The 61,073-nt window shown below is 40.3% G+C and overlaps 1 protein-coding gene and 1 pseudogene across 1 annotated transcript; both read left to right on the top strand.

Annotated features, from left to right (window-relative positions):
- Positions 1–20,293: 20,293 nt before the first annotated feature.
- On the top strand, positions 20,294–22,489 carry LOC114181760 (annotated as a pseudogene).
- Positions 22,490–35,173: 12,684 nt separating this feature from the next.
- Positions 35,174–38,097, top strand: LOC114180470. Its single transcript, XM_028066784.1, has 6 exons — positions 35,174–35,328; positions 35,445–35,636; positions 35,752–35,995; positions 36,071–36,327; positions 36,798–36,850; positions 37,994–38,097. The coding sequence occupies exons 1-6, from the start codon at positions 35,174–35,176 to the stop codon at positions 38,095–38,097; spliced, it is 1,005 nt and encodes a 334-aa protein (XP_027922585.1).
- The last annotated feature ends 22,976 nt before the right edge of the window (positions 38,098–61,073 follow it).

The following is a 61,073-nucleotide window of genomic DNA, read 5'->3' as shown; positions in this document are numbered from 1 at the left end:
CCAATGGCCAGAAGAATTAATTGAAGTGCTATGGGCCTACAGATGCACCCCTCAATCGTCAACAAATGAATCCCCTTTCAGCCTAGTCTACGGCGCAGACGCCATGATACCAGTAGAAATTGGCGAACCATCCCTGCGCCGAGAACTGTACGACCCAACTCACAACCACCAAAACATGGCCTTACATCTCAACCTCCTTCCCGAACTCAGAGAAAAAGCCCAAATACGCAATCTCGCCGCCAAACAACGAGCTGCCAGGAAATATAACGCAAACCTGCACCCACGATCCTTTGTCATACCAGACCTAGTATAGAGAATGGCCAGCAGTGCTAGAAAGAAGGATGGCAAGTTCTCTGCCAATTGGGATGGCCCATACCGAATACGAGAAGACGCAGGAGGTGGGGCTTATCGCCTAGAACAACTATCTAGGGAAGAAATTCCCAACACATGGAATGTATCCCACCTCAAGTTCTATTTCAGTTGAACATGCACCATAAGCGGATCCATACTTGTAACCACGGGTGTACTCTTTTCCTCACTTGGTCTTTTTTCCCTAAGGAGGGTTTTGGCCAAGGAGGTTTTAACGGGCACCCCTATTTGAATAAATAAAATGAGTGGTTCCCTACTTTATGACTCTATACTACTTTAATTCGTTTAAGTTCCCCACCCTTACCACAAGTAAGCGGCCTGGGTCGAACACCCTTTACTCGTGGTTAATTCGTTTAAGTTCCCCACCCTTACCACAAGTAAGCGGCCTGGGTCGAACACCCTTTACTCGTGGTTAATTCGTTTAAGTTCCCCACCCTTACCACAAGTAAGCGGCCTGGGTCGAACACCCTTTACTCGTGCTTAATTTGTTTAAGTTCCCCACCCTTACCACAAGTAAGCGGCCTGGGTCGAACACCCTTTACTCGTGGTTAATTCGTTTAAGTTCCCCACCCTTACCACAAGTAAGCGGCCTGGGTCGAACACCCTTTACTCGTGCTTAATTCGTTTAAGTTCCCCACCCTTACCACAAGTAAGCGGCCTGGGTCGAACACCCTCAATAAAAATCGAACTTACAAAACATCACATACATCAAAACACTCGCTCATAATTACACCATACCAATAACACACCGCTATCACACAAGTTATCGGCATCCAATAAAACACAGCATACACAAAACATTCATCATGTTAAAAACAAACAATGTACAGGGTATTACAGACATAGTGTACGAATTATTACAGACATAATTCCAGTTTTCAAATTATAAAAATTAAAGGTCCTATGCTGCTTTGTTGTCATCTCCCTCCACGGTCGCGTCCGCATCCTTCTCTTCCTCGGCCGCCTCGTTCCCAACCTCTTCCCCACCCTCTTCATCCTCCCTTACCAACTTTCCGCCAACCACATCTTTATCCACATCGAATCTTGAATCCTGGGCATCCACATCCTTATAGAAGAAGGCCGCCTGCCGCAACCCCTTCTCGAAACCATTTATATGCTCTTGTATAACGCTGTTCTTCAAATCATCCAACTCCCCAACAGCCCCGTCATACTTGTCCTTCAAATCCTCATAATCTTCTTCCAGCTCCCCTATACGCTTGTTCAGTTTCTCCTCAGAATCTAAACAACGCACTCTCCATGACGCCAGCCTCTTCCTCTCAGCTTCCCACCCTTCCTTCTCCTTCTCTAGCGCCGCCTTCTCCTCCGCAAGCTTGTCTACCTTACCCTGCAACTCCCCTACCTCCTTCACTTCCCTTCTGTAAAGGGACCCTACACGCCGACCCAAGACTAAAGCCTTACTTCCAAACTCCACCATTGTCCTCACGATATGATCAACCTCCATGTTATCAATAGAGTTCACAATAGTGTTTGGAAGGTTGATTGAGATGTCCTTCCTCACGGAAATCTCCGGCAACTCAATCAGCCCGGCCTTCGGCAACTTCTCCCCGCTAGCCGATCCCGCCCCACTCGCCGACCTAAGGATAACCGCCCTTATCTTCTTCACATCCTTACCCTTCCCAGGTCGAGGCGGAAGTTCAGCTCTCCTCTTCGTGCCACCGTGCACATGTACTTCCACAACCGATTCCTGCAAATTTGGAACATCAGCTTTCCCAGCCTCCTTGGCCTTGGCGGCCATCTCCTTCCTCAGCGATTGAAAGAGCGCCAGATTCTTCTTACCAGATTGCGCCATATGACCTGCAATAACATATCACAACTCGGATCAAAACAACTTAGCATCATTAACACAGCTTAAGTAATAAACAAATACCTTCAATATCTATTATCAGATGCACCGAATTATAAACCCTAACTAGGCCCTTAGTGGGCAACTTATCCACAAATCTCAACAATATCCCCACCACCTCCTTGTCTCCAGCCGACAACTCCTCCACTCCCATGTCTTTGTAACGAGAAGGATTGTTGGTCCAACTAAAAGGAAACTTGGTACTCCCATCCGCATTCAGAAAATGCGGCTCACCTCCCTCCTTCACTACGACCTTGAAGTACCCGTCTTTGAAGTGCTTGAAAGATTGGGAGAATGCATCCAACCTGCTGATGCTGGAACGGCTGATTAAAGAAAGCCAAGTAGTCGGCCTTCGGGGTCTGGTATCATAAAACTACAAGAATGCATGGGGGGAAGGCTCCAAGTACAAAGACTCGCACAGAATGCGGAAGGCCTGTAGGTAAGCCCAACTATTAAGGTGTAGCTGAGTAGGCGCCACATTCAACGCCCGCAACACGCCCATAGTGAAGTCGTCAAAAGGTAGTCGCACGTGAAGCTGAGAAAAATGGCACATATACATATAAAAGAACTTCTCAGTAGCCCCTTCCTGCCCGTGGCATACCCGGTCGATGGCGCTTACCCTCTCCAGCGAAACAATATCTCTGCTGGCCCCCCTAGACATGACGGGTGTACAGTTTAACCAAGAGTTTAACAGGCGAGACCACCTAAACAATGATGACTGGTCACGAACATCAGCAGCGACCCATCCATAGCCGCCCTTGGCCGGCCAGTTACTCTCATCCAGCTCCTCGGGAGGATCCTCTCGAACTTCCCTCACCACTTCCATTGGCATCCCGCTTGTACCCACTCCAGAACTCATACCCTCTCTGCCAAGCCGGTCATCCCTACTCCTATCCGACTCAGTACTTTCACTACTACTAGACGCAGATAACGATGTGCTATCGCTACTAGACATACCTGTTTTCATTTTTACGGGAAGATGTCGGCTGAATTCGGGAACTAGTCGGACAGTATGACGCGCACAAGATCTCTGAATTCGAATCTCTCGCAAATGAACCAAGTAAACCCTCATTTGCTTTCAAACCCATATTTATAGCCCTCGATCCCAAACGACTAAAACTCTTCCCGCCAAAATAAAACCCCAGACCAATCGACACCATCATTATGAAGGATATGACACCTAAAAGAAAAAAGAACGACGGCGCCAAAACTTTAACGATGTGACCACCTGACGCCCTTTCACCTACCTTCTGACACTTGCAAATTCCAAGCCTTAACACTGTTCACCACACTTAAAGGCGGGGGGACTGGTGTATCACACCTAGCCGGTTCCGCTAGCTCACCAAACCACATATCATCCTTGATCGACAACCCATATCAAACTCAACCAAGTAAACAGTATACACATCGAAACCACCTAGTATTTGGTACCCGGACACCACCAGCACAAGCCATCTAGACAAGTAGCCGGTCGAGACCGACTACTTGCCTAGAACGTTAGCTAACATCGATGTCTCGCCTTCAATAGGTTTCAAGGGCCTGATTTGGGGCCCAGGCCCATTCATGGCCCAAACTAGAGCCCAAGTCAAAACCCAGCCCATGAAATGGTCAAACGTCATTTAATGCTCTATAAATACGCGTGGACCCCAGTAATTAAAGGTACGCATTCATTAATCGCTGATTTGACTCTCTGAGAGCTTTGACTAACTTGAGCTTCGGAGACCCTTCTGCAGGTAACCCCTCCTGGGTCCAAGCCGACACGTATTGACCGGGAAGAGGCCAACTGAAGAGATGGCGGACTACATGGTAAGGTGACGCTTGTGTCTAATCTCTTGTTTGTTCTCTACAGGAACAAGAAGTAATAATAATAATAATAGATTAGGTAATTAATATTTAAATATTATATTAATACAATTCATTTCTCTTGCATAATATATTTTTTATGATATTTTTTTGTTAGTTATTTTTTATATTTAAATTAAAAGCTAAATTCAATTGTAAAGTCCCATTTAAATAATAACATAATTAAATGAAACGTCACACACACTAATAAAAGGGCATTGTCATGGAGTGAAAATGTCACTCCTTACAGTTGTCCAAAATACTTGGAACAGAAAACTAAGGCACACCATGATGCTATTAACAAAATAGAGTAAGGGTTTGATAGTATTCAAATAAAAGCTTAAAGGACAAGGCAATACATGGCCCACAACTCTAAAAGAGAACTCGGAAATAAGAGGAATCCACCCAAGACAAGCGACGCAGCAGAATCTCCATTAACCTCATGACCACAAGGTGTTCTCCCATCTGCTCACATCAATAAATTGATGATCATCGCAAAAGAAGAAAATCACACACAAACACGCAAGAAACAAGAAGGGTAAGCTAAAGTAAAAAGGTTTTTATCATGCAATCGAACATACTATTTAATAGTCATGAGTACATAAATCAACCAAGCATATACGGACCGAAAAGCAAGACACTAAGACTCGATTATCCGGATACATATAATCAGCCAGATTCACTGGATGCTTGCACTTGTGGTGGCCTCTACTACTCTGCAGAGCCATTGCCAATGGGTTTCACCCTACCATGCACAAGGTTAGCCTTCAAACATCTAAGGCCATTATCCTACCAAAGACTAGGGCCTCCTGCTACTCTCACCACTTGAGTCAGTACGCTCTACGAGAGAAGCATCACAATAAACCTCTAAGGGTTTACCAACATCAAGGATCACAAGTATTGGAGCACTCGTCAACCTTCGCTTAAGCTCTTGCAAGCTTTCCTCACACTTATCCGTCTAAGTAAAAGGTTGGTCCTTCCGGGTAAGCTATGTTTGAAGCGCTACTATCTTGGAAAATCCTTCTATGGATATTCTATATTAGCCAGCTAAACCCAGGAAGCTCTTGATCTCCGTTGCTGACTTGGGACTTTCCCATTTTACCACTGCTTCTACCTTTGTTGGATCCACGACAATGCCCTGTGCAGATATCATATGGCCCAAGAATTGTACTTCATCCATCCAGAATTCACACTTGGACAACTTAGCATAAAATTGCTTCTCCCTCAGAATACCAAGCACTATCCTCAAGTGCTCTGCATGCTCCTTCTGAGTCCTGGAGTAGATGAGTATATCGTCTATGAAGACTACGATAAACTTATCCGATAATGACTTGAAGATCCAGTTCATGTAGTGCATAAATATCGTTGGAGCATTGATCACACCAAAAGGCATAACCACGTACTCGTAGTGCCCATATCGGGATCTAAAGGATGTCTTCTGTACGTCATCTACCTTCACTAAGATCTAGTGATATCCCGACCGTAAATCAATCTTTGAGAATACTGACGCCCCATGCAACTGATCCATCAAATCATCTATCCTCCGGAGGGGGTACTTATTCTTGATCGTCATCTTGTTCAACTGCCTGTAGTCCACACATAGGCTTGAACTCCCATCCTTTTTCCTCACCAATAACACTAGCGCTCCCAAAGGCGAAGTATTTGGCCATATAAATTGTTTCCCCAATAGCTCTTCTATCTGACTTTTGAGCTCTACTAGTTCTGCCAGAGCCATACGGTATGGAGCCATCGACACAGGATCGATTCCTGGTACTAGGTCAATAGAGAAATCCACTTCTCTACTTGGAGGCAACCTTGGCACTTCCTCTGGGAACACATCCTCAAACTTGTGCACTATTGATATAATAGATGTCCCTTCCTCTTTCTCCACTCTAGATGCGTAAAGATTAGGAAGCATTGCACGATGTCTTGTATATCCTTCATGAATCCTTGAGAAGATAACAACTCAGGCTCCTTTGAGTTAGGAAACAACTTTTTCTCTGGGCAATCCACAAGAATGCGATTGGCAGAAAGATAATCCATCCCCAAGATCACTTACAACTCTTGTAGAGGTAGGCATATCAGGTTCACTTTGTATATGTGCCCCTCTACCTCCACGGACACCTAGCACACAAGGACGATGTCCTGACGACATCTGACACAGGAGTAGATACCACAAGATCACATTGCAGCTCACACACCGACAGGCCAAACTTTTTCACACAATTTTTTGACACAAATGATTGTGTCACTCCAGAGTCTTACAACACACAACAATCTTTTCCAACTATCACACAACTACCCATAACAAGGTTACTTGAGTCTGCTACCGCTGCCCTAATCATGGCGTACACTCTGCCTACTGCTTAAGGCTTGTTGCCTCTGTTCCTCTACTGGTTCTAAGCTTGAGTTTAAACTAGAGCCCGTGCCACTGCCCTCGCAAGGGTGGGACAATCCTTGCCAAAGTGGCCTTCCTTGCCACAGTTGTTGCACCTTCTAATTAAGGGCAAACACTCCTCAAGTGTGATCCCCCACATCAGAAGCACTATACCTTGTTCTGTTGGGAAGGTAAACCCCTAGACCCTTGAGACTGGGGGTGGGGCCTATCATACGGTTTCCTTCTCTCTTCATGCCTTGGTTTGGACCTAGACGGTCCACCAACCCTCTGTTGCTGCAGGCGTTGAGCTTCCACCTCAACCTTCATCTTTTCCATAACCCTAGCCTTTTCCACTAAGGCTGCAAAGTCTTTGATGCATAGTGGGGCAACCATCAGACGAATGTCTACCTTGAGACCATTCTCAAACTTTTTGCATCGCCACTCCTTGTCAAGTGGCATGTGTAGAAACGGCTAAGGTCCTTGAATCTCTCAGCATATTCAGCTACTAATTTGCTCCCCTACGTCAACTGAAGGAATTCCATCTCCTTGGTGTATCTGACGCTGTCTAGAAAATACTCTGAGAAGAATTTCCCCCTAAAGGCTTCCCACGTGACTGAATTCTCCCTTTTTACATGATGGATTTCATGCTCATCCACCAATGCTCTGCCTCATCGGTGAGCATGTACACTGAAAGGCCAGTCTGTTCTCTATAAGACACATCTTTGCATTGAAGATTCTCTCCATATCCTTCAGTCATTGGTCTGCGACATCAAGACTGGTCTTGCCGTTGAATTTCATCAGGTGATGCTTCAAAAAGTCCTCCAAACTTCATTCCCTGGGTGGAGGTCGTGGCTCAGGACCATAGACAGGGGCATCGGTCCTATTCTCCTCCAATTTTCGGAGGGCCTCCAAGTGCTGTCTGTGAGCATCCTCAGCAGCCACTCTTGCAGCATCTATTAGCTGCATCACAATTTGGTGTTGCTCCAATGATGTTGCCTGGCGCTGCATCGACGCCTCATGTTGTTGCATCATATTGTTGCTTTGTTGAGTCAAGGTCGCCACCATAGCCTCTATCGCCCTTGAAATATCTGGTGCATCGCCTTGAGAAGATGGAGGATTTCTACGACGAGGTGCCATATCATTGGGCACACAGGGAAACCATTAGTCAGACTTAATCAAACAGAAAAGCTCAGCTAATGACACTAGGAAGACACAACGAAAGCTACGCAGACACACAAGTCCACAGACTCTAAGGAACGACCGCTCTGATACCATAAATGTAATGTCCCGTTTAAATATTAACATAATTAAATGAAACGTCACACACAATAATAAAATGGCATTGTCATGGAGTGAAAATGCCACTCCTTACAGTTGTCCAAAATACTTGGAATAGAAAATTGAGGCACACCACGATGCCATTAACAAAATAGAGTAAGGGTTCGACATTATTCAAAAAAAACTTAAAGAACAAGGCAATACATGGGCCACAACCTTACAAGAGAACTTGGAAATAAGAGGAATCAACCCAAGACAAGCTACGCAGTGGAATCTCCATTAACCTGATGACCACGAAGAGTCCATCTACTCACATCAATAAATTGATGATCATCGCAAAAGAAGAAACCACACACAAACACACAAGCAACAAGAAGGGCAAGCTAAAGTAAAAAGGATTTTATCATGTAATCGAACATAACATTTAAGAGTCCTAAGTACATAAATCAACCAAGTATGTAAGGATCGAAGAGCAAGACACTAAGACTCGATTATCCGGATACATATAATCAGTTGAATTCACTGGATGCTTGCACTTGTGGTGGCCTTTACTACTCTGCAGAGCCATTGCCAATGAGTTTCACCCTACCATGCACAAGGTTAGCCTTCAAACATCTAAGGCCATTATCCTGCCAATGGGTTTCACCCTACTACTCTCACCACTTGAGTCAGTACGCTCTACGTGAGACTAACTATAACATCCCATCGAATATTACTAATTTAAGTAATAAAATTAAGAAATATGATGAAAACCTCATTTATTATACTTCGCTTGCCAAACGTACGAGAAATTTTAAAACAATTATTACATCAGAAGTTATCCAATACAATATCCAAATTCATAAAAACACTATTTACAAATTTCATAAAAACAATAATGATAAAACTCTAGTAAAAGGTTTTCCCAGCTAACCCTCTCTCTGATGCTATGCCTGTAACACCCCTGGCGCACCAATCCCTGGTCCCAGAGCATGTCAGGTTACTATAGCCCGATGCACCCCAACCCATCACCCTTCTCCGTCCATTCATACTGGGTGGGTTGTTGCCAGTGGGGATCGAACCCCCAACCTGACCTTTAACACCTCTGGCACACCAGCAGATGCTACCAGTTGCGCTGCAGCACAACTGGTAGCATCTGTTGGTGAGCCAGAGGTGTTAAAGGTCAGGTTGGGGGTTCGATTCCCACTAGCAACAACCCACCCAGTATGAATGGACGGAGAAGGGTGATGGGTTGGGGTGTATTGGGCTGCAGACCTAACACAACCGGTTTGAGGGTGGCAGGTGGGATGCCTGGTAAGCCCAAGAGGATCCGAGGGTGTTACAAAAAAGTGCACTTTTTTGTAACATCCCTGGCTACCCCTCCTCGGGCTCTAGAGGCTGTCAGGTTACTACAGCCCAATGCACCCCAACCCCTCACAATATCAAGCATATCCCAAAATCAAGACTAACACAACAAGCCATGAAAACATATCACAAACGCACCATGCCACTGCACCATCACCTAGCGCAGCCTAAGCACCACTAGGCAAAATGGCAATGGAGACTGCCTGGCGGTTCCACATCATCATCGGACGCCATAACTCACAAGACTTCCCTGTTTCCTACTATCGTCTGGCGGTCCACTCTACAAACATCTAGAAATCAACATGTAATGTGACACTACTGGTTTTAGGTACTCTAATTTATTTCCTAGCATTCAACCATTCAATTCTCAAACATCCAGAAATCAACATACACATTCATATATTCCAAATTACAACATCACAACACATATGCATCTTTCAAGTATAAGCACGCATTCCTCTCTTTTATAATTCATATATACTCACATCTTAAATCAATGCCAACATTCAATTTGAACCCAAAAGTAAACCATGCTCATATGAAATTATAAAATAATAAGACAGTAGGCACATAACTCATTTATTCATATATATACTCCACCATTTAAATCCATGTTAGCATTCAATTTCAACTTATGAATATGCATGCTCAAATCAAATATAAAGGAGCAACCCTCTAGAAACTTAAGCACATATTTCTATGCACCAATGCAAATAAATATAGCATTTCATACCTCTTATGCAACAATTTAATTTATATTGATACACATGCATTAACTAATAAAAAAGTTCTCAACATGTGACTAACCTAAAGAAACATTCAAATTCATAGAAACTTACGACATAACTGACTCATGCTTCCAATTCATGCCACATTAGTAGTTACTTAAAATTATCAAGAGTTTATTCATGCATTTTAAAGACTTCCCAACCAGCAATCATGAGTAACATATATCTCTAGCTACAACCTCCAAATTGAATCTCCACCGTTCAAAGTGAAGAGCAACATGTTATGGACCAACTACCAAAATTTCACTTAAATCAGATGATTAACGAATCGGGAAATGCAATTTTATAAAAATTGCACAAACTAGAAAAACTTGTGGCGCCTAACGCCCATAAATCAAAAGCCCATACAATATTCGTGGCACCATAATTCATACATTACATGAATATTCACATACTTCATGCATTTTCAAGGTAAATAACCAGCCACAACTAAATTGAGAAATAAAATACAAAACCTGCATTGTCCTCGCTTAGGCTAGAAGCCTTCGCCATTATAACAAGGACTATCTCGCTTAATCTAGGCTCCCTCGCCTGGGCAAGCGCGTTACAGTAGCACTTTGCGAGCTCTCGCTTGGGCGAGACCCTCTCGCTTGAGCGAGATCACTCTTCGCTCAAAACAAAAGTCCATTGCCTGGGCTACATTTCAAGTAGAAAGCATAAGGTTCCTCACAAGTTCTCACTGAGGCGAGGCACTCTCGCCTGAGCGAGATGGTTTATTGCTCAAAACAAGGACTTTCCGCATGAGCGAGATGCTCGAGCAGAACCAGGGTGAGTTCCTGCTATTCTCGCCTAGGCAAGACGCGCTCGTTTGGGCGAGAATATCAGTTCTTGCCATTGGTAACACATACAAGGCAGAAACACAACACCAAGCACATTCCAAAAACACAAGTAAGCCATTTTTACCCGATCAATAATATCATTCAAGCACCAAGAACATAAAACAGACCAAGAATAGGCAGAATTACATAAAAATACGAAACCCTAGCTTCCCTTACCTTATCAAGAGATATTGTGAGGGGGTTTAAGCTAGCAGAATGGTACCACAACTCTAGGAACAACTTCGTAAGTTGGAAGCACTAACATCCGAACAAGGACGGGTTACTACGATGAACCCTAAATGGAACCACAAGAAAAATCCAATTGGGAAGAAAGAGTAAGAGCTGAAAAATAACATACGTGAGTGGAAAACTGAGTTTGAGCTAACTTGAAGACAAATGGGATTCAAAATCCTAGTAGAGCATCCTAGTAGAGCTTCTGTTGAGGGAAAGGAAGGAGTGAGCAAGGTGTTATTTTTGCAAAGTGGCAGAAATAAGGGGGTTAGGCTGCTTTAGGGGCTTTGGGCACCCTATGGACTATCCTTAGGCCCAACTGATTAAGGTAGGCTCTTAAAATTAGGGCAGAAAAATAAAGTGGGTCTTAACATCAATTATTGTTATTTTTGGTTTAGCTATGTGGAATTATAAATGTATTATTTAGATATAGATTTAAGTTAATTAACAATAATAAATATATATTAGCAAAGATATATTTTGTATAATTAACAAAAAATGATATATTTTGGTTAGTTGTTTTGTATTGTATAGTTTGATTATTAACTTTTAATTTTGACAAAGGATACCCTCTTGTGTGTTCAAATTTCGTTATTTCAATTTTACCCTTAATTATTATTTTAAAACTTAATTATTTTGTAAATAAATCATCTTTAAGTGTTCTTCTAAATACCTCTTTTGTTTTTAACTATTATTTTAAAAACTTCTTGGGTGTACATATTTTATTTTTCTATAACATTTTACAAGTATTTTAAAAATTAATTATATATTTCTTATTAATCTTAACTCAAATTTCTATGAAAATTAAAAAAATGTGAACATACAAATGCGATAACGCTTGTGTTTTCGCTAGTCATTGTTAAAGTAAAATGTAGGTATATTGTGTAATATGGTCTTGTACAAAATAAATACAACATGAGATTGATGTTAACATTTTTAAATAGAAACACATAATTTATATGCAAGTCGTTGTTAAAGTGAGATGTAGACATATTTTGTAATATGGTCCCATATAACATAAATACAACATGAAATTGATGTTAAATTTTTTGAATAGAAACGCATGTATGTTATATTAAAATGAAATGTGTATGTATGGGTCATTGTAAATAAATAATGATGCAAGTTAAACATCTAATACGTTATCCTGAAGATTCAAATTCTAAAAGAATGGTGTTATAAATCAAATAATACATTGATAAATTTATTGCTGATATTTTATTAAGAATGAAAAGGCCCAAAATAATTCCAATTTTATAACAATAGTTCTGTAAAACAATCAAGCTCTGACATTTAATTCCATTCCACAAATGAGAATTTGGTTTCTTTGTTTTTGGCCATTGTATTAAGAAAATTAAAAATATAATAATAATAGTATAAATAGTTAATAATTATAATAATAATAATATAAATAATAATAATAATAATAATAATAATAATAATAATAATAATATAAATAATACTAATAGTTGCAAGGCCCACTTTGTTTCTTTATTTTTCTACCCTAATTTTAAGGCTCATCCTAAGTAGATGGGCCTAAAGGTTGGCCCATAGGGTGTTAAGGCCCCTAAAGTAGGCCAACCCCTCCACTCTGCTCTCATTTGCCAAAAATAGTACCTTACTCCTCTCCTTGTTCCCCACAGAAGCTCTATTAAGGTTTGGACCTCCTCCCTCTATTATTTTCTGCTCACGTAAGTTGATTCTCCTCCGTACCTTCTTTCTTTCCAGCTTTGTGGTCGTGAGTCTAACTAGGATTCACCTTGGTAACCCATTTTGAATCTATTCTACTATTTTCCAGCTCTCGAAGCTATTCCTTGAGCTATTGTGCTCCACGGTTTGGGTGTCGAAGTTCTTGGCTAACATTTTCCAGGTAAGGGAAGCTAGGGTTTTCGTACCTTTGTAGTATGCTTGTAGTTTTACTTTTGTTTTGTGATTTATATGCTTGAATGAAGCTTGGGTTCTGATAAGAATAAACTGAATACTGTTTTGGTTTGGTGTGCCGCCATATGTGCGTGAAACAGGGAGAATGTAAGACCCGAGAAAAATTAGACTAAAGGGAAACACATGGGAAAAATTAATGGCTTGATTAATACTGTTGATTTATTTAATTTAATTAGGTTATTAAATTATGAAATATGAAATAATTATCATTTGAGTTATTTAAGTTATTGTGGTATTTACTATAATTATTTATGTGATGTAAGTTATTGTTTTATTTATTTTAAAGTTTAATATCATATATAAGGTTGCGAATATGTGTATATAATTAAGTGGTGCGTATTGTAAAATGAGAAAGTAAATGGCCTGGTGGTTGGAGAGTGAATTTGTGTGTGCAGATACATGGGTTTGAATCTTGTCCCCTTCATGTATTGGTTTTAATTATTTTATTATTCAATTAAAGCATGTGGACCTTATACGTTTATAATTTATTGGTGCATCATACATACCAAGAAAGCTCGTATTTTGGTGGTTGTTATGGCTGGTGCTAGTGTGAAAGCACATGTGTTCGAACCCCAGCGACATGCGTCACATGCGTCAGTTAATATTGTTTTGTTTCTTTTCCTTCTTTAATTGTGGGACCCACAAAAAATGGCTTAAGTTCTTTTCTCTCTCCATTTAGATTAAGTGGTCACGTGGCGCATTTTTTTTTTCCTTGCCACTATAACATTGTTGAGATGCTGCATTAGATTATTATTCAACCTTCACGCAGCATCATATTCTATCTTTTGAATTGTGATTTAAATAATATAATGGTTTTTTTAATCTTAACTGAAAGATTTAATATAGGGTTAGATAAGGTCAAACCCTAGAAAGTTTTAAGGGGTATATAGGTTGAAAGTTAGGGTTTTAAAAAGGAAGAAGAATAGAGAAATTGAGAGTTGAAGGTTGTGGGAGCAGAGTGAAAGAAGCAATTCAGGTATGGGAAGCCAACCTTGTTTTCTTCTCTTCTTGTTGCTTGATGAATGAAGTTGATCCTGAATTCTGTCTTGGTTCTTTATACTTATTTTCATTCATAAAATCCTGTTGCACGCATTCTATTATGAAACCCATGGTCTGCAATTAGATTTCTGGATTTGACCTTGTTTTATTCTCGTTTGTTTTTGATAGACCTGTGTTTGTGTTTCTACTGATTTGAACCACGTACAAGCATAGCTATTGTTTTGTTCTTTTTCGCATGAAACTTAAAGGGGTTGTAGTCTTGTAATAGGTGATAGAGTGATGGTTCTAGGGATTCTATGGTGTGCGTTTTGATTGGATTGGTTTATTTCCTTTTTATTCATGGTGCAGTCTTCCATTGGTTGCTCTCGTCGTAGACACGTTAAAATATAAGAAAAGAGTTTCGGTTCAATATTTGGTTTTAAAAGTTAGTATCATGCATCATGAGATTTTTGATTACTATAAGGCCCAATTTTTCTGCCCTAATGTTTTAAGGGCTGGCCTTAATCTGTTGGGCCTAAGGGTTGGCCTATACTATGCTAAGGCCCTTAAAGCTGCCAGGGTCTCCCATTCAGCCCTCACTCTTACAAACAGTTCCTCAAACACTGTCTTTCTTCCTTTCAGAGCTCTACTAGGGTTTAGCCGTCCACTCTCTCTCTAAGCGTCAAGCTCTTCCACTCCATGTAAGTTGCTTCTGAGGTCACAGTAATCCTCCTCTAGTTTTATTTTATCATTTCCTTGAGGTTCATCCCAATGACCACGTTCTGTTTTGTCCCTCTTATTTTCCAGCTCCTAAAGTTGTTCCTGAGCGAACCTCGGAGCTGCTGTGCTCGCCAGTGTTGGTTTAGGAGCCCTATGTTAACCTTTTTCCAAGTACGGGGAAGTTAGGGTTTACTGTTATTTTTGTGTTCTCACATGCTTTGATCTTGTTTCATGAGTTGATGTTTGGTTGCTATTAAAAATGGTTTGGGAGCTGTTAAAAGCATGTTTTGGCCCGATTAAATGTATGTGCCTGCATGAACAGTGACGAGTTCTAGTTTTCTCACCCAAGCGAGTGTGTCTCGCCTAGGCGAGAATAACAACAACTCGCCCAGGCTGCTTGCGCGAGCTGTCGCTCAGCGACGAGCTCTTGTTTTGAGCGAGAGCCCATCTCGCGCAAGGGAGGAAGTCTCGCCTAAGCGAGAGGGCGCGACAGTGCCACTGTTCCTGATTCGAAACTTCGCCTAGGCGAAGGGAGCTCGCCTGAGCGACATGAACCTTTCGCCTGAGTGAGGCCCTTCTGCCTGACCGAGGGGTTGAGCGAGGGGTATGTTTGCTTTTTGGTTTCTTTGTTTTTGGATATTGGGTACATGCTTGGATTGATTATGCCCTTTTAAAGTATGAACTGAGTGACTTAATGTGAATATGATGAATTATGGTTTGGGACTTATGAGCTTAACATGAGTTGTGAATGATGAACTTGGATAATTCTTGGCATGTAATGAACATGAAATGGTTGGTTATGAAAGTGGCATGGTATTGATATGAGAGATAATTCTATATTCATGGTTTGGGAATGATGCGTTGGTATGGATTTCACATGCGATACGAATGAGGATGGATTGAAAAGGTTGACATGAGGTTTATACATGCATGATAAAAATTACTTGTTTGATTATGATTGGTCTATGGTCAGTGCGTAATTCCTTGAAATCTCTAGGTGAGATTCCATGGTCGTGCTTCAGTGGTCAGGACGTAATTCCATGACCCTTGTTAGTGGGAATTCATGGTGGTGTCCCATCTATATAATTTGGTAAGGATTCAAGGAAAGGTTGCATCGTGATACTCTAAGAAGCCAGTTAGTCTCACTTAGAGCAGACTGACTCTTGTGGTGAGAGTAGTAGGAGGCCTGAAACTCATTAAGGGCTAACCTTGTGTATGGGGGATTGAAACATTGTAACACTTGTAACACTTAGCTCGGGGGTGAGCAACTCAGGGGTGAGCAAGGTAATCCACCACAAGTGCAAGCATCCACTGAATTCGACTAGATTATATGTATCCGGATGAGTCGAGTCAGAGTCTAGTGTATTGTTTGAGAAGTCATAACATGTTTGGATGATATATATTTACTATTTGGATTGTGTAATGGCATGTGACTGCTTCATGAACTATTTCTACTCTAGCTTACTTTGTTTGCTTGTTTGGTTGTCTTGTATGTGGTTCTTCTCCTTTTGCGATGATCATCAATTTATTGATGTGAGCAGATGCGAGAGGCACTCAAGGTCAATAGGGAAGGGATGATTTTGCTACATAGTCTGCCTGGGTTGGACATCATGTTTCTTTTGGGCTTTTTCGTTAGGGCTACGACCCATGTATTGCTTTACTCTTTACTACTCTATCATCTACTGTTAATTCTTTGGTTCTCGTTTGTAACTAGCATCGTGGTGTTCCTTGGCATCTCCTAGTATTTTCCAGTTATTATAAGGAGTTATGTTTAAACTTCAAGACTACGCTACTATATTATTTTGATGTGACACTTCCTTTAATTACATTTATTAATTAAATGGGGTGTTACATTCTAGGGGTTCTATGGTGTGCATTTTGATTGGATTGGTTTATTTCCTTTTTATTCATGGTGCAGTCTTCCATTGGTTTCTTTCGTTGCAAACACGTTAAAATAAAAGAAAAGAGTTTCGGTTCAATATTTGGTTTTAAAAGTTAGTATCATGCATCATGAGGTTTTTGATTATTGTAGGAAGCCTTGGGGTTCATGGTGTTTGGTCTAGGTTTTCTTTGGTTAGAATGCGTAATGCAACGCTTGGTTTAAATGAGGAACCATGATTTATATAAGTTGATGGGGAGCTTTCTTATTTAATATGCTATAGTTTTGTGCAGGGATAAGTTGTGTTTGTTTTTCTTGCTTGTTTTTCTTTATCACATATTTATTTCTCTTTCATCACATGTAGCATGGGTTTTCCTTTGGTTTTGCTATATCTTTTCTTTGCAGCATTTGTTTTGCATGAAATTAAATGTTCGCTCTCTTCTTTGTATTTATTTTTTTTACGTGAATATGGGTGCAGAGGCATTAGCTTTTCTTTTTCTTCATTTGCACACAACAATGCCCTTCTCCTTCTTCCTTTTCTATTTCTCTTTCATGTGAAGGCTTAGATGAAAAGGATTAATGTTTATAATATTTTTCTTGGTGGGCACACTCTTATGTTGAGTATGAAGAGGTGTGGTGTTCTCTTAACCATTGGTCCATTTATTCTTGTATTTGTAAGTGCAACTTTAACTATGTCATTAATTCTCTCTCATCACATGTTTATTTTGTTTGACTGGTGGAGGGCCCACATGTATTTTCTCTCACCTTGTATGCTTGAATGAAGACCACATACATTAATTTTCTCTCACCTTGGTTTCTTTCTTTTCATTTTGACGTTGCAACACTTCTTTCTACCACTTTTAGATTAAAAGTTTGATGAGTTCAAATTTTTGCCCTCATTTAATATTTAAATTTGGGGATTTAATTGAATTTTCTGTGCTTAAAGATTGATTTAATTAGGATTTGTGATTATTGGATTTATTGAGTAAGTTTGGTAAAAGTGGCGTAAAAATTGATTTTAGTTGCATAAAATATTATTGGATATTCTAACGTTTGTTAATGCAGTTGGAATTTATTTTTGGTCAATTAATAGTGTGATTTTGAAGTATTCAAAGTTACAAAATAAGTCCAAAATCAAGAAATTCTGGAAAAGAATAAATCAGGAGCTAAATGCACCCGCAGATTTTATTTGCACACTCCTCCCTCAAGTGGACCACAAAAACCTGTTCTGCACCCCCAGTTTTCACTAAGTTGCACCCCTCCTACAACTTAAACTCCACTCAACCAGATCATGCCATGTGGCAATCCCCACCTTTTAAAATTAGCCAACCATAAGCTGCCACGTGTCATAATCCTCCACTCACCAAATTGACCACTCAGATCTTGCCACGTCATCATCTCCTCCATCTCACACATGAAACCCTAACCCTAATTTCCCTTTCACCCACCATCTCCTCGCCGGCCACCACTGCAACTCGCCGGAAATTTCAACCTCCATCTCCACCGCACCTTCACGTCTTCCGGCCACCACGAACAGCAACGCCACCTTCACCTGCGACACACATCTAGCGGCGCCATCTCCGTCAACCACCATGAGCATCGCGCCTCCGTCTTCTCCGCATCTTCACGCACCATCGCAACACCTCTTCTAGCCACCATTGACGTTCCAGCACCTCCATTGCAGATCTGCGAACAGCAACAACAACCGCAGTTTCGTCACGCCACGAACCATGGAAACCTGCATCAGTTCACTCATGAATCTTCACCGCTGCAGCAGCGAACACCAGTAGCGAACACCACCACCGCGAGCCACCCTCATTCTCGTCCATTCTTCCGCACCACCGTGAGTTCATCTCCAGCCATTGCATCACCATCGCACCAGAGATAGCACCTGCAGGAAACGCGAAGCAACCACGCACCACCATCTTGCATGCCATCACCACCGCAAAAACACCATTGCTGGAGACGCACAAGTCACGTCCGACCACCTCGCCGGAAAGCGGCAGCAGCCGCGCTGTCAGCTGTCATTGCCATCTCCATCTCCATTGCATCTGCAGAAACCCTAATTCTGGAGAGAGAATCTGCACTGCCACGTGTCAGCATCTGATAGGACAATCAAACTGGTCAACTGGTCAACTGGTCAACTGGTCAAAGTCAGTAGTCAACTCTGGTCAAAACTGCAAATATGGTTAAATGAGAGGGGCAGAATTGAAAATTGGACATCAATTAAGTTGCTAATTAATTATAAAAATGAAAGATTTTAGCAACTGACAGATAAAGCCCAAAGTCCAGTTGAAGCCTATATAAAGAGACTTCACGGAGCAGAAGCGGGAACTTACAATTTACAACTGACAGCTTAGACACTTAGAACTCTCTGGTTTTGGCAGATACCATCTCCACCACATCTCTCATTCTTTCTTTTATTTTGTTTCCTTCATATCATCATGTATTCCATCAAAGCCATGGAGGGCTAAGCTTTTAGGGTTGATTCCACTGTAATTTCTTAAATGGATTCTGAGGTTAGATGAATTTATGTGTTTGTTATTTTGATTATTGTTGTGGTTTTTGTTTATCTATGTCCTTTGCTTCTTAATCGAATAGAAAATAATGATTTTAAATCTACATGCATGCTAATCATATGAGTTAAAAGGTTTTTAAATAAAATTGAGACTTTACTTTGATTTTGTTTAGAAACTTTCATTTGATTAAATAAGTTTTTGCCAATAATTGAGACTTTAATTTGATTAGAGGTAATTAATTTAACTAAAATTAGTCAAGACTTTACTTTGATTAATTAAGTTTTCTATTTGGTAAAGAAACAAAGGAATAGACATGATTAGACATAGTAAAATTAATTGAGACTGTACTTTGATTGAATTTACTATGGACAATCTAACAATTCTCACTTTTAATTGAGACTGTACTTTGATTAAAAGTGAGGATGCCAACAAATGAATTGAGTCTTTACATTGATTGATTTGTAAAACAACAACAATAATTAATTTAACAATAATCTCTAGATAACCAATGAAGAATCTTATTTAGAAAAAGCAGTGGAATTGACCTATTTACTATTATTGTGTTTACAATCTTCCGTGTCATTTTCTTTGGACACCAAAATCCCCCTATTTTTATAGTTGCTAGATTTAATTGCATTTTTAAGAATCAAATACAGCGCCGCTGCCGGGGAATACGGTTAGTATTTCTTTTATTTTGATTCTGTTTTTATTTATTTTTTTATTTATTTTATTTTTTATTTTATTTTATTTATTTTTATTTTTTATTTATTTTACGCATATACGTTTGATATAGTTTGTTATTTTGTAGTATCTAGTTTTCTGTTAATATATTCCAAGCAAAGTTCTATTTTTGTTTTGATTAAGAATTTCTTTTAAGAAATTTTTGAGACTAGTTTGGAAAACTCTGTCTAGGAAAGACTTGGTATTTAAGTTGTCCACTGTGACGCACCTCTCTTTCCTGGGAGTAGACCCAACGACATCTTAACTCATTTCTTTCTTGAAATCTTTCTCCAAAACAAGAATAGGAAGAAAAAAAAACACACAGGGAAACACTTTCAGGTGGACTGCATAGTGCATGACTCGGGCCAATCCGGGTCAATTTTATCAACTTGATTCAGAACTTGAAAGGAACTTGCGTAAATCACGTAGGAGACTTGAACTCAGGTGTTCTACTGAAGGAGCACCATCATCATCTGAACCTACCACTGAAAGTGTACCACTAGAATCACCTCCGGTGATTAACATATCTTCTGATCCATCACCTGAACCAGAAATTCAAGAAGATAGAATGGAAGAAAGAACAATAAGAGAGTTGGCTTCACCGGATGCAGCAATTACACAAAACATGTGCATCCAATATCCAGATGGAGAATGTGAGCTTAAGTCTGGGTTAATCCATCTTTTACCCAAATTCCATGGATTAGCAGGAGAAGACCCGTACCATCATTTGAAGGAATTTCATGTTGTTTGTTCATCCATGAGACCTACAACAGTGACAGAGGAACATATCAAGCTTAAGGCTTTTCCATTCTCATTGCAAGATGCCGCTAAGAATTGGTTATACTGCCTTCCGCCAGGATCCATCAATACTTGGGAGACTCTGAAAAGATTATTTCTGGAAAAGTTTTTTCCAGCATCTAGAGTTGCTGCTATTCGCAAAGATATTTATGGGATAAGGCAACAAGAAAGAGAAAGTCTTCACGAGTATTGGGAAAGATTCAAAAAGTTATGTGCTTCCTGTCCTCATCACCAAATAAACGAGCATCTCCTCATTCAATACTTTTATGAGGGATTGAGTATCATGGATAGACAAATGATAGATGCTGCAAGTGGAGGGTCATTGGTGGACAAAACGCCAACAAATGCAAGACAATTGATTGAAACTATGGCGTCGAACCATCAACAATTTTCCACAAGGAGTAATTCTATAACTCTATTGAAGGGAACCCATGGAGTAGAAGCTTCATATGTTGCAGATCACAAGAAATTAGAAGGGAAGTTGGATGACTTAGCAGCCATGGTAAGGACCTTGACAGACTTACAGAAAAAGCCTATCCCTTCTACTTTATGTGGAATTTGTGCTTCTACTAATCATCCTACAGAGGCTTGTTCTATGTTAAAAGAGACAGGGACGTTAGACAATGAACAACCTCAGGCATATGCTGCAAACATCTATGGCAATAATAGACCACCTCGGCAGCAATACAACCATGATTTGTCCTCCAACAAGTACAACCCAGATTGGAAGGAATATCCCAGCCAGAAATGGGGAAATCAACAGCCTCAACACCAACAAGTCTATGTTCCACCTCAACAGAGGCAACAACCACAACCAGCTGCAACCTCTGGTGATTCAAACATGGAGCAATGATGAAAATGATGGCTGACATGATGAAGGGACAAATCAATGAGTTGAAACAGACGATGGAAGCAACCAATCAAAATTTGCAGAACCAGATTGGACAAATGGCAAATGAGTTAAATCAGATGAAGTCTCAACAAGGCTCAAGCAATTTGCCTGCACAAACTGTAATCAACCCGAGAAATGTAAGTGCTATTACTTTAAGATCGGGTAAGCAAATACAAGGTCTTGGGGATGCCCAAGAAGATGAAGATAAGGACAATGAAGTTGTACCTAATGATGAAAGAGGAAGATCAGATGAAGCAACACAAGCAACATCTGAATGCCTGCACCCAGTGATAACTCCAGGTTGGTATCCCCTAATACTTCCTCTGAAAATCCTTCTCCTTATTCTCCTCCTCCTCCCTATCCAAACCGTTTGAAACCAAAAACTAAAAAGATGGAGGAGTTAGACAAAGAAATCCTGAATACTTTCAAGAAAGTGGAGATAAACATCCTTTGTTGGATGCTGTGAGACAAATTCCTAAATACGCCAAGTTTCTCAAAGAATTATGTACACATAAAAGGCGTATTATGGACAAAGAGGTAGTGAACATGGGAAGAAACGTCTCTAGCTTAATTAAGAAGCCTGCAGTCAGAATGCCGCAAAAGTGTAAGGATCCAGGTATGTTTTCTGTTCCCTGCATTATAGGAAGTACTAAGTTTGACAATGCTATGTTAGATTTAGGAGCTTCCATTAATGTAATGCCTTTATCTGTTTTTACTTCACTTCATCTTGGACCTCTTAAGTCTACTGGTGTGGTCATTCAATTGGCCAACCGTAGCACAGTTAACCCTGCAGGTGTGCTAGAAGATGTGCTTGTCCGTGTGGACAAGTTAATTTTTCCTGCAGATTTCTACATCTTGGACATGAAGGATGATGAAGGAATGAGTTCAACCACAATTATCTTGGGAAGACCATTCATGATGACAGCACGTACCAAGATAGACGTGCATGCAGGATCCTTGACTATGGAGATAGGAGATGAGAAGGTGCAGTTCAACGTGCTAGAAGCCATGAAGCACCCAATTGAAGACCATTCTTTGTTTTGTATTGATTTATTGAGTAATGTAGTGAACAATTATGCTTTTGGACTTTTGGACGTTTTATCTGGTTTTTCTTCTTCTTTGGATTTTTCTTTTTCGAATATTTCGGGCTCAATTTTAGACGAAAGAGAAAATTGTAAAACAGGTGATGTTGAGGACGCGGTGTCACTATTTGATACCTCTGTGGCGTCCAAGTGTGATGCTGAGGTGGCTGAAATTACCTTAGGCAGTAAAATGTTGCCATCTGTGGAACAGCCACCCACTTTGGAGTTGAAACCTTTACCATCTCATTTGAAATATGTTTATCTTGAGAGGGATGGGAAACTCCCTGTTATTATATCTGCCTTGCTTACTGACGAGCAGGAACAAAAGCTATTGCAGGTTATCAAAGATCACAAGCGAGCAATAGGCTGGACTTTGGCAGATATTCCTGGTATTAGTCCTTCTTTCTGCATGCACAGAATACTCTTGGAGGAGGATGCTAAGCCAGTGAGGCAACCTCAGAGGAGACTGAATCCTCAGCTGATGGAGGTTGTGAAGAAAGAAGTCACCAAGTTGCTACAAGCAGGTATTATATATCCCATTTCTGACAGCACTTGGGTGAGTCCTGTACATGTGGTCCCCAAGAAATCTGGGATCACCGTGGTCAAGAATGAGAAGAACGAGTTGATTCCTACTCGTATTCAGAATAGCTGGAGGGTCTGTATTGATTATAGAAGACTAAACCAGGCCACCAGGAAGGACCACTTTCCTTTACCATTCATGGACCAGATGTTAGATCGATTGGCAGGTAAGTCTCATTACTGTTTTCTTGATGGATTCTCTGGGTATTTTCAGATTTGTATTGCCCCAGAGGATCAACATAAGACTACTTTACTTGTCCATTCGGTACATATGCTTATAGGAAAATGCCATTTGGCCTTTGCAATGCTCCTGGAACATTTCAGCGATGTATGATGAGTATTTTTACAGATTTGTTGGAGCATTGTATTGAGGTTTTTATGGATGATTTTAGTGTATATGGTTCATCTTTTGATCACTGCTTGTCTAATCTTGCTAGAGTCTTGGAGAGATGTGAAGAAACTAACCTTGTTCTAAATTTTGAAAAATGTCATTTTATGGTGGAACAAGGTATAGTTTTAGGTCACGTTGTTTCCAAGAATGGTATATCTGTAGATCCTGCTAAAATTGATATTATTTCACAATTGCCTTACCCCTCTTCTGTGAAAGAGGTTCGATCTTTTCTTGGACATGCAGGATTTTACAGGAGGTTTATCAAGGACTTCAGCAAGATAGCCAACCCTCTCTCCAACTTGTTGCAAAAGGATGTAGTATTTGACTTTGGAGAGAGGTGCAAAGATGCGTTTGATACATTGAAAAAGGCGCTTACCACCACTCCTATCATCCAGCCACCTGACTGGACATTACCATTCGAGTTGATGTGTGATGCATCAAACTTTGCAGTAGGAGCGGTGCTTGCACAAAAAGATGGGAAGCTATCACATGTGATATATTATGCTTCCAGAACATTGGACACAGCGCAGGCTAACTACACCACGACTGAGAAGGAATTATTGGCTGTTGTGTTTGCCTTGGACAAATTCAGACCGTATATACTTGGTTCCAAGGTAATTGTTTATACTGATCATGCAGCATTAAAATTCCTTCTGAAGAAAGCAGATTCGAAACCAAGGTTGATCAGATGGATGCTACTGCTCCAAGAGTTTGACATTGAGATTCTAGACAGAAGTGGAGCACATAACTTAGTAGCCGATCATCTTAGCAGGATTGAAAATGGAGAAGATAACATTCCTATTAAGGATGACTTTCCTGATGAAGTCCTCCTAGCATTGACTGCTGTGAAAGGTATGTTTCCTGAACCTTGGTTTGCTGACATTGTTAATTATTTGGTTGTTTCTGCTATTCCTCCTTCCTTCTCCAAATATGAAAGAATCAAGCTAAAAAGTGAGGCAAAGTACTATATCTGGGAAGACCCAATCTTATGGCGCATTGGTAGTGACCAAGTCATAAGGAGGTGTGTTCCAGATATCGAGATACCTCATGTGCTTGAGTTCTGTCATTCGTCTCCTTTTGGTGGACATTATGGCACACAAAGAACAGGTAGGAAGGTGTTGGATTGTGGATTATATTGGCCTACTATTTTTAAAGATGCACAGAGGGTATATGAAAATTGTGAGCAGTGCCAAAGGGCAGCCAGATCCATTACAAGAAGGGATGAAATGCCTCAACAACCCATGCTATATTGTGAGGTATTTGATATTTGGGGTATTGATTTTATGGGTCCTTTTCCTCCTTCTTTTGGGTTTTCTTATATTTTGCTTGCTGTAGACTATGTCTCCAAATGGGTGGAAGCCATAGCTACAAGGACTAATGATTCTCGAGTTGTTATGAGTTTTGTCAGGTCTAACATTTTCTGCAGATTTGGGATACCACGAGCCATCATCAGTGACCAGGGGACTCATTTCTGTAATAGGCTACTTGAGAACATGTTGAAGAAGTATGGGGTGACACATCGCATTGCTACACCATATCACCCCCAAACCAATGGACAAGCAGAGATCTCTAACAGAGAGATTAAAAAGATACTAGAGAAAGTAGTGAAGCCTAGTCGAAAGGATTGGGCCACAAGATTGGATGATGCACTTTGGGCACACAGGACAGCCTACAAAACACCTATAGGTATGTCCCCCTTTTCTGTTTTTGTTTTCTATTTGTTAAAGAAACAAAGGAATAGACATGATTAGACATAGTAAAATTAATTGAGACTGTACTTTGATTGAATTTACTATGGACAATCTAACAATTCTCACTTTTAATTGAGACTGTACTTTGATTAAAAGTGAGGATGCCAACAAATGAATTGAGTCTTTACATTGATTGATTTGTAAAACAACAACAATAATTAATTTAACAATAATCTCTAGATAACCAATGAAGAATCTTATTTAGAAAAAGCAGTGGAATTGACCTATTTACTATTATTGTGTTTACAATCTTCCGTGTCATTTTCTTTGCACACCAAAATCCCCCTATTTTTATAGTTGCTAGATTTAATTGCATTTTTAAGAATCAAATATTTGAGATCAATTCCGTATTCGTTGTGAGACGACTCAGGGTTATCTTAACCCTAACTATTTTGTTCACTACTAACTGGCAATACAGAAGTTGCTATAGTTTAGTAGTATTAATTTGATCGCGTCAACGACAGCGATATCAAAGTTACACCTTTTGTTCTTTATTGTACCATGGACCCACACACCCAAATACAAATTCATGGTGCTATTTTAGATGGTCACAACTTTTAGTTTCATTCACACTTCATACCACACATCTATTTCTCTCATCACATGTGCTTGTAATAAAATGAGGGGCCCACATATGCATGCCTTTTGTTTCCATTCTTGATGTTTGTAGACTTTACTAAAAGCTAAGATATTAGTGTTCTAATTGTTGCAACTTTGATCTTTCAACCATGACTCACATTCACTTAATAATTTTCTTTACTTTCTTGGATTAGTGGGACCCACCTAAGGCTTTTATGGATTCATATTGCATGTTCAAAATCATGTATGACAATTTTTGGTTCTCTTTAAATTCTCATACTTTTGGTTTGGTGCTTTTTATTTTGGTTTTAATAATTGTGTTATATTTCAATGTGTTGGTGACCATTGATGAGATGAGTGTGTGATTTGAGTTTACTTTTGGACTTATATAGTATGATAGTTATTTTATTGAACATGAGTTATATAGCCATAATTGCAATGTCAATGCTATGTCTTTTGCTTGGTTATATTTTAGTTGCATGGTTATGGAATTAAAATGGTGGCTTGGTGCTATAGCTGTTGTTGTTTATATTGGTTTGGAAATTATTAATAGAGTTCATGGTATGAATGTATTAGTTGATAAAGTCGATGAGGTTTTCCATACCTAGGAACCCAGTAGTGACTCTTTCGCTAGTGTGAAGCAGTGGAAAGGGTCCTCTTGGCCTGTGTGAAGCAGTGGCAGAGGATTGATTCGAGTGTTGTACCTTCTCGCTTATGTGAAGCAGTGGAGAGGGGAAAGATGTTTCACCTTATTTCAGCTCGTTGCGAGTATAGTGCCCGATGTGCGATGCATAGACGTTTTTACTCATAATTCCTTGAGGAATAAGGGAGACAGTCTAGCTGCGATAGTGGGACACATCGAGCCATCTATTCTAGGAAACTAGATGTTGTTATGGGGTGAGAGGCCGCGGAAAACCAAAGTTTGATTATGATCACTATGATTGAATATTTTAGATGAAAGTGATGCTATGTTTGGTTTGGTATGATGGTTTGGATTTTGGGGTTTGTGTGTTCAAACCAAGTATTAATTGTGATCATAATGCTTAAGTGTTACTTGAATGCAACGTTGATTATTATTAGACATGTTTTATTTACGAATTTCTTTTATATATATATATATATATATATATATCATGGTTAGTTTACCCCTATTTGTTTGTGTGTATGTTTGTTGTATGTGCGATGATCGTACAACGTGTGTGTTATATAGGAGCAGATGATAATGCAGATGTTTTTGGCATGGAGTAGATCGACGAGAGGCTGGATGAACTCAGGCATTATTATAATTATTTAGTTGTTTTAAATCAGATACTAAAGTATATGTAATTTTCTTTTGGTCGCAATTGTTATTAGAATTTATTTGATAACTTGGGTTTTTGGAACACGCAATTTAAATTAAAATATAAGTTTTTTATTAGTACATTTTCAATGATAATCATTTTCCACTAAACGCAAAAGTTTTCTAACATTCTATGACATCCCAAAATCTAGGGTGTTACACTTACACTCTAATGAGTCAGTTAGTTTCACATAGACTGTACTGACTTGAGTTGGGAGAGTAGCAGGAGGCCGAAGACACTTTAAAGGCTAACCTTGTGTGTGGGGGATGAAACACTGTAACAAATGCCTCGGTAGAGCAGCTCGATAGAGCAGTAAAGGCCACCACAAGTGCAAGCATCCATTGAATCCGACTAATTATATGTATCCGGATGAGTTGTGTCTTGAGTCTTAGTGTATCGTTTGCAAGTCAGAACATGATTGGTTGGCATATGCATCTTGGATCACGATATTGTAAGTAATTGTATGAATAATCATTTTCTACTCTAGCTTACCCTTTTGCTTGTTTGATTGTTATGTGTGTGGTTTTATCTTTTTGTGATGATAATCAATTTATTGGTGTGAGCAGATGCGAGAACTCCTCGTGGCCAACAGGGAAATGGTAACTCCGCTGCGTAGCCTATCTGGGCTGGATTTCGTTTAATTGGGCTTTCTCTTAGAGTTATGACCCATGTATTGACTTTTCTTTTGGTATTAATTTGATTACTGTTGAACTTTGTACTCTATCTTGTATTGGCATCGTGGTATGCCTCAGGATTCTATTTTAAGTACCTTGGATATCTTTATGGAGTGATTTTATACTCCGCATCTTGGCTCTTTATATTATTCTGTGTAATATTCCATTGGCTATATTAGTATTTAAATGGGGTGTTACATTTATGGTATCAGAGCGGTCATTCCTTAGAGTATATGGACTTGGGGATCCACTTAGCTTTCGTTGTGTCTTTCTAAGTGTCTTTAGTTAAGTTCTTGTCTCATCAAGTCTGACTAATGGTTTTCCTATGTGCCAGTGATTATGGCACCCCCGCGTAGAACTCCTCAATCATCTCAGGGTGACGTACCAAACATCGCCAGAGCAATAGAAGCTATGGTGGCAGCTATGACTCAATAGAGTACAACTATGATGCAACAACACGAGGCATCGATGCAACGACAGGCAACATCGTTGGAGCAACAACAGTTGGTGATGTAGTGGATGGAGGCTGCAAGGGTAGCTATTGAGGATGCCCACAGGCAGCATATGGAAGCCCTCCGCCAATTAGAGGAGAACAGGGTAGCTCCCTTGTTTTTGGTCTTGAGCCACGACCTTCAGTTAGAGAGTGGAGTTTGGAGGACTTTTTGAAGCACCACCCGATGAAATTCAACGGCAAGACTAGTCTTGATGCTGCAGATCAATGGTTGAAGGACATAGAGAGGATATTCAATGCCAAGATGTGTATTATTGAGAAAAATTGGCTTTTGCCGTGTATATGCTTACAGGAGAGGCAGAGCATTGATGGATCAGTATGAAATCCATCATGGAAGAAAGAGAGGAACCAGTCGCTTGGGAGGCTTTCAAGGGGAAGTTCATCTCCGAGTACTTCTCTTATAGCATGAGGTATGCCAAAGAAGTAGAGTTCCTCCAATTGACTCAAGGAGGAAAATTAGTGGCAAGTAAGGCCACTTTAGCAAAGATTGTCCCACTCTTGTCAGGATAGTGACGTGTACCCCGACTCAGGCCTCGACTCAACATCAATAGAGGAGAGGAGGCAACAAGCCTCAGGTGACAAGTAGAGTTTACGCTATGACAACAGTAGAGGCTGCAGGCTCAAGTAATCTTGTTATGGGTTGTTGCATGATTATTGGTGAATCTTTGTGTGTGTTGTATGATTCTAGAGCGACACACTCTTTTGTGTCAGATGCATGTGTGAAAAGGTTGGGTGCTGGAGTGTGAGCTACAATGTGAGTTTGTATTATCTATTCCGACGTTGAGTTTGGTCAGGACATCATCCTTGTGTGCTAGATGTCCAGTGGAGGTAGTGGGGCGCAAATACAAGGTGAATCTGATATGTCTACCTCTTCAAGAGTTGGAGGTGATCTTAGGAATGGATTGGCTCTCTACCAATCACTTTCTTATAGATTGTCGAGAGAAAAAGCTGTTGTTTCCCAACTTAGAGGAGCCTGAGTTATTATCTTCACAAGGTGTTATGAACGAGATTTGAGGTGGCGCATAGTGCTTAATCATCTTCTCACATCTTGAGGTGGAGAAAGATGAAGGGATGTTAGTCATACCGATTGTGCACGAGTTTGAAGATGTGTTTCCAGAGGAAGTGCCAAGGTTGCCTCCCAGTAGAGAGGTGAAGTTCTCTATTGACCTGGTGCCAGGAACTGGTCCAATGTCGATAGCTCCATCCGTATGGCTCCGACAGAGTTGGTAGAGCTCAAGAGTCAGATAGAGGAGCTATTGGGGAAGTAGTTCATTTGACCCAATACTTCACCATGGGGAGCACCAATGTTGTTGGTGAAGAAGAAGGACAGGAGTTCACGTTTGTGTATGGACTATAGACAGTTAAACAAGATTACGATCAAGAATAAATACCCTTTTGATGGATCAGTTACATGGAGCAACAGTATTCTCGAAGATAGACTTGCGGTCGGGATACCACCAGATACTAGTGAAGGCTGATGATGTGCAGAAGACAGCCTTCAGGTCCCGATATGGACACTACGAGTATGTGGTTATGCCATTTTGTGTGACCAATGCTCCAGCAGTGTTCATGGACTACATGAACAGGATCTTCAGGCCATTCTTAGATAAGTTTGTCGTAGTCTTCATAGACGACGTACTCAACTACTCCAAGACCCAAAAGGAGCATGTTGAGCACCTGAGTTTAGTGCTTGGTGTTTTGAGGGAGAAGCAACTATATGTTAAGTTATCCAAGTGTGAATTCTAGATGGATGAAGTGCAATTTTTGGGGCATGTGATATCTGCCCAGGGGATTTTTTTAAGGCCCATTTTATTTCTACTTTATTTTTAAAGGCTGCCCCAAACGGTTAGGCCTAAAGGCTGGCCCAAAAGGGGAAAAGGAGACCCTAAGTCTACCCTCACATTTTCATTCCTCTTACTCTTCAGATTTTCGCAACCATCAACCCCTTCCTCTCTCTCGCAATAGGAACCTCTACTAGGGTTTGATACCAGCTCTTAGACAAGAAAACTCTAAGCTTAGCTCTCCTCCATGTAAGTAAATCTTGAGCTCGTGCTTCTCACCCTCTAGGCGTCCTTTCTTTTGTTGATCACAGTAGGGGCTTTCTAGTAATCTCGTTCCTAATATGCTCCCCTTCATTTTCAGCCCTTTGGCTTACTCTTAGGACTGTGGTGCTCTCTGTGTGCGTGTCGGAACTTCCCGCTAGCTCGTTTCCAGGTAAGGGAAGCTACGATTTACGATTTCCTTAGGTTCTTCGCATGTTTTCTGAGTATAAGTTATATTCTTGAGGTGTGCTAGTGATTTGATTGTTTGATATTGGTAAAATGTGTTTTCGATGTGGTTTTTGTGTTGTCCACGAGAGAACAGTGGCGAGCACTGGTTTTCTAGCCCAAGCGAGCTTGCCTCGCCTAGGCGAGATTAGCAAAGGCTCACCCAGGACTTGCTGCTCGATCTGTCGCTTAGACAAGAAGTTTTTATTTTTGAGCGAGGAGTGGTCTCGCCTAGGCGAGAAGGGACTCGCTTGAGCGAGACCTCGCAGAGTCTGCTGCTCCCCTACTCGAGTTCTCGTCTAGGCGAGACGGGGTTCGCCTGAGCGAGAAGATCTCCCTCGCCTGAGCGGGACCTGTTAGCTTGTGCGAGACTGGGGTAAGTTGTGGTACTATTGTTGAATGGTGCATTGATGTGTGATTGCTTATCTGATCTATATGCTCTACTATGAGGGATGATGTCATGATTGATATATGATGTGGTGGTGGGAATGGTATGTTGTTTTGTGTTGTATGAATTGGAAAGCATGAGTTGCATGATGGCATTGTTATACATGATGTTAATGTTATGGGAAGCTCTTGATTGGTGGGTGGAATATGTATAAAGTATAGGTAGTGCATAATCCCACGACTCTTGTAGTGAGAGATCTTGGTGGCGCCTCATCTGTTGGACGTAATTCCATGGACCCGCTTAAGGGGAGAGTCTCGTGGAGCCACGACAAAAGGACGTAATTCCATGGGGGGTCGTGGTGGTGCCTCAACGCCAGCGCGTAATTCCACGGAGGCCACGTGGTGGTGCCTCCTATAAGGGTATAATTCCGCGAAGGCCTCGTGGTGACGCCTCATTGTTAGGACATAATTCCACTGCCATGTGGTGGTGCCTCAGTTACGTATCCGGATAGTTGAGTCTTGGGGTCTCATATATTTTGATAGCTCTGGTGTGATGCTTGTTATTTATGCTTGGCTTTGAGATTACATGTGGATTGTTATAATATGAGGTTTCTTTATGATAGCTTACCCTTTTGCTTGTTTTATGATTTTTATGTGGTTTCTTCCCTTGCAATGATCATCAATTTGATTGATGTGAGCAGATGTGAGGAACCCTAGCAGTGGTATGGATAATAGGGATGTTGCAGCTTGATGGATTGGATGAGTATTGGGCCCACTGTGGGGCCCATCACTGAAGGATTTTACTAGTTATGATTATCTTGTCCGCACAAGACTTAGTATAGTTATTTGCTTTTCCAGTGTACTTTGTTTAGGCCGTGTGGAGCCTCTTTTATGTAATATGGGAAATGCTTGGTGTACTGTATGCCTGCATACTCCAAACTCCTTACTCTCTGATTATTTATGCATGTGACGTTTTATCAATTTGAGGTTATCCAGTTTTTGGGACGTTACATTTATGGTATCAGAGCGGTCGAACCTTAGGATCTATGGTCTAGTGTGCCTGCTTAGCTACCATTGTAACTTGTGTGTTGCTAGCTAGGCTCTCAGCTAATCAAGTCTAACTCTTGTGTTTCCTGTGTGTCAATGACATGGCACCTCAGCATAGGAACTCTCAGCCTTCTCAGGGTGACGCACCAGACATCGCCAGGGCAATAGAAGCGATGGTGGCTGCTATGGCACAACAGAGTACTACCATGATGCAATAACATGAAGCATCAATGCAACGACAGGCGGCATCACTTGAGCAACAACAACTGGTTTTGCAACAGATGGAAGCTGCTAGGGTGGCTGCTGAGGACGCTCACCGTCAACACATGGAGGCCCTCCGTCAGTTGGAGGAAAACAGGACCACCGCCCCTGTCCATGGTCCTGACCCAAGACCTCTCCATCGAGAATGGAGTTTGGAAGACTTTCTGAAGCACCATCCGACTAAGTTTAATGGGAAGACCGGTCCAGATGTCGTAGATCAGTGGTTGAGAGGATTTTTTATGCTATGATATGCCCCGAGGAGAGTAGGTTGGCCTTCGCGGTGTACATGCTCACGGGTGATGCTGAGCACTGGTGGATCAGTATGAAGTCCATCATGGATGAGAGGTAAGAACCAGTTACTTGAGAGGTCTTTAGGAGAAAGTTTCTCTCTGAGTACTTCCCTGACAGCGTCAAATATGCTAAAAAGGTGGAGTTTTTGCAATTGACTCAAGGAAGCAAATCTGTGGCTGAGTATGCAGAAAATTTCAAGCATCTCAATCATTTTTATACCATGCCACTGCATGAAGAGTGGCGATGTAGGAAGTTCGAGAATGGCCTCCGCGGGGATCTTCGTTTGATGGTGGCCCCGCTGTCCATCAAGGATTTTGTAACCTTTGTGGAGAAGGCCAGGGTCATGGAAAAGATGAAGGTTGAAGTGGAAACTCAGCACCCTCATCAGCAGAGAGTGGGAGGACCGTCTGGGTCCAGGCATAGGCATAAGGAGAGGAGGAAGCTCTATACTCGGCCCCATTTCCAGTCCCAAGGGTCTAGGAAGACTTCTTCCCAACAGAGCAGGGTTTAGTGCTACCAGTGTGCGGGACCGCACAAGAGGAATGTCTGCCCCCAGCTTGCGAGCTTCAAGAGGTGTAACAATTGTGGCAAGGAGGGCCACTTCGGCAGAGATTGCCCCACCCTCGTGAGGACAGCGACGCGTACTCCAATTCCAGCCCCAATCCAGAATCAGCAGAGGAGGGGAGGCAACAGACCTCAAGCATCGGGCAGAGTATACGCCATGACTGGAGCGAAGGCAGCAGGCTCAGGTAACCTTGTCATAGGTCGTTGTGTGATTGTTGGTAAATTTGCATGTGTTTTGTATGACTCTGGAGCGACACACTCTTTTGTGTTTGAAACTTGTGTGCAAAGGTTGGGTCTGCTGGTTTGTGAACTGCAATGTGACCTTATGGTATCTACTCCGGCATCGGGTTTGGTCAGGACATCGTCCTTGTGTGCTTGGTGTCCAGTGGAGGTAGAAGGACACAGGTACAAAGTGAATCTGATATGCCTACCTCTACAGGAGTTGAAAGTGATCCTAGGAATGGATTGACTCTCTGCCAATCGTATCCTTATAGAATGCCAAGAGAAGAGGCTGTTATTTCCCAACTCAGAGGAGCCTGAGTTGTTATCATCCCACGGGGTTATGAAGGAGCTACAGGACGGTGCTCAGTGCTGGGGAAGCAGTTTATCCGACCCAATACCTCACCTTGGGGAGCGCCGGTGCTGCTGGTGAAGAAGAAGGATGGGAGTTCGCGGTTCTGTGTAGACTACAGACAGTTGAACAATATGACCATCAAGAACAAGTACCCCATCCCGAGAATAGATGACTTGATGGATCAGTTGCATGGATCCTCGGTGTTTTCAAAGATTGACTTGCGGTCGGGATATCACCAGATTTTGGTGAAGGCAGATGATGTAGAGAAGACGGCCTTCAGGTCCCGGTATGGACACTACGAGTATGTGGTTATGCCTTTTTGGTGTGACCAATGCTCCGACAGTGTTCATGGACTACATGAACAAAATTTTCAGGCCATTCTTGGATAAGTTTGTCGTAGTCTTCATAGACGACATCCTTATCTATTCCAGGACTCAGGAAGAGCATGTTGAGCACCTGAGGCTAGTGCTTGGTATCCTGAGGGAGAAGGGACTATATGCTAAACTGTCCAAGTGTGAATTCTGGATGGATGAGGTACAATTCTTGGGCCATGTGATATCTGCACAAGGCATTGCGGTAGACCCAGCAAAAGTCGACGCAGTGGTTAAGTGGGAAAGTTCCAAGTTAGCAACCGAAATCAGAAGCTTTGTGGGTTTAGCCGGCTACTATAGGAGATTCATAGAGGGATTCTCCAAGATAGTGGCGCCCCTGACCCAGGTTACTCGGAAAGACCAACCCTTTGCTTGGACGGATAAGTGTGAGGAAAGTTTCCAAGAGCTGAAGCGACGTTTGACAAGCACCCCGATATTGGTTATCCCGGATGTTGGAAAACCCTTTGAGGTTTATTGTGATGCCTCCCACCTAGGGCTGGGTTGTGTGTTGATGCAGGAGAAGAAGGCAGTGGCCTACGCTTCGAGGCAACCCAAGGTGCATGAGAGAAACTACCCCACTCATGACCTAGAGCTGGCAGCTATAGTTTTCGCCTTGAAAATTTGGAGGCACTACCTCTATGGTGTTCAATTCTGGGTATTCAAAGATCACAAGAGTCTGAAGTACCTATTTGATCAAAAGGAGTTAAACATGAGGCAGAGGAGATGGATGGAATTCTTAAAGGATTATGATTTTCAGCTTTTGTACCATCCAGGGAAGGCGAACGTAGTAGTCGATGCTCTGAGTAGGAAGACGTTGCACGCCGCTCAGCTCATGATCAAGGAGGTGGAACTGTTGGAGAAATTAAGAGACATGAAACTGCAGGTGGAGCTGGAATCAGGATCCATCAAATGTAGTAACCTGACCATATCTAGTGACTTTCTGAACTCAGTTAGGGAAAGACAACTATTGGATGCTAGTCTGAATAAGGTGAGAGAGCAATTGGGGTCAGAAGAGGCAATGAACTTTGTTTTGGGTAATGACGACCTCTTGAGATTTCAGGGCAAAATGTGTGTGCCTGATGAGGTTGAGGTGAAAAGGCTAATCCTTGAGGAAGGGCACAAGAGTCGTCTTAGCTGCATCCGGGCATGACTAAGATGTATCAAGATCTCAGGGAAGCTTTCTGGTGGCAAGGGATAAAGAAGGATGTGGCACAATTCGTGTCTGCCTATCTAACCTGTCAGAAGGCAAAGGTGGAACACCAGAGACCCGATGGGATGATACAGCCTCTGGAGATACCAGTGTAGAAATGGGATAGCATCTCGATGGACTTTGTGACCCATTTGCCACGAACTTTTAGAGGGCATGACACCATCTAGGTCATAGTGGACCGATTGACCAAGAGTGCACATTTCCTAGCAATGAACCTGAGGATTTCTATGGTAAAGTTGGCTCAGTTGTACATCAAGGAGATCGTGAGGTTGCATGGGGTGCCTTCGAGCATTGTGTCAGACAGAGATCCACGGTTCACATCACGGTTTTAGCAAACCTTGCTGGGTGCTTTGGGAAGCAAACTCACGATGAGTTCAGCCTATCATCCTTAAACAGATGGTCAGTCTGAGAGGACGATCCAGTCGCTTGAGGACTTACTGTGAACATGCATACTAGATCACTTGGGTGCTTGGGATGAAGTGTTACCGTTGATTGAGTTCACCTACAATAATAGTTTCCATGCAAGCATTGGGATGGCACCATATGAGGCTCTTTATGGACGGAGGTGCAGGACTCCCTTGTGTTGGTATCAGGATGGGGAGGCAGTGTTAGTTGGGCCAGAATTGTTGGAACGAACCACCGAGAAGGTAAGATTAGTGAGGAATAGAATGCAGGCTTTACAGAGCAGACAAAAGGCACATGCAGATCGCAGAAGGAGGCCCTTGGAATTTGAGGCTGGAGATCACGTGTTCTTGAGGGTGACCCGAACCACTGGTGTGGGAAGGGCTCTCCGCTCAAGAAAACTTTCTCCTAAGTTCCTTGGTCCCTATCAGATCTCGAGGAGGATTGGACCAGTAGCTTATGAGATAGCTTTGCCTCCTCAGATGGTAAATCTTCCCCTAGTGTTCCACGTGTCGCAGTTGAGGAAGTATGTGTTTGATCCGGCCCATGTGTTGGAAGCAGAGGATAGACAGATCAGGGAGGACCTCACTGTTGAAGTACCACCCATTGCTCTAGAGGATAGCAAGGTTGAGGAACGCATAGGAAAAATAGTCAGATTGATTAAGGTCATTTGGGATCGGGAGGGCAGGTGACTCTACTTGGGAGTTGGAGGAGGATATGAGGAAATCACACCTGCACCTTTTTGCTTGGTAAGTCTTATTTTCGAGGTCAAAAATTTTCTTGTTAGGGAGAATGTAAGGCCCATTTTATTTTTACTTTATTTTTAAAGGCTGCGTTAAACGGTCGGGCCTAAGGGCTGGCCCAAAAAGGGAAAAGGAGACCCTAAGTCTACCCTCACACTTTCATTCCTCTTACTCTTCAGATTTTTGTAGCCGTCAAACCCTTCCTCTCTCTCGCAATAGGAACTTCTGCTAGGGTTTGATACCAGCTCATGGACAAGATAACTCTAAGCTCAACTTTGCTCCATGTAACTAAATCTCGAGCTCGTGCTTCTCACCCTCTAGGCGCCCTTTCTTTTGTTGATCACAGTAGGGGCTTTGTAGTAATCTCGTTCCTAATCTTCTCCCCTTCGTTTTCAGCCCTTTGGCGTACTCTTAGGACTGTGGTGCTCTCTGTGTGTGTGTCGGAACTTCCCGCTAGCTCATTTCCAGGTAAGGGAAGCTAGGGTTTACGATTTCCTTAGGTTCTTTGCATGTTTTCTGAGTTTAAGTGATATTATTGAGGTGTGCTCGTGGTTTGATTGTTTGATATTGGTAAAAATGTGTTTTCCATGTGGTTTCTGTGTTGTGCATGAGAGAACAGTGGCGAGCACTGGTTTTCTCGCCCAAGCGAGCTTGCCTCGCCTAGGCGAGATTAGTAGAGGCTTGGCCAGGGCCTACTGATCGATCTGTCGCTGAGACGAGAAGTTTTTATTTTTGAGCGAGGAGTGGTCTCGCCTAGGCGAGAAGGGACTTGCCTGAGCGAGACCTCGCAGAGTCCGCTGCTCCCCTGCTCGAGTTCTCGCCTAGGCGAGACGGGCTTCGCTTGAGCGAGAGGACCTCCCTCGCTTGAGCGGGACCTGTTAGCCTGAGCGAGACTAGGGTAAGTTGTGGTACTATTGTTGAATGGTGCATTGATGTGTGATTGCTTATCTGATCTATATGCTCTACTATGAGGGATAATGTCATGATTGATATATGATGTGGTGGTGGGAATGGTATGTTGTTTTGTGTTGTATGAATTGGAAAGCATGAGTTGTATGATGGGATTGTTATACATGATGTTAATGTTATGGGAAACTCTTGATTGGTGGGTGGAATATGTATGAAGTATGGGTAGGGCATAATCCCCTGACTCTTGTAGTGAGAGATCTTGGTGGCGCCTCATCTGTTGGACATAATTCCATGGACCCTCTTAAGGGGAGTTCCTCGTGGTGCCACGACAAAAGGACGTAATTCCATGGGGGGTCGTGGTGGTGCCTCAGGGCCAGGGCGTAATTCCACGGAGGCCACGTGGTGGTGCCTCCTACAAGGGTATAATTCCACGAAGGCCTCAGGGTGACGCCTCATTGCTAGGACATAATTCCACTGCCATGTGGTGGTGCCTCAGTTACGTATCCAGATAGTCGAGTCTTGGGGTCTCATATATTTTGATAGCTCTGGTGTGATGCTTGTTATTTATGCTTGGCTTTGAGATTACATGTGGACTGTTATAATATGAGGTCTCTTTATGATAGCTTACCCTTTTGCTTGTTTGTATGACTTTTGTGTGGTTTCTTCCCTTATAATGATCATCAATTTGATTGATGTGAGCAGGTGTGAGTGATGGACATTCTTGGAGCAGGAGTGGAAGGAAATCTATGGAGAATGATGAGGAGAAGATGGAGTGCAGCGGAATTTGGAGGATTAGAGGAAAGTAGCTCTCGGAAATGGAGAATTTGGTGAAGATGAATAGTAGAAGTGGAGCTATGGTATGGAAGGTGGCTAGAGGAGATGAAGGAGAAGGTTAGTGATGAGTGCGTATTTTTGCCCTCATTCAGTGTTTAATACTGGGTATTTAATTGAATTTATGTGCTTAAAGAGTGATTTAATTGATAATTATGATAATTAGGTTGTTTGAGCTTGTGCGATAAAAATGTCTTAAAAAGTGATTTTTAGCTGCATAAATTATTTTTGGATATTTTAACGTTTGTTGATGCAGCTGAAGTTAAGATTAATCTTATTTAAAGGTGAGAAAATAAATAGATTGAAATTACAAAACACCTTTAAATAAAGCTAAAATTAGTTGGAAGAATCACTTCTGCACCCTAGTTTTTACTCATACACTCCCCTCTTTCTAAATGGGTCTCACCAAAACCTATTATGCACCCCCTAATATGTCTATTTGCACCCCTCCTATCACTTAAACCCAATTCACTCAGATCATGCCATGTGGCAATCCTCCACTAATTAAATTAACCAATAATATAATGCCACGTGTCATGATCTAGCAACTCAAAATTCAGCCAATAACATGTTGCCACGTCATCACCTTCAACCTCCTAAACCCTAGCCTCCATCTCCATGCCGTCAGCCATGTCACGGACCACCACCGTGAGCCACCACGCCGGAAAGCACGAACCATGACAGCACCACAGCAGCACTCAGCCGCCGTCCTCCCTCCACCCTCGCCGGCAGCTATCGCGAGTTCCTCCGACCACCGCGAGCACCTGCAACGCACAGCAGCACCTGCAGCTACCAGCACCGTCAGCCACCGCGCAGCAGCAACGAGCGCGCAACCATGGCCACCGCGACACCATCGTCAATGCACCTGTGAGCCAGAACAGATCCACCGTGACAGCGAACCATCGCTGCAACGCACAAGCTCGGCACGTCGGAATTTAGGAACCCTTAGGGGGGCCTAATTTCTTTCTCTCTCTTTTCTTCTCTCTATTCTTCTTTTATCTTTATTTTGCATTCATGGAGTTCTAAACTTCTTGGGTTGATTCCATTGTAATTTCATTATGGATTTTGAGGTTAGAATGAATTAATTTCTTTGTTCTTTTTATTATTGTTGAGGTTTTAATTCATCTATGTCTTTTATCTTTGAATCACGTAACAAGTAATGATTTTAAATTTATATGCATGTTGATCATATGAGTTCAAGGGTTTTTAAATTTAATTGAAACTTTACTTTGATTTTATTTAAAAACTTTCATGTGATTGAATGAGTTTTTACCAATAATTGAGACTTTACTTTGATTAAAGGTATTTACTCTAACTAAAATTAATTGAGACTTTACTTTGATTAATTAAGCTTTTTATTTGATGAGGAGATAAAAGACTAGACATGATTAGGCATAATAAATTTGATTGAGACTGTACTTTGGTTGAATTTACTGTGGATAATCTAAAAGTTCTCACTTTTAATTGAGACTATACTTTGGTTAAAAGTGAGAACACCAACAAATTAATTGAGACTTTACATTGATTAATTTGTAAATCTATAATAATAATTAATCGAGCAATAATCTTTAGATAACCTATGATGAATCTATTTTGAAAAAGTAATGGAATCAATCTATTTTCTTTACTATTGTTTATATCTTATTTTATCTTTTTATCTTTATCCCTCCTATTTTTATAATTTTATTTGACTAACACTTGTATAGTTTTATAAGAACTAATTTGTTAAAAATCAATTCCGTGTTCGTTGGGAGACGACTTTGGGTTACTTTACCCTTACTATTTTGTTGACTACTTTCTTAACAATACTGAAGTTGTTATAGATAAGTAGTATTAATTTGATCGCGTCAACGATAGCGTTATCAGTTAGCCATGTATGCTCTCAAATTAATAGAAGTGTGGAGTGATCTCAAACACTAGCATCTATTAGCAATTCAAGAGTAACCATTACAATATTTGAGTGGCTCTATTTATAGGCACATGGCCGGCCAAATAAAGAGAAAATGCAACAAAGATGAAATGCAAATGTAGCTTGGAGAAGAAGCTTGATTGTAGACCATGTGATGTAGTAGATGAGTCTAGATGGTGCCAAGTGGCGTATCACACTCTCCTTGCCCAAGTCACACGCACCATGCTTCCATCACATGCTCCTTGCTTAGTTCATGCTTTGCTTGCATCCAAAAGGAGAGCCACTCTAGTAATTCTCGGCCAAAGGTAGCACATTGGGCTCGGCCCAAATGATCCCAACAAGTGTTCTAGCTTTTATTGAAAGCAAAGCCTAAACAATGGCCCAATTTAAATCTAGACTACTTCCTTCATGCATCATCTCATATTTTAGAGATTTCTTTAGCCCATGTAAATAATGTAAAAAGCCCATGATTGACTTGATCATCTTGTGAGAGGCCCATGTGAATCTTTCTCATCATGCTTCTAGTGATTGGGCCTTGATGTGGGCTTGGGCTTGTTGATGCACTTGAGCTTGGGCTTGTTGGGGTCACATCATCCCCTCCCCCTTGAAGAGGATTTGCCCTCAAATCTTGGTGGTCACCCTCTTCATCAAAAATACCTACAAAAGGAACCAAATCAGTAATGTTGAAAGTAGGATGCACACCATATTCCGGAGGAAGATCCAATTGATAAGCATTATTATTGATCTTCTTGATGATTTGGAATGGACCATCACCTCGGGGACTAAGTTTGGATTTTCTTATATTAGGAAATCTTTCCTTCCTTAAGTGCAACCAAACTAAATCTCCTTCATTAAAAGACCGAACTCTCTTGCCCTTGTTTTTAGAATGAGCAATCTTTTCAACATGGGCTTGAATTTGGTGTTTAACCTTCTCATGAAAATCTTTTATGAACTTGGACTTAGAAACCCCTTCTTTATGAACAAAATCAAAAGAAGTTGGAAGAGGTAATAAGTCCAATGGTGTGAGAGGGTTAAAACCATAAACTACCTCAAAGGGTGAGAGTTTGGTGGTGCTATGGACCACTCTATTGTAAGCAAATTCAATGTGGGGAAGATACTCATCCCAAGATTTATGATTCCCCTTAAGCAAAACCCTAAGCAATGTGGAAAGGGATCTATTGACTACCTCGGTTTGCCCATCAGTTTGTGGGTGACAAGAGGTAGAGAAAGAAAGTTTTGTTCCTAGCCTAGACCACAAGGTCCTCCAAAAATGGCTTAGGAATTTAGCATCCCTATCAGACACAATTGTTTTGGGTAAACCATGAGGCGAACCACTTCTCTAAAGAACAACCTTGCTATGTTGCTAGCATCATCTACTTTGTGGCATGGTATAAAATGTGCCATTTTAGAAAAACGGTCCACTACCACAAATATAGAGTCAACACCCCTAGAAGTCCTTGGAAGCCCTAGGACAAAATCCATACTTATATCCTCCCAAGGGGTGGAAGCAACAGGCAAAGGAGTATACATCCCTGCAGGCATTGCGCTAGACTTAGCATGCAAACAATTCAAACAACTAGCGCAATAGTTTTGTATTTCCCTTTTCATATGGGGCCAAAAGAATTTCTCTTTAAGCATGGCCAAAGTTTTGGCGACCCCAAAGTGACCCATAAGTCCCCCTCATGCATTTCTTTGATCAAAAGTTTTCTATGAGAACCTAGAGGAATACATAGGCGGCCTTCTTTGAAAAGATATCCATTTGAGAGATAAAAGCCGCCTTGGGACTTAGTGAGACAATCATGATAAATGGTAGCAAAGAAGGGATCATGAATATACAATTCACATATGTTGTCAAATCCAAGAATTTGGGATCCAAGCTTGGCTAAGAGAGTATATCTCCTTGATAGTGCATCAGCCACCACATTAGCTTTCCCTTTCTTGTACTTGATAACATAAGGGAATTGTTCCAAGTACTCAACCCACTTTGCATGCCTTTTATTCAATTTGTGTTGGCTCTTCAAATACTTGAGAGTTTCATGATCACTATGGATAATAAACTCTTTTGTTACAAGATAATGTTCCCAAGTATGAAGAGCTCGCACAAGAGCATATAGCTCTTTGTCATAGGTGGGATAGTTACGAGAAGGACCATTTAGTTTTTCACTAAAATAGGCAATTGGATGGCCTTCTTGTAACAAAACCGCACCTATTCCCACCCCAGAAGCATCACATTCTAGCTCAAAAGTTTTCTCAAAATTTGGAAGAGCAAGAATGGGAGCTTGGGTGAGCCTAGTCTTGATATCATCAAAAGCCTTTTGTTGTCTTTCACCCCACTCAAAAGATATGTCTTTCTTAACAAGTTCATTGAGGGGTGAAGCAATGGTGGAGAAGTTGGGGACAAATCTTCTATAAAAACTTGCTAATCCATGAAAACTTCTAATGTCCCCAACATTCTTTGGCACAGGCCATTCTTGGATGGCCTTGATTTTTGCGGGGTCAACATGCACCCCACTCTTATTGACCACAAATCCCAAAAAGATGACACTCTCTACACAGAAAGTGCACTTGTCAATGTTAGCATAGAGTTGGTGGTCTCGGAGAAGAGATAACACAACTCTAAGATGACCCACATGAAGTTTAGAGCTTGTACTATACACCAAGATGTCATCAAAATAGACAACAACAAACTTGCCTATACAATCTCGCAAGACATGATTCATTAGGCGCATGAATGTACTAGGAGCATTGGTTAGACCAAAGGGCATGACTAACCATTCATATAGACCAAATTTTGTTTTGAAAGCAGTTTTCCACTCATCACCTTTTTGAATACGAATTTGGTGATAACCACTTTTGAGGTCTATTTTTGAAAATATTTGTGCTCCATGTAATTCATCCAACATATCATCTAGTCTTGGGATTGGATGCCTATATTTTATGGTGATGTTGTTGATAGCCCTACAATCACAGCACATACGCCACTTTCCATCTTTCTTGGGCACCAACAACACAGGCACAACACAAGGACTTAAACTTTTTTGAACCCATCCCTTGTCTAGCAACTCATTCACTTGAGTTTCTATCTCCTTGGTCTCAATTGGGTTTGTCCTATAGGCAGGTCTATTAGGAAGACTTGCCCCTGGGACAAAATCAATTTGGTGCTCAATCCCTCTAAAAGGTGGGAGACCATGAGGGCCATCCTTTGGAAAAATATCTTGAAATTCATGAAGGAGAGCACGAATGGAAGGAGGTAGATCCTTAAGAGAAGGATGTTCAAGACAAGTAAGGATTGCTTGACAAAGTAAGAGGAAGGGAGGTTGCTCATTATGAAGAGTGTGCAAAAGAGTTTTATGAGTTAAAAGAACTTCATGAGCAACATCCTTAGAAGAAGAAACTTCCTCTACCTTTGTCTTGTCCTTAGAATCTTTAGAAGCATTAGAGTTCTTGGAACTCTCTTCCTCTCTCCTAGCTCGCATTTGAACTTGATCACTAGCAACTTGGCTAGGAGTGAGGGGATGCAACACAAAAGTTTTTGAATGATGTTGGAGGGTGATCTCATTGGTGTGGCCATTGTGTAAGGTTTTATGATCAAATTGCCAAGGCCTCCCCAAGAGAATATGGCAAGCTTCCATTGGGATTACATCACATAAAACTTTATCTTTAAATTTCCCAATGGAGAACTTGACTTTCACTTGATGTTCAACTTTGAGATCCCCATCTTCATTAAGCCAATGAAGTTTGTAAGGTTTGGGATGGGGTAACAAAGTCAAATTCAACTTCTCAACCAATCTTGTGCTACAACAATTGCAACAAGATCCACTATCAATGATCAAAGAACAAGTGTTTTTCAAAACCTCACATCTTGTGTGGAAAATATTTTCTCTTTGATCATTGAGAGGAATGCTAGGTTGGTTATTGAGAAGCCTCCTAATCATCAAAAGTTTCCCTTCATTTGGATATGAATGTTCTTGAGAATCACTAGAATGAGAAGTGTCGGAGTCACTTGAAGATGACTCCTCTTGGCTAGTGTAGAGGTCTTTGCCCTTAAGCACAATGGTGCGTTTGGTAGGGCATTGAGCGGCCACATGACCTCTACCTAGACACTTGAAACATTTGATGTCACTACCTCTTTTGTTGGTGGAGGATTCACCCTTGTCACTTACCTTTGTAAGGCTCTTAAGAGTGGACTCTTTTTCTTTTGAAAAATCTTTCTTTGGAAAATCACTTTTAGAAAAAGAGGGAGAATCCTTGCGAGAAGGACGTCTCAAAAGTTGTTGCTCCACCTTGATGCTCATTTGAACAAGATCATTAAAATTGCGGTAGGGGAGCAACTCAACTTTATCTCTTATGTTGTAATTGAGTCCACTTAAGAACCTAGCAATGGTAAGTTCCTCTTCTTCTTCAATTCCGGCTCTCATGATGTAGAGCTCCATCTTTTGTCTATACTCTTCTATAGACATAGATCTTTGTTGGAGCCTTTGGAGCTTGTCCAAGAGCTCTCTTTTGTAGTAGGAGGGAACATGGCGGGCATGAAGGGCTTCCTTAAGATCATTCCAATACTCAATATCATGTAGCCCTTTTCTCCTTCTTTGGAGGACTAAGGAAGTCCACCAATTAAGAGCATGCCCTTGAAAGCTAAGAGTAGCTAGAGACACACGCCTCTCTTCCTCCACAACATGACTCTCAAACAATTGTTCTACTTTGGCAACCCAATCAAGAAAAACCTCAACATTATCCTTCCATAGAAATGAGGCAAATCAATTTTGACTTCCTTTGGGTGAGGAGGTATGCGCCTTTGCCTTCTTACACGAGGCGATTGTCTAAGGTTAATGCGCTCATCGTCTTCCTCTTCAAAATCATACTCATGTCTTGAAGGGGCACGAGAAGGCCTAGGAGAGGCACGGGTATTGTGGTTGGGAGGGGTAAGTTGATTGGCAATTAATTGAAGATTGGCTTGTATGGAAGCCATTTGAATTTTAAGGTCCCTAACCTCTTGAGAGAGATTATTTAGGACTCTAGGATCAACCTCAACCTCCTCATCACCACTTGTGTGGAGGTTGTTTTCATCATGTTGTTGATGTTGGGTACTAGCACGAGTAGCCCTTCTAGTGCTCATGGTGATTGAAAGAACTTAGAACTTTAACAAAATAGTGAAAGAAGAAACCAAGCACAAGTAGACCTCCAGGTTAGGCGAGGTTAGTCTAAAAGACTTCTTAAGTACCAAGGCCAATCCTTGCCAAGATGTACTTGCAAAAGGTTTCAAAGATCACACAATTGTTTAAGGCTAAGTAAATAGAATCACTTGAGACACTAAGCACTAACAAACACAAACAAGACTCAAAGAAAAGAAAAGACTAACACTAAAAACGGACCCCTAAATGGCAAAAATTTTAGAGACTTTGGTCTCACAAATTTAAACCACTAAGCGTCCAACTATGCGGCCTAAAAGCAAGGTGAGAAAGCACTTAGAACTTTCAACACACTCATTTACTAAAACGTTGCATTAGAATATGGAAAAGGTTCTACTTAGGAGATGGGATTGAACACCTTTGGTTCCCCAAGACACCTAAGTAGGCCATGGATGCAATGGAATGTTCAAAGCAAAAGAAATTGATGCACAAGTTTTGGTACAAAGTGAAGCAAATCGAGAGCAAATTGGATGGTAGAAAACAAGATTTTAAGGCTTTTTGGAGAAACAATAAAATGCCTTAGAATGCTTCAATTGTACCAAAAAGTGGTGTCCAAATTATACACAATTAAAGAACTAAAAGGTGTTGCTAAAATGAGGTCCAAAATGTGTAGCCAAAGACTCCAAAACAGCGCCAAAACAAGCTCTCCAAATATCACAGCTGCTGCAAAATGGACTATCCCGAGAGCAAAAGAGGCTTTGGGAGCCTTTGTATATGACCAAATTCAAGCACCAAAGTGTGTAAAAGTTTGCTTTGCAGCACCACACTACTACAACATCCAAAAAGAGCAACCAAATCTGCAAAAGAGTGAAAGAAAGAAACAAAACAAACTATGGCAAGCAAACTAGTTAGCACACACTCTCTCAAATGAATAGGCTCAAAACTCTCAAACTCTCAAAGGTGAGGAGAAGGCAATCATATAGAAAACACACAAGCTAAAATTCTACTTCAATATCCACCACCTAAGATGCTACCATATCATACAAACCATTCTAAACTCCATAGCATCATTAATCAACCAAAACCAAGAGACAAGTAGATGAACCCAAACAAAGAAGAAAGCAAGAAAAGCTAATTAGAAATGCTAAACCAAAAGAGAATTGAAATGAAACATGACTAGAAAGAGGTTCAAGAATTGGAAAATAAAAACAAGCACCACAAAAGGAACCTAGAAAGGCACTAGAATAGATGAAAACAACAAAATCAGCAAAACAAAAGTGCTCAATCATATGGCTGAAGTACTCATTGCAAAGCAGTAGTAAATGAAGTGATGAATTGACTTACAAATCAAATCAATAATGAAGCAATATAGAGTACAAACTCAAGCTAAAATTCATGTGAAAATGAGCACTAAAAACACACAAACACGCACAAAACAACAATGGGACAGTGAGTTTTCAGAAACTGCAGTGCCAAAAAACGGAAATATGAGCCTCAACTTGCGTGATTTTTCATTTTTTTTGTACTCAACATTTTTGAATGATTCTTTTTTTGATTTTTCGTCTGGATGTTAACTAAATGAGGCAAAAATCAGATTGAATTTTGGTACACTGAGTTACTCACAAAAAATAAAAAACAGAGATTGTGCGTGGAGTGATTTGGTAGAGAACAGAAGAAAACTGGAGCAGATTTGCTCTCTGAAATTGTAGGAGATGTTCTATGGAAAGCATAGCTAAAGAACTTGATTATGAACTGAAATCAAGCATGAATCATAGAAGAACATCTTAGACACACAATAAGCACAATCCAATCGGTGAAATGGATGAAAAACAGTGAGGATTCAGGCCTTAAACATCCATACACTTCCTTGAAGGATCATAGTGTTTTGGCTGTGAGATGTGGCTCGGAAACTCAATCAAATTAGTAACCAATGTAATTAAACGGTGGAAAAGATGAATTAAAGCACAAATAAAGCATAGAACATGACTTAAACATAACTGGAATGATAAAATGCAAAGAAGGACTGAATTCACTGAATAAAAATGCAGAAAACTCAAGAACCAAAGAACAAGTGTTGGAAAAACGAAAATGGAACCTAAAAACATATTTGCACCAATGAAGCAAGGAGTACTACAAGATGAATCAATGGAGATTCATGTAGCCTCAATGTCAAACGGTGAAGAACATTAAAAACATGAAAAAAACAACAGCAAAAGTGAAGAAAATAGTGGAGAAGAGAGACAAGACGGAAAATGAAAGAGGAGACAAGTATGGACCAAGAACCTTACCCAAACCAAGAGGATGGATGCACCAAAGGCTTGGATGGCTCTAGATACCAATTGATGGACGTTCTTCGAGTAGGAGAGGAAGGAAATCCATGGAGAATGATGAGGAGAAGATGGAGTGTAGCGGAATTTGGAGGATTAGAGGAAAGTAGCTCTCGGAAATGGAGAATTTGGTGAAGATGAAGAGTAGAAGTGGAGCTATGGTATGGAAGGTGGCTAGAGGAGATGAAGGAGAAGGTTAGCCATGTATGCTCTCAAATTAATAGAAGTGTGGAGTGATCTCAAACACTAGCATCTATTAGCAATTCAAGAGTAACCATTACAATATTTGAGTGGCTCTATTTATAGGCACATGGCCGGCCAAATAAAGAGAAAATGCAACAAAGATGAAATGCAAATGTAGCTTGGAGAAGAAGCTTGATTGTAGACCATGTGATGTAGTAGATGAGTCTAGATGATGCCAAGTGGCGTATCACACTCTCCTTGCCCAAGTCACACGCACCATGCTTCCATCACATTCTCCTTGCTTAGTTCATGCTTTGCTTGCATCCAAATGGAGAGCCACTCAAGTAATTTTCGGCCAAAGGTAGCACATTGTGCTTAGCCCAATTGATCCCAACAAGTGTTTTAGCTTTTATTGAAAGCAAAGCCTAAACAATGACCCAATTTAAATATAGACTACTTCCTTCATGCATCATCCCATATTTTAGAGATTTCTTTAGCCCATGTAAATAATGTAAAAAGCCCATGATTAACTTGATCATCTTGTGAGAGGCCCATGTGAATCTTTCTCATCATGCTTCTCGTGATTGGGCCTTGATGTGGGCTTGGGCTTGTTGATGCACTTGAGCTTGGGCTTGTTGGGGTCACATCAGTAAGGAACCCTGGCAGTGGTATGGATAATAGAGATGCTGCAAGTTGATGGATTGGATGAGTATTAGGCCCACTGTGGGGCCCATCACTGAAGGATTTTACTAGTTATGTTTGTCTTGTTCGCACAAGACTTAGTATAGTTATTTGCTTTTCCAGTGTACTTTGTTTAGGCCGTGTGGAGCCTCTTTTATGTAATCTGGGAAATGCTTGGCGTACTGTATGCCTTCATACTCCAAACTCCGTACTCTCTGATTATTTATGCATATGACGTTTTATCAATTTGAGGTTATCCAATTTTTGGGACGTTACAATTTTAGTGGATCCAACGAAGGTAGATGCAATAGTTAAGTGGGAAAGTCCGAAGTCAGCAACAGAGATCAGGAGCTTCGTGGGTCTAGCTTACTACTATAGGAGATTCATTGAAGGATTCTCCAAGATAGTGACACCTCTAACACAACTTACCTGGAAAGACCAACCCTTCACTTTGACAGATAAGTGTGAGGAAAGTTTTCTAGAGCTTAAGCGAAGGTTGACGAGTGCTCTGATACTTATGATCCCCGATGTTGGTAAACCTTTTAAGGTTTACTATGATGTTGATGCAAGAGAAGAAAGCGGTGGCATATGCTTCGAGGCAGCTTAAGGTGCATGAGAGAAACTACCTCACTCATGACTTGGAGTTGGCAACCATAGTGTTTGCCCTGAAGATCTGGAGGCATTATCTTTATGGTGCCCAATTTCGTGTATTTAGCGATCACAAGAGTCTCAAGTATTTGTTTAATCATAAGTAGCTGAACATGAGACAAAGGAGGTGAATGGAATTCCTGAAGGACAATGATTTTGAGCTCTTATATCATCTAGGGAAGGCAAATGTGGTAGCAGATGCCTTGAGTAGGAAGACAGTACATACCGTACACTTTATAATCAAGGAAGCGAAACTACTATAGAAATTCAGAGACATGAAGCTGCAAGTGGAGATGGGATCAAAGTTCATTAGATGTAGTATCTTGACTATATCTAGGGACTTCTTGGACTCAGTCAGGGAAAGACAATTATTGGATGCTAGTTTGAATAGAGTTAGAGAACAACTTGGATCAGAGGAGGCAAAGGATTTTACCTTGAGAAGTGATGGTTTACTGAGGTTCCAAGGTAGGGTGTGTATACCAGATGATGCTGAGGTGAAGAGGTTGATCCTTGAGGAAGGGCATACGAGTCGTCTTAGTTTGCATCCTGGCATGACTAAGAAGTATCAAGATCTCAACGAGACCTTCTGGTGGCAGGGTATGCAAAAGGATGTTAGACATGTTGTATCAGCCTGTTTAACATGTCAAAAGGCGAAGGTGGAGCATCAGAGACCCGATAGAATTCTACAGCCGTTGGACATACCAATGTGGAAGTGGGATAGCATTGCTATGGAATTTCTGATCCATTTGCCACAGACTTTTAGGGGACATGATATGATTTGGGTTATTATGAACCGCTTGACCAAGAGTGCCCATTTCTTGGCAATGAACCTAAGGATGTCTATGGCCAAGTTGGCCCAACTATACATTAAGGAGATTGTGAGGTTGCATGGGGTGTCATCGAGCATAGTTTCAGACAGAGATCCAAGGTTCACTTCTCAATTTTGGCAGACTTTGTAGAGTGCTTTGGGTAGTAAGCTAACCATGAGTTTAGCATACCATCCCCAGACCGATGGCCAGTCAGAAAGAACTATCCAATCACTTGAAGACTTGTTGAGAACATGTATACTGGATCACTTGGGTGTGTGGGATGAAGTCTTACCTCTGATAGAGTTCACCTACAACAATAGTTTTCATGCGAGCATTGGCATGGCGCCATATGAGGCTCTATATAGTAGGAAGTGTATAACCCCTCTATGTTGGTACCAGGATGGGGAAGCACTGCTTGTTGGGCCAAAGTTGTTGGAGCAGACTACTGAGAAAGTGAGAATGGTAAGGGATAGGATGCATGTTTCTCAAAATAGGTAGAAGGCGTATACAGACTGCAGGAGGAGACCTTTGGAATTTGCGGCTAGAGATCATGTATTCTTGAGGGTGAGCCGAATCACTGGTGTGGGAAGGGCTCTCCGCTCAAGGAAGCTTTCTCCTAAGTTCCTTGCCCTTACCAGATCTCGAGGAGGATTGGGCCGGTGGCTTATGAGTTGCTTTGCCTCGCCAATTGGCAAATCTCCATCTGGTGTTTCACGTGTCATAGTTGAGGAAGTATGTATTTGATCCGTCTCATGTGTTGGAAGCTGAGGATGTACATATTAGAGAGGATCTCACTATGGAAGTACCACCAGTTGCTTTGGAGGATAGTCGAGTTGAGTAAAGTCGGGGAAAACCAGTCAGTCTTGTCAAAGTCATCTAGGACCGGAGGACAGGTGACTCTACATTGAAGTTAGAGGAGGATATGAGGAAGTCACATCCGCATTTGTTTTCCATGTAATTCTTCATTTTCAAGGTCGGAAATTTTTGTTGTTGGGGAGAATGTAAGGCCCACTTTGTTCTTTTTTTTTCTGCCCTCATTTTAAAGGCTCATCCAAAGCAGGTGCACCTAAAGGCTGGCCCATAGGGTGCCAAGGCCCCTAAAGTAGTCTAACCCCTCCTCTCAACTCTCACTTGCCAAAAACAGTACTTTACTCCTCTCCTTGTTCCCCACAAAAGCTCTACTAGGGTTTGGACCTCTTCCTTCTTCTAGTTCGCTCAACTCCGTTATTTTCTGGTCACGTAAGTTGATTCGCCCCCGTACCTTCTTTCTTTCCAACTCTATGGTCGTGAGTCTAACTAGGATTCACCTTGGTAACCCATTTTGAATTTGTTCCACTATTTTCCAGCTCTCGAAGCTATTCCTTGAGCTACTATGCTCCATAGTTTGGGTGTCGAAGTTCTTGGCTAGCATTTTCCAGGTAAGGGAAGTTAGGGTTTTCGTACGTTTGTCGTATGTGGTAGTTTTGCTTTTGTTGTGTGATTTATATACTTGAATAAAGCTTGGGTTCAGATAAGAATGAACTGAATATTGTTTTGGTTTGGTGTGCTGCCATATGTGCATGAAACAAGGGACGAGAAATGTTATTTTTGCCCAAGCAAGCTTGTCTCGCCTAGGCGAGAGTAGTAGAAGCTTGCCTAGGAGTTTTTCTCGAGTACTCGCTCAGGCGAGAGAATTGACTTTTAGTGAAAGACCATCTCGCTCAAGCAAGATGGTCTCGCCTAAGCGAGTGTTCGCAAAACCTCTTAGGGCCTCTATCGCGATCTCGTCTAAGCGAGAGCTTGCAACTTGAGCGAGAGCACTCCTCTCGCCTGAGCGAGGGCTCCTGCCTTGAGCGAGACTCGCTGCAGGCCACACCGTTTTCACCCCTGATTAATATTAATTGTATGATTGGCTGGTTTGCTCTATTTAAAGTATGAGGCATGCGAATATGTATGACATTTCTGATGTTATGAATTGGAATTAATAAGTTTGACATGATATTGGCATGTGACATGTATAGTATGGTTGGTTATAAAAGTGACATGGAATTGGTATGAACAATACGGTTGCATTGGTTGATGGAACGTGATGTTGGTTTGGTTAGGACGTAATCCCACGATAGTTTCGTGGTGGTGCCTTATTGGTCAGGGTGTAATTCCATGAACCTCTAGGTGAGATTCATGGTGGTGCCTCATTTGGTCAAGACGAAATTCCATGACTCCTGTTAGTTGGAGTTGATGGTGGTGCCTCATTTATATAATTTAGTAAGGATTCAAGGTAAGGATTACATCCTGACACTCTAACGAGTCAGTTAGTCTCACATAGAGCGACTGACTCAAGTGGTGAGAGTAGCAGGAGGCCTAAAACACTTTAACGGCTAACCTTGTGTGTGGAGGTTGAAAGACTATAACAATTGGCTCGGTAGAGCAGCTCGGTAGAGCAGTAAAGGCCACCACTGTGAGATCCAGGAAATTCATAAAAATTAATGATTACTAGAGTATAAGAAATGAGGGGTTGAGACTACCATAAGAGAGTTCTTTGATAAATCCTAGACAAGAAACAATGTTAACCTAAGTGGTTTAGAGCACTTGATTATGTTGAGGGGACTTGGGTTCAAGTCCTGAGTATGTCATTAGTATATTTATTTAATTCTGTTTTATTTTGCAATTATATCGTGAACGTGAAAGCATGATTTAGGTTCATACGAATGTGTGAATTAACAGGAATCATGTGATAGTTTGTTGGTGTGCATGTGTTTGATGGGTAGGAAGGATATGGGTTCGAATCTTGGCTAGAGTGAATATTATCCTTATGTTTTACTATTTTGCCAAGTGGTTAAATGATCTAGAAACTGTAGAAATTCTCTGGAAATCAAAAAGGTAGCTGTTTAGGTGTAGTAATGGCTATTAAACTTTAAATTTAAATTAATTTCCTTTTTATAATTTTTATTTATTTTGGGCTGAATTGGTGAGAGGGGGAGGAGTGAGTGAGAAAACAAAGAGTCATATTGTGTGGCTAGGTAGTTCTGAGAAATTGCAATCTAGAGAGGGAATTAGAGTGGAGGCAAGGAGGGGAGCTTTGGGAAACAAGGAAGAATTCATTTGGAATTGTTGAAGCTAAAACACCAGGTAAGGGGAGCTTAATCTAGTCTATCTTTTGTTACTACTGATGTTTGTTGTAGGAAATATATAAAATGAGAAGAGTGTTGTTTGCGATTTGCTGTTTGTTTTCTCTATGTCGTGATTCCAGTTTTGATGTTGTACACCACTATTCTCGTATGCTTTGCGTGAAGAAAATATTAATGTGTTGTATGCAGATTGTGTTGTTTTGGGGTAGTCTTTTTGGACTCACTCGCGTGTAGTAAGAAGGTTTATGAAACGGTGGAGGACCATGAGTTTGGTTCCTGGGAAAGTGAATTGATTCTTGGGTTCTACGGGCAAGCTCTTTTGGGGTTGTAAATTGTGGTTATATTTGTCTTATTCTTGCTGCGTCAAGAACCCAAACTGCAGGTTGTTCATTCTGCATCAGTAGAATGTTGGTGCGGTTTCATTGTCACTAATTAGCGAAACAGTTTTCTAAGAGGAGAAATTTCTTAAGTGGCGTTGGCCCTTGCCCTCCTTTTTTGCACTGCTACAGTTTCGTAAATTAGTCGTGGTATTATGCAGCACATGTTCACTTTGCTTTCTCATTATTTGTTGGGTGCAGGCCATGAAAAGTGGTATTTTTCTTCCTTAAGTGGTGCGTTTTGGAAGAAAGTGAGGGGCATCGAACTTAGGTTCTTCGTTCGTTATTATTTATGTTTTGTGAATTGATGTGAGAACATGCATGACCAAGTTGATGATTACGTTTGGCAGCTTTGTTTATTTTTGTCATATGTGTTTCGGGAAAGAGAAAGTATCCACCTATTTGCATACATTCAATCATTCATTATATTTCTCTTTAAGCTTCTGGTGGTGTGGTTTTTACGTGATGCATGACATTGTTTCTCTAGCCATGGACCCCACTTCTTATTAGAAAATTGTTTTCTTAGCCGCGGGTCCTATTCCTTTTAAAGGTAGCATTTCTTCCTTTACACAAACCACGTTACGTGATTTTGGATGCCACATTCCTTCCTTTGGTTTCTTTTTTTTTTGTTTGTTTGGAGTGATTTCAAGAATGGGTTGTTAGTTTTATAATAATAGTTGGGTTCTTTTGGATTATTAAGTGAAAAAAAAAAACAATGAAAGGTGGTGATATTATGTAAAAGGTTAAAGTTAAGTAATTAAAATTTGTTACAGAGGGTATATATTTAATGTTATATTATTATCTCAAAAATATACAATTTAGGTGACTAATATAAAAGTGTGGTTTTGATATTTAGGATTAATGTTTAGAAAATTTATTATGTGGCTACATAGGAAAAGTTATTGATGCGTGTTTTATTATGCATTGAGTACATGTAGTTGGGTATATATTTAAGTTGTTTTTCTTATGTTGTTCTTGACAATGGAACAATTAACATATTTAATAGATGTATATATACAAGAAAAGTAAAATAATATAATTGGTAGTCAAGAGTGTTACCTTTTGATAAGAAATGAAATTCACTTCATTTGGATAATTGAATATACATTAAATTAAATTAAGATGCCGACGCTAGTCACAAACTAATGGGTTGGAAGTGTCCGGTGCTTGGCGACGCTTATATAGCGCCAAACAATAGTGTAGGGGTAGGGGTCCATTGCAGATGGATTCGCATGGATGGGCTTGATGGCTTGGTTAGGGATATGCTGGATTAGTTACGAACGGGGAGGTTCGTAACGGAGATTGGAGATGCGTGATTGATGCGGGCGGGTAGGTCCATATCTGTTGTACTCTTGTGTGGGGATACGAGCGGGGAGGTTCGTATGTTCCGTGCTCACACTTGAGGCTACTATGAGCGGGGAGGTTCATAGTAGGTGTTCACGCATGTTGGACTACGAGCGGGCAGGTTCGTAGAGTTGGACTACGGGCGGGGAGGTCCGTAGAGTTGGACCACGAGTGGGTAGGTTCGTGGGAGCATGATAATCCCTAATGACCAAGGTTATGAATGGATCTTTCTCATATAGGTTATGAGATTGGGGTATAATGTTATAAAAAGGTCAATAAACTAAAATTGACTAAGTTAGATTGGGTGAGGGTCAATTCTTATTATCTTATTATTTGTATAGTTTTTTTTCTCAGCTCACCCTTGCTTGTTTGTGTGTTTGTGTTTGGTGATGATCACGTGACTTGTTACGTGGGAGCAGACGTGAATTCAGGTGATCATGTTGATGCTTAGCAACAGAGCGGGGCTACCGATGAGGGATTTTCTTTATGCTATGTTTTCCTACCTTTTGTAATAGACATTATGATGTTTTATCCATTATGATGTTTGAAATTTCCCGCGCTTGGGAATTTATTGAAATGTCTGATTTTCTTAAAGTATATTTTGTGAAAAATCAGTTTTATTTAGTAATATCCATATGGGGTGTTATAACCACAAGTGCAAGCATCCGCTGAATCTAACTAGTTATATGTATCCGGATGAGTCGTGTCTTGAGTCTTAGTGTATCGTTTGCAAGTCATAACATGATTGGTTGACATATGCATTTTGGATCATGTTATTGTAAGTAATTGTATGATAAATCACTTTCTACTCTAGCTTACCCTTTTGCCTGCTTGATTGTTATGTGTGTGGGTTTCTCCTTTTGCGATGATCATCAATTCATTGGTGTGAGTAGATGCGAGAACTCCTCGTGGCCAATAGGAATATGGTGATTCCGCTGTGTAGCCTGTCTGGTTTGGATTTCGTTTAATTGGGCTTTCTCTTAGGGCTATGACCCATGTATTGACTTGTCTTTTGGTATTAATTTGATTATTGTTGAAATTGTACTCTGTCTTGTATTGGCATTGTGGTGTGCCTCAGGATTCCATTTTAAATACCTTGGATATCTTTAAGGAGTGATTTTATACTCCATATCTTGGCTCTTTATATTATTCTATGTAATATTCCATTAGCTATATTAGTATTTAAATGTGGTGTTACATTTATGGTATCAGAGCGGTCATTCCTTAGAGTGTATGGACTTGGGGGTCCGCTTAGCTTTCATTGTGTCTTTCTAAGTGTCTTTAGTTAAGTTCTTGTCTCATCAAGTCTGACTAATGGTTTTCCTATGTGCCAGTGATTATGGCACCCCGCATAGAACTCCTCAATCATCTCAGAGCGACGTACCAGACATGCCAAGGCAATAGAAGATAAATTAAAATTTTTAGAAGAACTGCAAATATTATTATCAGTGTAGAATTGACACTATAATAACTAATTATTCATGTGTATGTACATTTTTTTATTATATATTTGGGTATGAATTTGTGTGTGTTAAATTAAAAATTTGACATAATAATTCATCAATGATGTATACTAAAAAGTTATTTATTTTTGTGTTAAATGGTAAATTTGACATAATATTTATGAATTTGCGCATATTCTTTTCAAGTAAATAATTTTCTTTTATTTTTGGATTAAAAAAATTAATATATTTTTCTTGTATATTTTAGAAATTAGAATATACATTAGCAATAATAAAATAAATAAAAAAACAATTAAACATAGATCTAACAAATAAATTACCTAAGATTCAGGTAAAAACTACACATTCATATTTAAATGAAACAATAAACTACATTGAGCAGTAACTACATTGATTATTATTATGAAATTCATATTTTTGTAAATAATGAATTGGTTGAAATGCCAAGGTGTCCCATCAATGCTATATACTAATCACTAAACTAGATGGCAAAGTATTATAGTGTAGACTGCATCCAAAATTAAAAAAGAATGAAGCTAGGTTTATATGTGGGATATGGGCCTCCATTAACCAATCACTTTCACCAATGGTATGATATTTACTTTCAAAGGAGAAACTTGCATACTGGCAGCGAGAAAAAGGACAAAAAGGAAGAAAATAAAGGCAAGGCTATACCCAATATATCACGGTGTAGTTATCGGAATTTTTTTTTACAAACCTTACTTTTGAACAACTTTACAAAGTTTTCATAAATAGAATTAAAATAGATAATTTTTTTTATTTTATTAATCAAAATGAGGTAATAATGTAGTATTTTTTACCTAAGTAATTTGTCAAAGTTTGTAAAAGAAAACTTTATTAAACTATGGTACTTTAAATCCTTAACAAACTAAGATATGTGCGCATTAACTAAACATGATTACTTCAGTCCAAGCTCAAAAAGACATGTATCTACCAAAAGAAGTACTCACTTGATTCTCATACTTAGTAATATAATTATAATTTCTTTTGCTTATATATTACAAAAAATTAAAGTAAACATGACGGTTTTAACACGATGGTTTTAAAAGAATGTTATATTTTGCTTTACAATAAGACAATGTCCTAACTACCATATCTTATACAAAATATGACATTTACAAACATCGTTATAGTATTTTTTACTGATATGCGTTCATTTTTCCTCAAGCTCTTCTTTCCCTCTTATTTTTTATTTGAAATTCCCTCCCATTTATTATTTTTTATTAAAACAAAAACATATCAACCCCTGCAAGAAATTAAAAATATAGCTCTCCTTACCCTCATTCTCTTTACCCTAACCTAAAAGAAACATTTTCCAGATTGAAGCCACAAGACCTCGCACCTTGTCGTCTCGATTGAAGCCACCACAACACCTCGTTGTCTTGATTGAAGCCACCACAACACCTCATCGTTAGCCAACCGTTCAGACTATCGGAGCAATAATCGGTGGATATCTCACTTCTCCATCATGCCAACTCGCGAAATCAAAACAGTCGTGCGTTGTCCATTCAAATCATCTTCCTCACGATGCAGTTCGGAGCTCTACTGTCGACCTTGAGACTTCGCCAACACATTTGCATCTCTACTGTTCTCACTCTTCTTACATTAGGTGGTTTCATTTTGTCAAAAAGTAAGTTAATCACACAAACTCTTCAGTGGAAAATTGAAGCATTTATATCATAATAGGAAAACCTAATTTATTGCTTATGCATTTCATTGCCAATGAAACAGGGGATATCAAAAGCTGGTGGATTTGGGGTTTCTGGATTTCACCTTTAATATATGGGCAAAATGCTTTCATAATCAATGAATTTATCAGAAACAACTAACACTACGTAATTTATTGAACTAACAACTTTACAATATGTATACAATTGTTAAGAAAGACATGATTCTAAGTTCTTTTCTCTCTAATTACAGGCTACCTACAATTTAGGAGTTGCGAAGTTGCGAATTTGGACTCTCGTGCATTCTTCACAGAATTGGTTGTTTGGTTTTTCACACCAATACAATATAATTCTTGTATCAAAAATCACATCACAAATAAGTACCAAGATAATTAGTTTCCAAAGCCTGAGCATTTTCGAATGCATATTTCCAAAGACTGGACATAACTTACTTGTGGTTGAGGATCAAAGAAGGCAGTTAATTCATCAGGGATCTTTCCTTCCTTCATTATCATGTAGGCTTTTAGTGCACCAAGGTGGTTTGAATTTGGGATTCTAAATTAATGTACTTCTATTGCCACTGATCAGAAGATGTTGATGATGTGGCAGCACTAGATGAAGCAATGCTTATATCCGAAAGTCAAAATCTTGTATTTCTAAATGAGTTAGTAGGAGCTGCTCCTAACACTCTACCAACAACATCATTAGGGGAAACCTCTGATTCATCATTAGTGCTTTGAGTCAAACCCACTTCAATTTGTTCTTATAGGCATACAACAATATGTAGTGAAAACTCTAAACATTGGAGGAAAATGCACGAAGATATCATATTATGGTACAACTAACAGATATAGCCTTTGTCGCATCATTCACAAATGATCCATCCTTTCTTTTATAAGTATCAATGTATAACTTTCCCCGACTAGGCAGCTGTCCAATTTCCAAAAACTAAATAAAAAGAGAAGTTAAGTTAAGTAGTAAAAATTAAAAAATAGTAAAGTGTCATGTTAACTAATATCATTACCATCTCATGTCTTCTTCTTGACATAGGTTTAGAACCACCGGTATGAGGAATTACTTGCTTTTAGGATTTTCTCTATTTTTTTTACAAATCTCCTATGAACAAAAAAATTGTAAGTTCGCAGAACAATAAAAAAATATCTACACAAACAATTCACACCATTCAAAATAATGTAACTTGTACCAATGTTTCCGGTTTTAGACGATAAGTAACAAAATGAGCCCATTGAGTTCTGTCTATACCATTTGGCACATTACTTATGATTTCCTTTTTGCTTTTCGTTGGATCATAGAACTCATTGCATAAGTTCTGCCTATGTGCAACCCACTTCCTACCAAGAGTTAGTTTGCAATACCGTTGTGCACTAGCTTCACCAATCTTAAAACAAAATCAAGGCTTTTGAAAAAAGAAGACATAGTTAGTGAGTAAAGATTTGAGTAAATGTAACATTTACAAAAGATATAAGGTCATACATGCATAAAGATATACCTGTAATATTTCCTTAAAGCATTCCAAGAAGTAAGTGTCAGGCATGCCTGTTTTCCCAGACCATCTTTCAAAATTAATTGGAAACAAATTACAATCAATTGCCAATGTACCACAATATCCTGCAAGCACGCCTTGTCCTTCACCAATTTCCATGCCTAACTCATCAAAGTCCACAATGATACGTTCCCCACGAGTTAAGTTATTTACTTCTCTGACCTTCACCTTAATTTTCTTGATAACTCCTTCTAAGTCTTTAACCATAAAAAACTTACTTAACCATAAGTAAAATTTTAAAAATTATGGTCATGTAAAAATAAATATGACATATACTTATTGCATGAATAGTCCAATATGATGAAGATTCACGTTGAACATGTTTTGTAGATGTTTCAGGTTGCTATGAGTTCTCAGTGGGCAATGAGGAATCTATTGGTGGTGTTGTGCTCATTGAAGTGTGTGATGAGGTTTCATTTGTTGGTGCAGGATTTGTTGATGGTAAAGAATTAGTTGGAGGCTGAAGTGATGATTTCTGTGGATTTCGAAAACGCTTCACCTTTGGCATGGCTACATATATTTATGAGAAACCAAAAGTGAATGACAACAATGAAAACTAGATATAAAGAATGCATGGGGATTATCATACAGAACAATGACCATAATTCTTTAATATGTATGGTAGTTCTAAATCAAGTAAATTAGATAGTATTTAGGAAAATCAAATCCAAGGGTGAGACTTACCTGTAGGTTGATCACTTTCAATATGGGGGAGTACAACAGGAAAACCAAGGGAAATCCAAGGGTGAGTACCCTCAGACTTATTTACATGCAATGAATTTGTCATTACAAAAGTACACATATAATAGAACCAACTTGTTGCTCATAGTGCAAATACATTAACATAATAACATAGATGGAAATAGAAAAAACAATAAAATCCAAAATTCTATTATTCATGTCCAACTACAAAATTAGCTGATGTCTTCAATCAAAGAAAACTTCAACACAAAATGATTTTATTTTTTTACCTTACATATTAAAAAGATAGAGGGTTCAAGTTACAAGGTATAATATAAACAGAATGCTGCTTTGGATAGAATAGAAACAAATATAGAGAACAATTAGTAGAGTTGAGGAGAGATGCAGAAAGCAAGGAGCAGAAGTTGATTGAGGAATGGAATGCAAAGCACATGAAGTCAAAAGTTTTATGATGACTTCTGGTATGCTATGATGTCGTGGCATCTTCTGGTGATGGCTTGACTTCTAATGTTTGCCAACAAAGTCTAATATTTATCCGTTAGCTTTGTAATCTATAAAGAAAATGGAAGCTTATCATATATTTATGCTATAATCTGGAAAATCTGTTACATTAGAAACGAAAAAATCTGCAGTCAAAGAGCACAACACTTTTTGCAGAGATTAACCTGAGCAAGTGTTTTGAGACATTATAAATAGAGATTAACCTAGAAGAGGAAAAATAATTTCTAAAACCTTGATGTGCTAATAACCCAAGCCACACACCAGTTGAGAGCAGACACTGTGGTTGAGATGTTGAAGGAGAATGGGATTCAAAAGGTGAAGCTGTTTGATGCAGATGAGTCTTGCATGAAGGCTCTATCTGGGTCAGGGAATGAAGTCATGGTTGCCATTCCCAATAACCAACTTTCTGAGATGAATGACTATGATCGTGCCATGCAGTGGGTGAAGAAGAATGTCACAAGCTACAATTTCAGGGGTGAAGTTAACATCAAGTGAGTTACATAACTTTCTTTCTCCTAT

The sequence above is a fragment of the Vigna unguiculata genome, chromosome 4, assembly GCF_004118075.2.
Source record: "Vigna unguiculata cultivar IT97K-499-35 chromosome 4, ASM411807v1, whole genome shotgun sequence".
In the NCBI taxonomy this organism is placed as follows: Eukaryota; Viridiplantae; Streptophyta; class Magnoliopsida; order Fabales; family Fabaceae; genus Vigna; species Vigna unguiculata.
This window is presented reverse-complemented; position numbering and strand designations above follow the sequence as displayed.

What these genes read in the sequence shown, in the direction of transcription:
- LOC114180470 (XM_028066784.1), top strand. Translation starts at nt 35,174, where the DNA reads ATGACTAAGATGTATCAAGATCTCAGGGAAGCTTTCTGGTGGCAAGGG. An exon ending in CTATCATCCTTAAACAGATG is followed by an intron (nt 35,637 to 35,751) that starts GTCAGTCTGAGA and finishes CTACAATAATAG; the next exon opens with TTTCCATGCAAGCATTGGGA. An exon ending in ATTTGGGATCGGGAGGGCAG is followed by an intron (nt 36,328 to 36,797) that starts GTGACTCTACTT and finishes GCGTACTCTTAG; the next exon opens with GACTGTGGTGCTCTCTGTGT.